General features: G+C 38.2%; 1 protein-coding gene across 2 annotated transcripts; it reads left to right on the top strand.

The window, feature by feature from the left end:
- The first annotated feature begins 6,383 nt into the window (after nt 1–6,383).
- On the top strand, nt 6,384–48,987 carry LOC120542447 (BTB/POZ domain-containing protein KCTD5). Of its 2 annotated transcripts, XM_039774934.1 has the most exons (7): nt 6,384–6,677; nt 32,877–32,985; nt 33,356–33,447; nt 34,440–34,535; nt 39,218–39,334; nt 46,475–46,600; nt 48,911–48,987. In XM_039774934.1, the coding sequence occupies exons 1-7, from the start codon at nt 6,462–6,464 to the stop codon at nt 48,938–48,940; spliced, it is 786 nt and encodes a 261-aa protein (XP_039630868.1). In that variant the 5' UTR covers nt 6,384–6,461; the 3' UTR covers nt 48,941–48,987. The 2 variants fall into 2 exon arrangements, with proteins under 2 accessions (XP_039630868.1, XP_039630869.1); XM_039774935.1 differs by lacking the exon at nt 39,218–39,334 and having other exon boundaries at nt 6,386–6,677.
- Nucleotides 48,988–60,948: the final 11,961 nt, after the last annotated feature.

The raw sequence follows: 60,948 nt of genomic DNA, 5'->3' as shown, positions 1-60,948 counted from the left end.
TTTCTCAGCTCAGGTCAGTTGGGATAAGGAGAGAGTACAAGCCTAATATCAACAACAACATTTATTTATATAGCACATTTTCATACAAACAGTAGCTCAAAGTGCTTTACATATTAAAGAATAGAAAAATAAAAGACACAATTATAAAACAAAATAAATCAACATTAACATCGAATAAGAGTAAGGTTCAATGGCCAGGGGGGACAGAAAAAACAAAAAAACTCCAGACGGCTGGAGAAAAAATAAAATCTGTAGGGATTCCAGACCATGAGACCGCCCAGTCCCCTCTGTTTATTCTACCTAATATAAATGAAACAGTCCTCTTTGGATTTAGGGTTCTCACGGAAGGGCTTGATGATCATGATGGTCACGTAGACTTCTGCCTTTTAATCCGTCCATCATTGTTTGAGCATCATGAAGCTTTGAGTAGGTGGTGGTGGCGCAGGCCACCACCACAAAGAAACCGGAAAAAGAAACAGAAAAGAGAGTAGGGGTCAGTACCGATTTTAGAGCCACCATGAATAGTTATTTTGAGGAGACTGAACATATAGAGTATCAGGATTAAGTTAAATTACGATTAAAATGAAGTTATAAAAAGGCCATGTTAAAGTAATGTGTTTTCAGCAGTGTTTTAAACTGCTCTACTGTATCAGCCTGGCGAATTCCTATTGGCAGGCTATTCCAGATTTTATATGAATATGAAAGCTGCAATGACAGTACACCAGGGTGAAGTATGAAGGAACTACAGAAAGAAGGTGGTGGTCCACAGGCATGGGTGCAAGTGCACTGCAACTGTGAACTGCATGTCTCCAAAGGATAATAAGTGTGACAACAGGCAAATAAGAGTAATGATAAAGGTAGGACATAAATCTGGGGGTCTATGGGAAAAGAACCTGTACATCTGATAAAGGGGATTTGTGTTTTAAGGACAGGTGTGCCCAAAGGCCATTTCACAATAAAACACGTGTCAATGATTCACTCTTACTCTACAGTCAGTATATTTTATATTTGAATGTACATTATTTAAACCTAAAGTTAATGTATACCTGTATTATATTTTTCTATTATAAAAAAAAATCTTGGAAGGAGACGAGACATGATTTTCTTGGAGACAAACCTGCGAGACAAGGCGGTGAGACAAAAGGACAGCTGCTATACAGTCTTTTAAACGTTCAAGGCACCGCACAAGATGCATATCACGCAGCACAGCAGCAGGGGGTTTCTCCTTAGTGTGCATTCAGCCCCCTTCTTCACAACGCGAGCGGCAGAGACGCAAAGTGACTAGCACATAGCGCACCCCGGTTAAGGGAGTGGGTGAGCAAAGGGAACAGGGGGCAAAGCTCCCTCCATCCATCCATTATCCAACCAGCTATATCCTAAGTATAGGGTCATGGGGGTCTGCTGGAGCCAGTCCCAGCCAACACAGGGTGCAAGGCAGCAAACAAACCCTGGGCAGGGTACACACACACACCAAGCACACACTAGGGACAATTTAGAATCACCAATGTACCTAGCCTGCATGTCTTTGGACTGTGAAAGGAAACCCATGCAGACACGGGGAGGACATGCTCCACACAGAGAGGACCCGGAAATCAAACCCAGGTCTCCTAACTGTGAGGCAGCAGCGCTACCACTGCACCACCGTACCGCCCACAAAGCCCCCTAGTTAATTTAATTTATATTACATTATTTATACCAAAAGTCAATTTGTATTATACTAGCTGTTTTACTAGCGCCGCTGCCTCGCAGTTAGGAGACCTGGGTTCGATCCCGGATACTCCCTGTGTGGAGTTTGCATGTTCTCCCCGTGTCTGCATGGGTTTGCTCCGGGTACTCAGGTTTCCTCCCACAGTCCAAAAGTTTACAGGTTAGATGCATTGGCGATTCTAAATTGTCCCTAGTGTGTGCTTGGTGTGTGGGTGTGTGTGTGTGTGCGCCCTGCGGTGGGATGGCGCCCTGCCCGGGGGTTTGTTTCCTGCCTTACACCCTGTGTTGGCTGGGATTGGCTCCAGCAGACCCCTGTGACCCTGTAGTTAGGATATAGTGGGTTGGATAATGGATGGATGTATTCTTACGAATCAAAACAGGTAATTAGTAGGAATAATTGGACTTTTGGGTATAAATATAATTTCACCGTGTAGCAAATCCTGCAAAACTCTTAGCTTCAATCAGATTTGAATTTCATGCATTGATCTGTAATCTTGTACCATTACAAAATTTGGGAGGATTTAGATCAAAACTGATGTACACTGAAATGTGGTTTATGTTAATATATTACATACAGCATTGACATTTACAGGCTTCTCATTTTTGAGGCCCATGCAATAAACTGAATCTTATAAGCACTATACTGAAAGAAGCATTCGTGGCTTGTGCTGTATCCAAGGCTTGAAGTAAGCTGGTACATTGCTGTCTGACCTTAAAGGGTACACCACAAGTCTCCCCAATATTGTGTGTATTTTACCAATAAGGGCCCCTGTCCTGCTCCTTGAAGTTTATGTATATAAGGGTACTCGACAATCCAATGTGGCTTGAATGTGAATGTATTTTATACTGCATAATGCAGAGTAAATAAAAAAGCAGACACAATAGGGAGTATTGTGTGTACCCAAGGAGGCCACATACTAACCCCATGTTCTTTGAGCTTCATCTATCTTTTCTTTGTCGACTTTCCATGCAGCTCACCACCCCTTCTCTTTTTCCTGTGAAGGGCAGCTGCCCTTTTTTGCTTGCCACCAGCCGTATTTCACTGTGCCATTACAGCCACAGCTTGATCAGTGTTGAGCTTGTGCTTGTGACATTTATTTGCATGAACTACATGCCTCATTTCTGGGTGTCCTCATGGCACAGGAGAAAAAAGAACATGCTGCCTAAAAATGATCCACTCATTACACCTTTATTCCCTGCAAATATCAAACCATAAAAAAAAAACATGAACAGACTAATTTTCTTTTTTCTATAATGTCACCAAATTTTAATCAAATCTGTCATGGCATTTTTGAGATTTTAGGGTATTTCGTTTATCTATTATAGGAAGGGGTTACCCCAAACTACTGATATATCGAAATGTTCTTTCATAATGAATACTTCCTGCCCTAGATGTACAATCCTGCCTAATTTCAGCTTTTTAACTAAATGGGAAATAGCATTTTAGTTGATGAGTGGCTGAACTTTGTATTATATATTTATATAAAGAATGTATAACTCCCTTCCCATTTTGCCTACCCCTGGTGTCAATGGTTTTTATTCTATAACCAATATTTCTTACACTGGTCCCTCTCCTCCAAACATTCCCCTGATGGGGTGAGAGGTGTAGGACAAAATGGCACTGCCCTCTTTTCTATTGTAAGGCACATACAACTTGAATCTGCCATTAGTTTATTCATTTAGGACATAGTATTGTTTTTGTTACTTTCATTTTTATTGTTATACTCACCATTTTATACTCTAGTTGCTACTGTAGGTCCGCTCTTGCATCTCTCTGGGAGTATCTTCAGAGGTTGAGCCCAATGACCAATTATTCATAGTGGTGGAAAGTCACATGAAAAGGTCAGCTCCATATTCTAGCTGACAGATTTCAAAACAAACATTTTTGTTGTTTGCTTTTGCTAAGTATTCCAGTTTCTCCAATTTTTGGTGGTCTGCCTGAAAGTTTCGACTTCAGTTTTATCTCATGTTTTGTTTTTTAAGAATCTTTGTGTTTCTATTTGTTGTGCCCCGTGCCCCATAACCTCCATTATAAAACACCAATGTGGGCAAGATATTTTTTAAATTTAGAGAAAAAGCTTAACATGATTTTGCGTGCCAAATGCATATATACTGATGTTTGTGAAGAAATAATTTAGATTTGAAAATACTAAACATATCCTTTAAGATTGTTGCTTTGCTATATTCCTTAGGCTTGTCAAGATGAACTATGCTATTTAAGTGGCAGGCTTCCTCCAGCTTGCTTTAATAAAGAATGTCCATCTTGGACTCAGAAGTAATGATGATCTCGAGTATTTTCTTGCCAATAAGTTTTTGCAAATCATTAAAAAACAGAAATAGAGTAGAGGGAGAGTCATTCTCATTGGGTTTCAGGGGTAGGTAGATTTGGGTAACATCTAAGTAATAAGTTATACTTAGAATCGCTGAAACATATATAAAGAAAAAAGAGAGTGACCGTGTATTAGAATATAACAAAATATTTGATGAGAACAAACCATTCAGCTCTACAAAGTTCACTAATCTGGTCCACCTAATTTCTTTAAAATAATATTCACTTGATTTTTGGAGGCTCCTAAAGTTCTACTCTCCATCTCACTACTGGGTAATTAATTCTATTTCAGTAGTGAGAAAAGCGCTATATAAATGCAAAGAATTATTATATGTCTATAGTTCTCTTTGTGAAGAAAAATGTCCTAATATTTGTCCTAAATTTGCCATTATCAAGTTTCCGACTGTGTCCCCTTTGTTGTGTTACAGCAAGGTGTTTTTCTCTGGCTTAAATTTATTATCTGTTTTATTGTGTTTTTTGCTATATTTAAATTACTATTTTTTATGTAATTTCTGTTATGATGGTTAATTTAATATTTATGTACTGTGTCTTTAAATGTAGCAGGCAGTATGGAATAATGGTTAAAGCTTTGGACATAAATCCCGCTAATGGCACTGTTTGACCCTGAGCAAATCACTTTACCTGCCTCTATTCCGAATGAAAAAACAGACACAAAAAAGAAAATAAAAAATGTAATCAATTATATCTCTAATATGTCATAATGTTGTAAAAGCATCAACCAAGCAGTAAGTAATAAATAGGATTTAATTCTGTGAACTTTGTAGGTGAAGCCCCGGGAGCTGGGGCCACCTTGATGTCTCTGCTGCTGGATCCTTCCACTGTCTTTGTCTGAAAGCTTGAACAAAAGACCTGGACATTTTTTTTTACAGTTTTTAATTTTAATGTATTTGCAAACTTTTCAGAAATCACATTTTAACTTTGTCATTATGGGTCATTGAGGTTAAATTGATGGGCAAAAATGTCAAATGTAATTATTTAAAATTAAATCTATAACACAATAAAGTGTGCAGAAAATGGAGGAGTCTGAATACTTCATGGATCCACTGTAGGTTCATAGGGTCAATACTGTCAGATGTACAGAGGACAGTAAAATTCTTACTTGCATGTGTTAATCAATATGCAATACCTCACCACTCTCCGGCACCATCATCAATGATTATTGTTACCTAACCCTGAAACGTCTATCCTCTTAATCTTGAAAGTTTTGTCTTCATTTTCTGAAGTAACTACCTTACCTTGATAGGCAAATGGCAACAGAACACATCACCATCAAATCTCATTGGTACAATTGTTATTTTGAGAATTGGAACACATCAAGGTTCTGTGACTGAAGCAAAGTCACATAATGATGTTGTTATGGTAAAAACAACAGGTAAAACATGCCACTTTGTTGGGTTTTAGGTGAGTGCAGTAACAGGAATTAAAAAAGACTTCAGTCGTTGTATCCATGTGTAATGATCCACATTTTGGGTCATACATGGTTGGGGCTTCTATGAGCAGCATTGGACTCAAAGCCATTGCATGACACACTTGACCTGACCAGTTTAGAGTTGCCAAATCACCTTGCCCTTGCGTCTTTACGATGCTGCAGGTGAAATGTACGTAAATACAGGCAGAAAATGCAAATCCACACATACTGTCATAAAGAGGCATCTTACTGGAGTGCTACTTGATGTGCCACTTATGAAGCATACAATGGAGTTTAAGTAAACGCCACCAATTAAGACAAAATGCATCCAACAGCGGCCCTTCCATGTGCCCTCAACGAAAAATCTTTGTTTCTTATTTTTTGCAATTTACAAAATAATGGATATTATGAATATTTATCTCAAATTCTCAGATCAAGAAGACCATCAGTTTAATAAATATCATTCCTCTTATATCAGATAAGGAGGAAAAGACACATAATAGGGTCATTCGAAATATTTGTGTTTAGTTATTAACACAACAAACAAATGGAATTAAATGTGAAGTATAACGAGAGAAACAAATCAGCCCCCTTGTATAAGTGCGGGTGTAAAAAGAAAACCCGAATGATCTCAAACCCTTCCGGACAAAGTATGAAGACTCTGCGTACAGGAGAGGCCCAACTGTGCGTGATGGTCGCAGTGTACTCGTGATCAGACATTCATCCGCAGCTTCTTTTATGCTTATTGTCGACGCACCTTCGCTCCGCTTTCTCTATGACGTCACGAGGCAGGCTTCAACTCCGTTGCCGGCTCCTCCCCCACCTCCCCATCTCAAGCTGAGTCGGCGAACCGGCCGAAGGCCGCCAGCAAGATGAGGTGTGGCGATGACGTCACGGTGGGCGGGTCGGTTCGAAAGCACCCACTTCCTGCCTGCGCTCACTCTTTTGCAGAGTCGGACACAGTCAGTTCCTGTGGTGGTGTGAGGTGTGAAGGAGATGGCAGAAAAGAGCTTAGATGTGAGCGTCTCCGCTTGCCGGAGGTGTTGCAGTCTTTCCGCCGAGAGCCGCACGCACAGCATAGGAACGTCTAAATGGGTCCGGCTGAATGTGGGGGGCACCTATTTCCTGACGACGCGGCAGACTCTATGCAGGGACCCGAAATCATTTCTGTATCGTCTTTGCCAGGCCGACCCTGACCTCGACTCCGATAAGGTGAGCTGGGCAGATAGGGTTCTGAATGTGTGGTGCAAGTCTGGGTATGTGAGAGAGACTCTGAAGCCGTTCGAAACTTTACTTAAGCGAGCTAGATAACAAATAACGGCACATTCCTCAGCAGGCAGTTGACGAGGAGGGGCATTCCTAGTTCAGTAGTGAGTCGAACACTTTGTGAGCGAGGCAGTTTCATCGAACGGTTTATCCGATTCGGTCTGGGCTTAAGGAGGAGTAAGTGGGGCGAAAACTTTCCCCCCCGCTGCTGGGCGTTTAACCGCGCGTCTGTCTTTGTTTTGCGTTGTTATGGACTTCGGCGTGTCACGCTGTGGCTCTGGAAAAAAAGCCTCGGGGGGTCTTGTTTCTTAATGCGGGATCGAGACCGCTTATCTCATTATCAATTTCGGGCTTTGCTATTCTGCCCACACTTAGGCGTAACCTCCGTTAAGTAACGTCACGTACCTGGTTTCATTGGCAAAACCCCTGGGTGCCGGTAAGCTTTTGTGTCTTTCTGTTGTACTTTTTCCATTTACTGTATTTGTAAAACGAAAACGGACCTTCATATTCCCTGTGTGGTGTTAGGGGACACAGGAGAAAGGAAGCTGTCTTTTCTGCCCGGTGGTTGTGGGAAGTGACTGGCGCCACACTCGGCTTCGGCCGCTGCCGGACTTCTTCGTGTGCGAAATGTACCGGGTTAATTACAGTATTTTCCAAAGCTAGTAACTCATCATTTAGACGCGTCTCTCGCTCTTGTGGCGAAACCACTGCAATGAAGTATTCAGTTTCACAAAGGTCTTTTATCTTGACTCGAGAAGTGGAGCTCTTAAAGAGCAACCATTTATAGTCGGTTGGTCCTATAACTGCAAGACTAAATGCATATCATGGATTCATTTGCAGCCCCCTATTTCATCCATTCATTTTCTGATCTTATTCAGGTCCCATGCTAGGAAAATTGGGCACTAGTCGCCCCTAACTGAGGTGCCAGTCTATCACAGGAACGGTTTAATAATGCATTAGAGCCGGTTTTATTTTGCTGCTCGACTGGCACAATTTGCGCTGACCAATGATGTTCACTATTAAAGGCTCTGTATTGGTGCACATAAATTTATTTGATTATGCTGAATGAAGTGCATGCTTTTATCAATTGTCAAATTGGTGGTGAGTGGAGCTGGAGATATGTCCCCCATAAAGGAGGAGTTGAAAGCAGTTTCATATGTGTACCTGTCTCCTTTATTTTGTTGTTTTGTGGGTTCTTGTCCCAAGTATTTAAAGTCCTGGAAGTTTATTCTCATCAAAATAATTGCATTATTTTGCGAAGATATTGCCAGCTGGTAATATTGTGCACGCACATCCTCTCTTGCAGGAGAGGTTAAAAAAACGCATAGTTTACAGGCAGGTTACAGCTGAACAAGAGTTATAAGTAAACATAGTTTAAATCAAGTTAAAGCCGAGTACAGTTTTAGCATAATCAAGTGTGGTAATGTAGAGCTAGCATTCTTGCCCTATGGCATTGGGGTCTGTATGTTCTCTGTGCACATTTGTGGATTGATTGGTATCGGTCAGTGCGATCAATGTCAGATGATTACCTTTTTTCATCCTTAATACTGAAATGTTTCAGTCATGCTTATCAATTAGCACATTTGTTTTACAGCATACAAAGGATTAAAAGTATTAACATCCATCCTTTTTTCATCTCCAAACCAGATCCTGGAAGGTCACACTGTTTCAAAGTATCCATATCAAATAACTGTTAAATTTAAACATATACTTTATTTATATGTGTTTGTTACTGCATTGCACACATAACCCATCTTTCTGATTGGCTTTGTGACCGGGCACTACAAAGTTCACTGCGTTTAGTTCTTATCTTAAAATTAAGTGCTGCTGGAATAATCACTGACTCCCTGTGACCATAAACCGGGCAGATTAAATGTACCCATCACCACTTGTAGCATTAAATGTATATCCCTAACTTCTGTTTAGTGCTTGTCACTTGATTGCACACTGCTTTGTTTTGTCCCTATTGTCCCTCACTAGCTGTCAGTTGACGATTAGAGCACGCACATGCTCAGTGTTAACGATCACAGCAGTGAGAATATTCTTCCATACAGAGGTTAATGGAATTGAAATCACTATGTAAAGAAGTTGTGGTTTTCAGTTTTAATATGTAGTCATGCTTTTGCAATATGTTCTCAGTCAGCTGACGTTTATATTGACCTCCTGTTTAGAGTAAAGAAGTTTGGTTATTAGGACACTAATCACATGTGCCTTTTGGTCTCTTCTGCATGGTGTTCATTTTTGTGCTTGACCATTTGCCTAGTGCTCTGGGATTCGCTCTGTGGAGCACAGTTTGAAATGTGAATGAAGTGACTCACACACACGGTCAACATTTGTAACTTAGTTACTTTAAGAACATATAAATTCAGCTAGTATTTTGACAAATTTATTTTAAAAGGGAGTGGTGAGCTGTGTTAAACTCATTGCCGTACAATTTTGTGTACACTGTGTTCATATGATGCTTAGCCATAGAATTCTTTTTTAATCTTCATGTACAGAAATTTATGTTGGCATAAGCACGTAGTATGGTGTAGTTCCATTCACAGTACTGAGGGTTCACTCGCCACTTGTGGCTCTCTGTGACACTGAACAAGTCACTTAACTTGCCTGGACTCAATTTCTTAAATATGTAAGCATCTGTAGTATATTTTGCTTGTAAATCATCTCAGGTAGAGCGATCGGTACGTTCATAATAGTTTCCCTATCGCAAAACATGGCATCAGAAACCACTTAGCACTTAGTGGTTTTTCGGCATGTGTTCAATGCTGCCTCACTTTCGCCTTTTTTTCCTGGTAATTGCCTTTCCCTTGGCTGATCAGGTTTCCTTTAGCCCTGCTGCAAGAGGCTGCCATTATATAAATGAGCTTCCATTCCATGCTTTTAGTCAGATTTACGATTTTATTTGTGTGTCTTACATGTCCAATGTGTAGGCAGTTGTGAAAGAGGCTGATAGCCACTAATGCTGCTTTATACTACATTAATTTTTTATCTGTTTAAATCTAATACCTTTAAACCGTTAGCATCAGTGATTGTATTATAGCTTCACAGGAGCATTGCATGAAGTCTGAAGAATAATTTTCTAAAAAGAGCATTGAAGTAGAATTTGTTTGGCTTTGTGTCTTTTTATGATTTTTAATTTAGCAAATACATTGTATTTGCCTAAAGAGTGTTTTTTTTTTTTTTTTACTTGCATTTATTCAATTTGTTTTTATTCAAGAATACTTGTCGGAAATGTTGTTTTTTTATGGCTTTTGCTGGGCCATATTCAAGTCATTGATTCTGTCAGTTTGTGGTTCAGGGCAGCATCAGTTGGACAGCAAGATGTAACCACGTGTGGGGTGGCAGTCCACTGCATACATCCACCTGCAGTAGGCCAACATAGTTTTGCAGCTTAGCAACACGTCTCTGGGATGGGAGTGTAACACAAAACATGGAGACGGACCTACTGTGTCCATGCAAACCAGGCATGCGATTTGAGCTCTTGTCTGGATGTGTTACTCACTGGAGTGCTTTACAAAGCAATCAGTAGTGTAGGGAGATACTTAATGCATGATTAAGCCGTATTAGCACTGTCTGGAGATTCGAAATAAGTGATCTTCCACTGTTTATTTTATAAACTGCTGTTTTAGCCCCTAAGCTGCTGTTTTCAGCCATGACCACTTATAGGTATTGTTGTTTTATCATTAATTTGTCAGGGTTTGGCTACCTCTCAGTACCATTTAAGGATGATTGCCGGTTGTTTATTATTTTGAAGTTTGTTTTACTGCCAAACCCTCAAGAATATGGATTTCATCTGCTGATTGGTATAATTTCTGCCCCTTCACTATGAATTTGAAGCTTATCTCGCAGGCATGTAGTCATTTAATTGGGCCAGCAGCCTGGCTGGCTGTCAGTGGGTCTGGTGAAACGGTTGAAATGTTTCCGTGCCAAACTCTGCTCTCCTGTTTTGAGTGGGTTCCACCAGTCCATCTTGCCAGCATTTGTCTTGTTGTAGGCTGAATGGCCGCTTGAAAGGCGACAGTGGCAATGGTTTCCACAAAGCCACCATTGTACCTCTGATTGCTTCCAGCTGTTGGGCTGCATGCAGCAGGGTAATTTTTGCTTATGAGAATCCAAGCTCTCCCTTTTCATTGCACGTGAGCTGGTACATTCAGGAATTTCCCTGACATCAGCTGAAGTTAATTCCGTTAAGTGGCGTCCATTCGGACTCTTAAATGCCTTGCAGCATTCTCCTCTTAGTCTGCTGTATTTCTTGAATATTGATTGTGTCAATTTTCACTTTGCTGTGTGTGTTTTCTACTGTTATGTTTAGATGTTTGCATCATCCTGCATTGTTCTTTTGGCCGGACCAACTGATTGTTTAAGTTTCCTGCCATTGATAAGAAATTCCTGAGCCACATGTGTTTGGTGAGTTTAATAAAGTCAGTAGTAATTACTTTTTTTCAAATCATGACTCTCAGGCCTTTCAGGTTCAAGCTCCAGGTTAATCTGGACTAAAACTTGCCTAGATAGAAGAAAGTTATATTAAAAATAGACAATAGGGCCAAAAGAGTGTACTATTTCTTAATGTCTTCTTAAATTCCACAATTAGTCCTCTATTTGATAGGTCAATGTTTTCCAGTTTGTACTGTAATGCTAGATGTGCCTTTCTGTATAGCCCAGTCTTATTTTATTTCTAAAAAAATACGTCAGTAGCTAATATGCAGTTTACTTCTTAATGTGAGTTGTTTTTGTGACCCATACTATGTAGCAGTCAACTGCCAGAGGGTTCAGATGTCTGCCCTGATTCTGTTATGTGTTTGCTCTTTTTTGGATTCTGTAAAGATTCTTTAAGTAACAATGTGAAAAATAAGAGTAAATGAAAACCTAAAAGTGCTTTGTGTAGAACATTCACCCAACAGAGAGAGCACTAATAAGGTGTTCATACCTGCTGTGTTGTTAGGAATGTCTGTACGTCTCCTGCGTGGCATCACGGTGCAATGTTGCCAACAAACCCCAAATACTTTTTTTTTTTTTTATTACGATTTGAAAAATCATTTCTGGCTTTCCAAAAAATTGTTAACTTTGTTCATGTTATTCGTGCATTTGTTACACTTGAGAATTTTTAAATGAAAAAAATTGTGTTTATAAAGACTCTTCTCAGGAATGAGTAAAATAGAACTATGGATTAAACAGAAAATATGGGTTTACATGTTGGGTTGTTGAAGAAATGGTAATGTCACATTATTCTGCTGCTTCTCATCTCACTGTGGTCAGTTATTGAGTTTCATTCACTTCCAATATTTTTATTTGGTGGTGTGGTCTATAGGTACTGAACCTGACCTGAAATTATGATGGAAATATTTGGACTTTGGATCGTTGCTTAGAAAGCACCTCATTTATCACCGAGGGGGCTATCCATTTTCAGATCCTCTTAATTCAGCTTGGGATTTGATGAACTACTGAGCGGTATTATATGGAATAGGTGTTTTTCAAACCACACTCCAGACTTTCTTTTTTTGTTTTGGAAAAAAGACCAATTCTGGGCCCTCGACATTTGCAGTGAGACTAGTCAACCCTGACGGCATAATCCACTCAAAGCACACCTCAGACCAACAGCCCCGTTTCTGTGATTCGTTAGTGACAGTTGGCTCAATAGCCCTGTTTATTTCAGTCAGCTGCAGTGCCAAAAGTAATATTAAAAGAATCATCTGCTTTCAGAGTGAGAGGCGGTGCATTCAGAAATGAAAATAAATGCTTAGGTGAGAGAAGTTGACTTGTAACAGTGCTTCTCTGTTTGGATGGTGTATTAACAATTGTAAGGTACCACTGAGAGTGGAGCTTTTCAACCTTTAGCTTGACTAGCTAAGTTGTTCACTTTTTCAGGCCTAGAGGTCTGGATGACATAAAGCTGTGCATTCTAATCACTGAGGAGGCAATCCATGGCTGACATGGTGCCAAGCTGGTACTTTATTTTAAAAGCAACTGTAGTACTTTAGGATTTTAGGATGTGTTCAAAGAGAAAATGGTACAGGATTGGCTTACAGATTTAAGATTGTTGCGTATGTGCATCATTGCGAGGTATGATACAACTGCTTTAAGCATAATGGCCTCTTTTAGAGCTTACTTTTTTTTTAGTTTCAAGGCCACACTATTTAATAGCTAAGAATGCTTAAGCACCAAAATATTTAGGTGCTATAAAAATTAATCAATTGTTGAGCTAGTTCGTGTCTTAGGGTCCAAATATTGTAGAGCTTCTTATATAGTTAATTGTTGCCCTAACTTTTGGCAAAAAGTTGTGTGTAAGCAGCTAAACCTAATCCCTTTCAGGTTAACAGAAAAATGTTAACACAGTGTTGAGGTGTATTAACCAAATAAAGTATAGAAATCATGGGGGGTGGGTATTCAAATAGCGGAACAAGCACATTACTTGTTGGAGAGACCTGCAGTCAGTATGGACATTCCTCATGCACTTGGAAACATGCAAAATTCCACAAAGGACACCCTTCTGTCCCCTCAGGTACTTTGTCTATTTAATCCAGTTTGAAGTTTCAGGGTGCTGGAGCCTATCCAGGCCTATAGTACAAAGCAGAAATATCCAAATAAAAAAGAAAATGGGATACATTCACTCGTACCCTAGACACTTTCATATGGTGCCAATTTAGAGTCATTAATCAAAGTAGCTTCGTTGTTTTCCCACAAAGACATGGGGAGATTTTGTAAATTCCACACAGATGGTGACCAGCTGGGCAGAGATTTAACCCTTGAACTGAGAGAAAGTAGTGCAGGAGGTGTTTGCTCAGTGGCAAAGCAACAGCATTTAACTTGATAACAAATCTGAAAATCTTTTATAGTGGCCACAATAAAGATTGTGCATTGATAGGAAGTGTTGGTTTTTTTTTTTGTTTTTTTTTTGCTTGTTTTTGATCTACCCTTGTGTGTTGAGGGAGATGCTGACTTTCATGAAATTTTGTGGAGTGGGGAGTTTAAGGTGTTTATTTTCCCTTAGCATTCTCATGTTCGCTGACAAGTGTGCTGAAGCACTTCAAAGGCTGATAGTTATGCTGTCTTATGTGCAGCTTAATTTAAAAAGCAGCTGTGGGGTTTATGCAGGGAACACTTGGACATTTCCTCCAGCATGGTTTTTGCATGCGCTTTAATAGCAGCTTAGGGAGCGAACACAGGAAGATAAGGTCGTAAGAATCAAGTACCAAGATGTAACATTTGATCGTCATCAGTTTATCTGTCATTTTCCAGGTTTATCTAGGTTGGCTGGTTAATATTACTGTTTAAGTTGCTTGCTTAGCAGTATATTGTCAGGTAGACAATTTGTTTGTTTCCCATCATGATCAGTCACTTGGGTTTGATATCTCATTTAAATTCTGCTTTCTCATAGCCCTATTCAGCTGGCACTTTTACATGAATGTGGTTATATGGGAAGTGTTAAGCCTGTTCAAGATTAGGGTCATCATCAAGACTCCCTTAGAGCACATACATATATGTTTTTTTGTTTTGTTTTATATAAATGTATTTTATTATTCCTGTCAGAGGAGCGGAGAAATAATCTCCCCCTACCCCGTAAAGTACAGGGCATCTCATATGCTAATCTGTTCCTTTTGTCTTTCCTGTTGCTGAGCCCTTCACTGCATTCATGTCACATAATCCTGCCAAACACCAAGCTGTGTCAAACCTCGAAAGTGGAGAGATGGCACTAGACGCCTTCATTTATTATTGCACCTCACAAGGTTGTTCACAGGGCCAATAAGGAGATTATTCATATTTCGCTAACAAGTATTTAATTCCTGCAGAGCGTTGCTTATCAGAGCTAATGACAGACAATAGACCGTTGGATAATCAAATTGAGAGGGGCACATCATCCAGTGGAACATTTGGATATTGTTTTTGTGGTGGCAGTTGTAGCAGATGGATAAGCCCTCCGATGCTGTGTTTGCGTTTGGCAGGGTTATCTGCTATATAAATATCTCCAATCTCTTCACATAAGCCTCTCCTGCCAATAGTGAGAGGAGGCAAGCTTAACAGATTTTTTGCTTGTAAGACCTGCAAATACCTCAAACAATAAAGCAACCCTGTCAGACTGGGCTGGTTTCATCAGTTTGTAAATCTGGTCAAACAGTATTGAGATGTAGTGAGTTTTAGCATTTTATGTTATGCTTTTATTCCATCTGTCCTAAAAAAAGATGATCCTAAAAGTCAGGGACCTTCAAGTTTATCCCATTGTGTCCGGTTATAAATTTTTATATTGTAAACTGTGCCATGTGAAAATTGTTGTGTAGCTGCTTTGTCTCATCCTTATTGAAGTATCGGCTGTTATCTGTTTGCATGGTGGCTGTGAAGCTAAGAATCTATGCTGGTATCCAGAAGGTTGCCAATTAGAATCCTCGTTACTGCCAAAAGAGATCCTACTCTGCTGGGCCCTTGAGCAAAGTCCTTAACCTGCAATTGCTCCAAGGGTGCTGTACAGTGGCTGACCCTGTGCTTCAACCCCAAGTACTATGTGAAAACTAACAAATTCCTAATACAAGCAATTGTATAAGGTGAAATAAAGAGAAAAAAAAGACGCTTAAAATATTTTCTAATGTAGAATGTACCGAATGCTACAGATACTTGGGCCCGTCTGCAGCTACTCACATAGGCTCCTCAGTTGAGCAGGTGTTAGTGGTAGGAATTTTCAAGTTACCCATATTTGCTTTTGGGGTCCATAAATACATAAAAGCTAAAGTGAATCTAGGCAGAGAATATTGCAACCCGAGAGAAGAAAATTCGACAGAAGACAAATTGTTCTCTCTGGCTTCTGATTGTCGAATTTAGCCAGCTATCAGCTCTCCTCTGCTTTCTACAGGCTGGCTAATGGAAACATTTAGTGAGGCTGATGCTTAGTCCTACATAAGCAAAGTAAGAAAAGAGAAAGCAGCTGGCATTAGAAGAAGCAAGTTGAAAACAGCAGATTGGCCTTCTGCCATTTTCCTTCCAGTGAGAAGGGCTGAGATCTTGTGTTGCATACTTAAAATCAGTGCACAATTATTTTAACCTTTCCCTCCAAGTGTGTTAATTGCTTTTAGGAGTGAGGAATGCAATGAAGTCTGCTTTTTTTGCAGAGCTATAAGTGATGCAGAGCTTGAAATTAATCTACAAGAATACAAGAGGGTCCTTTATCTGTTCCATGAAAAATGTGATGATGCCTGTCACTTTAGGAATGCTTTGTGTTTCAAGTCTTATCTTAAATATCAGCTTTGGACTAAGAAGGAATGGTTCTGAATACTTGAAGGACCATGTGGACGGAGGTGTTACCTTGGGGATGGGTACAAATGGGTGTGATGTACATGTATGATGTGCCTAGAGCTGACCACCATTTTGTCTAAAGAGTTGTAAAGTATTCGATTAAAAAAAAAACCCCTAAAACAGAGTTTCAAATAATGAGAGGAGAATGATGATGTGGTTGGTCAGTATGTGATTGCCTTGCACACATTTTTAATGTGTGTTAGGGTTACTGGTTTATTTCCACCTACAGAATCTTACAAAGAAGGTGCATCATTCTGTTATTTTAAACTTCTCATAGCTTTCTAATGGTCAGAGTGTCAAGGATTGAATAGAATGGCTGTTGTTTCTACAAGCAGCTGTGAAAAGGTGCTCTTCACCAGGGCTGTGGAGTCGGTAGATAAATGCTCCGACTCCTCTGTATGTATATACTATGCTAATGTATTTTCTACATCCATTGAAGGAAAGGAAGGCAACATACATGTCATTTCACCACAGAACTACTGGCTAGGAAGCCAACACTCTACTATAATGCCAGATTAAAGACAAACACAATGAAAACAAGGTTTTGTTTATTTATTTTTTTTAAACAAGTGTCTGGATAGTAATAGCAGGCATAAAAATCAGGAACAGGAAATGTATTGGTTCAAAAATACAAACCACATTCTTTGGTAGTTTTAAATTTTAAAACAAAAAAAAAAGCTTAACTATATGAACTAAAAACAATATCTGGAAAACCCATATTAAACTTGGAATACAGTTATAGTTAAAGGAAATCATGAATCATGTTTGAATCCTATAGTCAGGTTTAAAGTTTAAGTTTATTCCCTTCACTTATACAAGTGTCTCTAGTCCTGCAAAAAACATTTACCTAATTATCAGCGAGAGTTAAGGCCCCCAAATACGCAGTGATCCGTGGCCGATTTTGCCACCGACCGATGTGCGTGTACAATCGCGGCAATTGATTGGCGGCCGCAGATTACGGGTGTCCACATGGACGGGCAGATCCAGCTTGCCGAAAATCTCGACCACTGCCCCCATGCAAAGTAATGTGATGTGGCTGTCTCCTCTGTAAGCCAGCCGGAAGTTTAGTGCATTGTGTCACTCACCGGCCAGCTGATCAGCAGAACGAGCCTCTGCTGGAGACAGGTAGGGAGATCAGTGTTCTCTGCTCCTTCGGCCCCCTTCACTAGCGCATAGCGAAGGGGAGCCAACGGAGCTGAGAACACACCAGATGATTTTTCAGGCGTTTGACGCGTGATGACTCGTTGAACGGCCGAAAAATCGGCAGTGCATCTGTAAATGTATGGGGGGCTTTAGACTAGGTTCACAGTTCCCCGTAACAGTGGAACACGACACAATGGAAAGCGGTGCCGCACCTTACCTGTGCATTACATCCCATATATAGTGACGCATACAGTCAATGAAAAGCATGCTTCATGGTTACTTGACATGTTCGTTTTGTGGTAGCATTATGCACTGCATGCATTGGGCTTTATTCTTACAGCAGAGAAGTAGTTCATTATGACTGATTGTGAATTGGGACAGTTCAACTTTTTTAATTCCCATGTAAATTTAGTAGGAGTCGGTTAACTTTTTGCCGACTCCGACTCCAGGTACCCAAAATTGTCTCCGACTCCTCAACTCCGACTCCACAGCCCTGCTCTTCACACTTGTGTAATGCTCTCAATTTTCTGAAAAGCGGAGGGGACAAAATTGACCTAAAAAAATACCATCTGAAATAATTCCCTCAAACAACAAAGCAAGTATTTAGAAAATAGTGGAAATAGAGAATGTCCTTGATTGCTGGCAAATAGGTGATGTGTGTCCATTTTACAAAATGTTAGAGGGAAAAAAAAAATACAACAGGAGGTAGCCATGTGGCATAATGCCAGGTTGAATTTTAAATATTATATACCCACCAACCCACACACACGGTGGCTGATGGAATTAGTACACAGTTGCTGTCAATTTGTCACCTGTAGGAAATGCCTTATTTATACCCCTACAGAAAAGCATAATAAATAGGATGCTTTACTAATGGAAGTTGCAAAACAAAAAAAAGGTCTGGCAGTCTTGCATTGTTGTAGACATCTAAGCTGGTAGTGATCTCATGACAGTACAAGGTTGTGGTTACACAGTGTAGTTGGAATAGTCATGTAAGTCAGCATGTGACATCATCACAGTCATCCCACTCCGCTCTACCCCCAGTATTTTATGCAGGTCCGGTTGGGGGGTAATGCTAAGATGATCTTCTCTTCTAATCTTTCTTTGGAATTGAGAGATCGTGTTTATTCAGTTTTACACTTTGAAAAAAATCTTTCCATGGTTTTGCCATGTTTTATTGTTTATGCTGCTGTTTAAGGCTGTTACATTTTTATTTTTTTATTTTTTTTTTTCCTTTAGCAAATTTGCCCAGACTGAAGTGGCTGTGGTAGGTGGTTAGGAGCACTATGTAGGACAGCAGTTTATTCTGCTTCTCATACTAGTCTTGTGCTTTTTTATATAAACTGTATGTCCCTTTTTTGTTCTTCAGATACTAAATTTATTGGTGGCTTATTTTTATGTTCATATATGAGCTGGTTGTGAAAAAGAGCAGGAAATCTTAATGTTCTGCATTGAAAGAGTGCTGATCAATTTTTTTTTTTTTTAACCTGCAAGTTGTCAAAGCACTTGTGCTAAATTAAACAATCTGCTTAAGGAAAGAGTGTGGCACAATGCTTATTTTTGCTCCTAAGCAGAACAGTAAGAGACGGGTGAGCTGTTGTGTAGTGGTTTCCTGCACCTGCTGTTGGATACTTTTCACAGCTGTGTGCCCCTTCAGTGGTTTCAGAGGAGCAGGTTGTTCAGGGGCAAACTGGAAACTAAGTTCCAATACAAAATTAATATTAATGCCTTTTATTGCACAGGTAAGGCCTCTGTTCCATTAAATGACATGTAGTTGGAGGGTTTTTCAGGCATTACAACTGCCTCGTTTTCCCTGAGTTTGTCAATTTATGACTAGAAATAAACTTCCTGAGGATGCTGGTAATGTGCAAAGAGTTTACAGGTATGGTGAGTTCAGCCACAATCTCTGCTTTTTTTTTTTTTTTTCCATTCTGTTGTGGTACATCAGACATCAGCCTGTCTTCTATTTGCATTCCTTATTTTTCATTATTGTATTAAATGCATTGTACTTCCTAGTGTGGACTAATTTGTTGTACGTTTTTGCATGAGACGGATGATTACGGGAGCGTGTAGTAACTGCACCCTGACTCTTGAAGATTATGACTGATTATCATGGAAAAAAGTTGTATAATGTGACATGAAGGGGCCATTCTCCTCAATATATTTTTGCCTTTGATATTTGAAACATGGCCAACAGACGAGTAAGTGGGATTAAAAAAAAATTAAGCGTGTCTGAAACCAGTCTAGATTTCCACCAGCAAGATGTTTTTGCACAAATTTGCTGAAATCATAAACTGAGTTTTTCCCATTTTGAGCAAATTATGCAGATGCAGGCCCATATGTTTTTTCGAGGGATAATTAATCATCATGTGCACAGAGTACAGTGCAATTTTTATTTACATATGATAATTGACATGCTTGTTGAAGACTATGAGATTACTGCAGTACATGCCACACAAATGTAAGCGATATTAGTCGATTAAGGGTCTTTCAGCATGTGCTGGTGCCCCTGATATTTTATTGTCACTCATACAGTAAACAAAGTGGAGCAGTTGCTGTATAAATACAGAGAATATAAAAATTATCTAAATGGGGAAAACTCAGTGACTCCAGGTCTCCTCTGCAGATCATATCTTGACTAGACATGAACCACAAACCTAATCTGTTCTTAAATGTCAGTTTCCACTAGGCGACATGTCCAGGCAGGAAATACCAGCGGTTAACAGCCCTTAACGTAGAGAAATTCTAGTGGGTTTTTTTCTCTTCTGAATCTGCCCTTCCTCAGCTTCATCAAATTGCTCTTGTTTCCTTAAAGTCTTGAACGGCTTAAGTTCCTGAAAGGTGCAAACAAGACTGGCCGTGTTTCTTGGTTCCCCTGCCATTTAGGTGTTCATTTTCTTTGGCTATATCTTGTCCATGGCCTGATATAGAACAGCAGGGCACTCTAGGATGAAAATGAACTGCTCCTAAAGTGTAGTTGCTACAACCCTCCCCTTATACGCCTTCAACTGTTGATCATAGCCCATAACTCTAGACAATGCAATTGGCTTCTTTTATATTACCATGCATACCCATTTATCTTTAGCATTGGAAAAGGGCGTCTGAATGAGGCCAGTGTATTTTGGGTAGATAAATGAATTAAATAAAAAAAAAAAAAATGTAAACTTTATAAGAGAGAGTGCCATTTTTCTGAAACATATTATAAAAGGCACTTATCCATCTGTCGCTTTTTTGCACAATATGCATTCAAAGTAAATGCATATACTGTATTCTAGATTTTAAAAAAAAATCTAGACAAGCCTGTGGATTTCTGCATATTCCAGTCTTCCGTATTCAGCCAAAAGCTTATAACATTTGCAAGTTTCAGGCAGTCTTTGTCGTTTTGCTCAGCGAGCATTTCATTTACTGAACAATACATCATGCCTGCTGGATATTTGTGTCCTATAAGGCAAGAAAACATTTGAGTTTCTTTCCACTAGGGCATTAATGCGCTGGAGAGAACAGCTAGAAAAACAATGAAAAACTCCTTACAGTTGCTGCAAGTAATGAGCTGAAAGATGCCTTTTGTTTTTTTGCAGAAAACAGAGTTAATCTCAAACTCTGTGGAGGGGTTTTATATATATATATATATATATATATATATATATATATATATATATATATATATATATATATATATATATATATATATATATATATATATATATATATTTATTTTTTTTTTAGCATTTAAGGCATGCAGTAGTTAATGACAGCTAGGTGTATGGACAAAAACCTTTAAAACACAAGTTCAAAGTCTAAATTGAAAATGGATACTCCTGCCGCTTCTACAGTATTGTGCACATCAATTTGTATTGTTTTTTGTTTTGTTTTGTTTTTAAAACCCCATTCATAACTATGTACCTAAGCTAATTGTCAGTGGGCTCTAAGCAGCATAAAGTAAAGCCTGAGAGGGGATTCTAGGTCTAGGGTCACATTCCAGTGTCTTCTGAGAAGCAGTGGACATGGGTGTCAGACTGAGTTATTCATTTGCCAAATAGTATGTATTTGTATTTAGAGTGAATGTTTCCTTTTCTTCCTTGATGAAACTAAATGAATGAATGAGTGAATCATTTTAATTAAAGAAGCAACAGCCATGATCAAAGCAACAGCATGTGTTTTTGTTTTGTAAATGTTCAAGCCAATTGGCTAATAGTATTCTCCCAATTACCAATGGTATGTGAGAAGTCCAGTGTGACTGTTAACCAGTTATCAGCAAGCAAAACTCTGTGAATCGTTGCAGATCATGTAAAAAGATTTGAAGTCTCCACTTGAGGAAAAGTTGGTTATGGTTGGGATAGACACACATACAGTGGAACTTCACATTAAAAATAAAGATATTGAGCTTTGTTTGAGGATGAAGGGGAGGTGTACAATATCACTTTTTCCTTTCCCCACTTTGTTACATTCCCATGATTTTTCTGGGTGGGCTTTTGGGAGATGGCTTTTCATCTTTCTAGTTAGTCCAAACACAAATAAATATAAGGTTTACACAAATAAGTGTGTGTCACGTAGTGCGATATATAATGGGACAGCAAAACGGACTCACCTGGTTTTAGTTTTTTTAGTTTCATAATATACAAGGAGTTGAGAGTTCAGTTACCTCACAACTCAGCGAATTTGGGTTTTCATTGAATTGTCTACCTAAGAGCTCTCTCATCATTAAAGCTTCGACCTATGGGAAAACTCACATTTTCTGTCTGTCCAGCAGCACATGATCTTAGCATTTGACGGTATAGTACTACATAACATGTACAGGCAGCTACTGTTGTATAATTTACATCAGTGTTACAGAGTGACACAAATTGCCACCGCAGCTACATCTGTGTCTGTATAAGACAGCGTTTACCATGTATGGAACCAAAAAAATACGTACTGCTGCATTTGAGGAGCATGACCTTTGATTCGCAGTAACTCACTGATTTCTATAAAAAGCTGTTGGAGGACTGAAATATGCTTTTAAGATTGACTGCTCAGATCAGCTGTAGGGTTTTTTTCTTTGTAATCCTAAAAGAGTAAGAGAGAGAGACTGCATATTTCACTTGTTTAAAAGCATTAATGTTACTTTTAAGTAGACAAAACTGCAAAGTAATTTGATTATTCTCTCTACCTGTCAGTAATCTGTGCTACAATTCTTTATTTATTTTTTGCATTCCACTTACTAGTTTAAATATTTATTTGTTTTGGCAAAAGGAAGCTCTTGAAATATGCTTATTGGATGTGTTCATTGAAATGTGTTCAGCACCTAAAATGTGTTTGTTTACGTTATTTACTAAGTATTGGAATTTGTTACAAATCTGTTCATGTTTTGGTTATTGCAATTTTTTGCAATAAATTTAGGTTCAAAGTTTCAGATTCAACATTTTTTTTTTTTTTTTATCTGGTTCTTAGCCCATATGTTTATAGAGAATGAAAGTAACAACTACTGGTACAATAGCATCCATGGGGACCAACGATGAACATCTAATGATATGAAAATGTTCATTAGGGAAAAAAAAAATTGAATTACTTGTTGCACAATCCACATATTGGTGTCCAGTTGTAAGCTCACAGCATCTGACATCTTTGTATTTTTGCTAAAATGTCATTTATTAAATCATTTCTGAAAAATCCTCATGAATGAAAGTGTAGTATTCTGAAATGAGAACGAGCTAAACTTGGTAGGTAGGCTATGTGACACAAGTATTTTTGAGAGATATATATTTTTTTTCCCCCTTTCAAAGGCACTTTGTTTGCTGCTGTTCAGTATTGGCCCCCAATGTGTGTCTATTGTGTCAGTAATTTTGTTGCCTGTTGTACTCCTTAAAAATATGAGTTTAATACTCGCCGTCGTTAATACAAACAACCTAGGTAACTAAAATAAAAAAATAATTTTGTGTTGAATTTAATCGAATTGATACTATATTAAATAAACATAGGTTTTTATTATTTCTTGTCATATACTCTTGAAAATGAGGTGTCGTCATACTGTGTATTAAGTGTTTACAGTTTTCTCATTTGCTGCAGCACTTCATTTCAGAAGAGTTTAGATGTCAGTTTCAGAATGAGCATCGTTCCAGTGAGGCTTATCAGTTGCCACGTATGGTATATAGGCAGTTGCTGAATGAAACATAATGGCAAAACATTCAAGTTAGGTCAGTGGAAGCATATACTCCTTTTAAAGCTTGATGTGAGGGTAAAACCCAGTAGTCCAGCATATTGCTTTTCAAAGTATTGTATGATGTTATTCTGTGTGTTAAAGTGCTGCCAGAATAGCTTCTAGTCCCATGCAGTCTTACAATTGAAATTCTGGTAAAAAGATGGGTGGGTTTTATAATCGGCATTTTTTAATTTGTCAACTGATAGCTCTCTTTTTTAGCAAGATTACCACTGTTAGAACATTATAAATATCCTTAAACCTTATCTGAAATGGTTTGAAGAATTATATTGTATTTTTTTTTATTAGAATGTGGGGCAGTGGTCAGCATGGTTGCACTGTGGATAGTGATGCTGCCTCATGGATTCATTGACCTGGGTTTGAATCCCAGAAATGGAATTCCCATCTAAGTCTGCCTGAGTTTTCTGCTGGGTAGTGAAATATTCCTTCCTCATCCCCAAAAATATAGATATTCAGTGAACTGGCAATTCCAAATGAGCCTTGTGTGAGAATATGAACTACTTGCACTCTGTTACTGGAACACTAACCTTTTGGGTGTTTGAAAGGTCAACAGTAATCCATCATAATTGTATACTACAGTATCAGTTTATAGTCGGGTCTCTCTTTGGACCATACAGGTGAAAAAGAATTATAATATCTTTAAATGAACATTTTGTGGTTTAGAGACTACATTCTTGTTATCTTGTTTGTCCTGTATGAGTTTTTTGTTGAAGTGCACCTTTCCTTTTTTTTTTTTTTTTAAACTATTAAGAACATGTTAATTTATACTAAAACATTTTTAGAAAAACATTGTCTAGCTTTGGTCACTGCTTTTCATAAAACTGACAATGTCATATTAAGATGTTTTTACCGAGCATTACTCCTAAATACCCCTTAAAGCTAGGGTCTGTTACTTTAATAGTCACAATGCTCATGCTTTCCTTCCTCCATTCATATACTAAGTTTACCTGCAGTTGGGCAGATTCTTGTGGAAATAATCTTGGAAGTTCATCTTGGGAAGCAAATATTTAGTGGCGATCATTCCAGTGAGGATGCCTTTTTATAATTTTTTTTTCTTAGCATTCCTAGGTCTCCCAATATTCCTCTCAAAGTCCCCTCTTCTGTGGTGAAGGAACTCCCCAACATGTGATTTCTTACATTGGCATCTTATTTTGTGTAAATTCATCTTAATTTTCTTCTGCACTTTGGAAAATATGCCTACCTCATCATCCATTGCTCTTATTAAACTCACAGCTCTTGTTTATAAACTACAGTGCAGCAGCACAAGATAGTGAAATATGTGAACGTGTGTTTCTGTCTTCTCTCTCTCTGCCATTCATTAATGTCACTGCAGCAACTAATTTCATCAGTCCAGACACCTCTAACCCTAGAAAGAACCTCCTGTTCCTTATTTGATATTCATAGCTGCTTATAGATCAGGTGGGGAAAAGAAGCACTCCACAATGACTTCGGTCTGTCTCATGTCTTTTCCCTGTTGGCCATGACTGTTATACCTCCCGGAGAGGCAGTCAAGGGTTATCCTCTCTACTTTTGCAGATGACACTCACTCACAAGAAACAGTGGTTCTAATCTAAGGTCCTTCCTGTATTTTACTTTGTAGCCTACTTTATGTAGGAGCCTGGTTTTTGCTGCATACACCAGTGGCCTCGGTATTTTATTTATAGATGAAATGTTGTAATTATAGGTTGGGGTGAATATGTATGGGGTGTATATTCTGAACTTTTGTTCTAGATTTTGTGGCAGTTTTGTTTGGGTAAGGTGCTGTGGAATGCTCACGAAGAGTGACATATATACTTTTTGCACTTTTAGTTTAAAGCTGGGGTGCCCACACTTTTTTGGCTTGCGAGCTACTTTTAAAATGACCAGGTCAAAATGATCTACATACATTAAAAATGCGCTCCCTTTCTCTCATACGGAGTATACTTTATACATAAAATATATATTGGTGTACCTTGCATAACTGAATAACCTTTACGGCACAATAACAATTCAATACATTTATGGTCTCTACAGTATTTGGATTTAATAATTTTCATGTGGGAAAAGGCTGACTCGCATAAATAAGTAGAGCCGAATAATGCAGTCAAGGAGCTTTTGAATTCAGCCGAGTGAAAAATGACGGCTGTCCGATTAACTGCGATTTTAGTTCCCTTTCCTTTCTCTTTTTCAGATCACGTTTTGGAAGGAATTTAGTTTCATAGTTTTTATGAAGTGCCTTTCCACATTTTCCTTCTTTGGAATAGCAATGATAGATTGACAGATCAGACAAATGCACTTTGGTTGTGACATTGTGAGAAAAAAAATCCTCTTCCAATTCCGCATCCAGCCCATACCCTCCCCAAACAATTTTTTTTTAAAATCCCTTCTTTAGTCGATATAAATTGGAAGGCTAACTAGATCACAGCCAGAGTTTTACAGTATCTCGCGCGTTAGCTTGCGGGATGACCAGTGTCTTAGAAGAAAACAGATCTCAGACTGGCCGCCCTGTATGTCAATTAAGTGGCAAATGCCATAGGGAGAATATGTAGACTAACGTTTAAAAAAAAATTTTTGGAATGCAACGCAATGTACATGCACTATCTTTGCGATCTACCGGTCGATCGCGATCGACGCATTGGGCGCCCCTGCTTTAAAGAAATATACTACATTGTGAATACCACAGACCTTGGACAGATGTGGCAAGAGCTGTATAAAGAAGTGTCGTGCTTTGTGTGAATGACACTAGCAGTTCCATGGTCTTCTACCAGAGCATATCGGCAAATAAAAAAATAAAAAAAATGAATGGCTCTATAATGTGTTTAGCCACTCATGATTGATTCTTTTCCAAGTTGTTTTTCTGCCCAAAATTTCTAGAATGGGATTGATAGAAAAGGTGCCACAATATGCTTGCTTCTCACACCCTACCCTGCTCAATAGTATTTGACAAAGTTGCTTGTCATTAATAACAGTGGATTCTGTCCAGTCAAAAACACAGCTATCCTGCTCAAGCAAGGGATCTGTGAAAAAGATGATGGCCTGAAAAAAAATCTGAAGTATTGCATAGTACTGCAAATATTTAATTACAGAAATTGGTGAAAAGTACCACAGGGAGCAGTTGTTACCTTTTCTATTATCAATTCTATCCATCCATCCATCCATCCCTCTTTCCCCAACCCACTTATCAAGGGCAGGTGTATTGCGAAATCTGTATCTTTTCAAGTAAACTTAATATATTCAAGTTACATTTGGCTAGTATTCCCTTTCATTCCATGGCCAGGTCAGAATCTGAGTTTGGCTGTTGCCTGGAGTGGTAACTCCGCTACTCCAGCATAGCATTTTCCAGTGTGGCAATGTTGCGTTGTCTCTCCATAACCTAAACACACCCTCTTGTTCTTCAGTTTACACTTTTTTTCTCCTCCATGCAATATTAATAAAGTGGAACCTCGGTTCACGACCATAATTCATTCCAAAACGCTGGTCGTAAACCAATTTGGTCGTGAACTGAAGCAATTTCCCCCATAGGATTGTATGTAAATACAATTAATCCATTCCAGACCATACAAACTGTATGTAAATATATATATTTTTTAAGTTTTTAAGCACAAATATAGTTAATTAAACCATAGAATGCACAGCGTAATAGTAAACTAAATGTAAAAACATTGAATAACACTGAGAAAACCTTGAACAACAGAGAAAACCAACACTGCAATAGTTTGTGCTATAGCGCTACCAACCGCTGGCTAAAAACACTTTTTTTTAATGAGTTTTAAGCACAGGGAAAAAAATTAACATTTTGAAAAAAATCCATAATTTAATAAACCACCAAGAAAAGTAACATTGCAACAATGTACACTACGAACCGATCGCTGTAAACAGAAGTGAAAACAAAACCAAGCCCAGTGCATTCTTTACTTGCCTTCCTACCTTATGCGTCCAGCTCTCTCGCGCGCTGCTTGTGTGTTTGCGCGCCTCTGTCTCACGCACTGCCTGTGTGTGTGCGTGCTTCTCAGAGACTGAACACGTACAAACCGAAAGATCTTGTTCGTATACCGAGTGTGTGGTCATGAACCGAGGCAAGTTTGGCAAACATTTTGGTTGTAAACTGATTTGTACGTGTACCGAGACATTCGTGAACCAAGGGTCCACTGTACTGTGTGTTAACCGCCCCACAAGATCCAGTTCTTTACACATTTCTGGATATATTTTGTGTCAACACTAAAGCTGTTTACACATAGCTGCGACCTTCATTGCAGAAATGGATCTAAACCAACCACAAGCCTCTGGCTCATCCAAGATGCAATATCTATTGTTTTTAATTTTCCTCAGTGTGCCCCTTTTAGTTTTTGTCTATGTCCAGAATGAATATTGGTAACTTTGTTCTCAGCAAGGCTGGGGAATTCTGAATAATATTATTATAACCTTTCCAAAACCTCACTGAAAGGACATGAGGACTGTTCATCCCTTACTTTTTATCATGTCTTTAGTGGAGTGGAGGGCTTGAGTAATTGGTCATTAGAGCTATGTTGTCAGGTGATTTGTCATTCTAGTTGAGGAGTCAAAAGAGCAGTAGTTCAAAATATAGACACTTGTTTCGATTCTTACAGAAACTCACCTGAAACAAGTATATTGCAACCGACTCCTTAGGATGGAATTTATTGGAAAGTTGCACCATCTGAGCTTAATACCTGCAAAGCTTTGAGTAGCGATCAGATTTTGTATTTGTTGCATCTGAACCTAGTGGTAACTTGCTCTTAGTAGGAATATAAACAGCTCCGGAGTCCTGCTCCCACTTTCCCTGGGAGACATACACAAATGCATTATTTCTTTGTGATCTTAAGTTTCTTAAGCGTCCATTTTAATATTTCCCACTCTTCCACTGTGCAGCTCATTTCTGAAATTTGGACACTTGGATTTGTAAAGGTTAGCTATATACCAGTGTGGTTGTTTCTTTCATATGTGACTGATTTCATTAACTGTGCAATCTCCTCGGATGTAAAATAAAGAAAAAGTTTTGCTTTTTAATGGAATGACTCACTTTAATTTGGAGTAAATTACGAAAAAGTAAAGATGTTTTGAAAATAAATGCATAATTGTAGAAACTGACATGTTCCCCATTTAAAAAAAAAAAAAAAAAAAAAGTATCTGCATGACAACAGGAAAAGCCATGATGTAAACATAATTTTATTGAAAATTACAACAAACCTAGTTAGTGTGACAAATATTAATCCAAATACAAATTTGCATTTGTAATGTGTTAAATGCATAATGTTAGGAACAGCCTATGTTGTGAAGTACGAGGTTTTTATGCCTGTCTGCGTGCTTACCGAAAATTCCATATTAGTAGAAGGTTCTTTATAACAAAGGGGAATATTTTTGATATTATAAGTAAGGTTTTTTTTCCCCTTTCATATGTAATTTATGGTTTCTTGGAGAAAACTGCAAGAAGCAGAGCTATTCAAGCTATTCATTGATCTGTTGAAATTTGTTTTATTCATCTCCTTTCAAAATGAAACCTTTTTCATATATAATTCCTATTTTTAATAATTTCTGAAATCAGTGGACTGACAGACTGCCTTTGTTTGTTTATTTAGCTGTTTGTGAAAGTTTTTGTTTGACATTTAGGCAAAGCATACATTTTGTTGTAAGTTGTTCCTGTCATATCCCAATATCGCCAGTCTGTCATTTGCTGCTGAAGAGACGCCACCACAGTAAGAATCATGCTTAATTTAGAAAGTTTGATTTCATACTTGTGATCTAGGTTATATTTGCTTGTAACACAGTTTTAACATTAAGTGAGGCATATGTTAGCACTAAAAGTAATTATCTGATTTTTGAAAATTTGAGAAAGGATAACCCAAAAATAGACACTTTACAGCAAACCTTGTTTCTTAATTCTTACCTAACCTTTATTTATTCATTTTCCAAAGCACTTTTGCTTTAAATGGGCAAGCCTGGCCAAAATGCTGATTGTATCTGCTATGCCTTTATCAATAGGTAATATTTGCAAAATTCTTTTTGGGATCAGCGACCTTTAACAAGCTGGGGCTTGGACATCCATACACTTGTTCATTTTAGTACTCCATGGTGTCACAAGAATTCTTCAGGGAGGTGCCCATCTTCATTTTTGGTTGTATTTATTTGAATTCAGAGTATTCTGCCATAAACTGGTGCTTATTGTTCTTTTGCAAGTGTTGAACACTTAAGGTTATTTCTTTGAGTATAATATGCAGATAATGCAAGTTCACGTCTGCTGTTGAGTTTGGTGGGAGTCCACCTCCTTTTTCATGCTGCTCTGTAGTTGCACAGCTATTAAGCTAATTGAAAAATTCCTTGAGGTAACCTTTTGTCAACCTAGGGTGAATGTGAAATGCCAGTCCTTTATTCCATCCCACACATCGGTTTGGGACCAATGTTTAATGGTCTATTACCATAACACACATGTCTCTCATATTTGTGAGGAGTATATGGAGTAAACCCACGTGGAACCCAAGCATTTAGATTTATGAGGCAGCAAAATACATTGAAGTTAATAGGGAAGGAGGAGCTGAACTAGTTTTGAGTGGATTATGGATTAATGGTGCAATGGTGTTTTAGCTGTCCTTGAGGGCTTGGGAAATGCCTGCCAACTATCCTTGACTAATTACTATGGCCACAAATGTGATATGTGCTATAAGGCAGCACTGTTAACAACTGCACTATCATGCCTCTGACAAAAAAAGACTCTGGTGAAATGAATACCACTAACAAAATACAGCGAATAGCCTCAAACTAGCAATAAGTAAATAAAATATAGATCATTACACTCAACGAGGCTATGCCACACAACACTGTGACATGGGACTGGCTCATTCCATTCTTTGAAGTCGCAGCTCAGGGTGTAGCTGAAATGTCTTTTGTTTCCCATGTATCCGTTCATATGCTTCACGCTTTCTTCTTCCATCAAGAAGAAACGCCTTGTAAATAGTAATGCATCTTTTACTATTATTTAACCGGGCTTCCTTTGTTTTCAGACTAAGGGGTTGGGGGCTCTCCTTTTTAGGTATGTTTTGACTAGCATTTGTGTCACATGGCTAATTGCAGTGCCACATGGCTAATCAGCATGCATTAAGTATCATTGGCACTGAGAAAGCTCATGGAAAGGAGGAATTTCCAGGAGAACATCACACTGTATATTTGCTTTGTAAAAAACACTTTGCCGAATTTTGCTGATCAAGCACTAATGTGTAGATTCCTATTTTTGTGGAGGACTGTTACGTGTTACGTTCATTAAAGCACTTTTCAGCTGTTTGTTTTAAGCAGTTGTGTAAGAATCATAATTTTATAATGCTTTACTGACACACCATAACTGAAGAACAGGCAAAATATTGATAATCTATTAAAGTCTACATACAGTACAAATGTTCATTTGCTTGTGTATTGTTAGCACTGTATTCCTCTTGCTATTCTGAATAGACATGCAAGTAAGAATTTCATTCTACTATGTACATGTGGCAAACATGAACCTGACATGCCTTTCTGAACCAAATATCCTGAGATTAGATGGTGGTCCCTGCTACTGGGTACCTACTTGACCATGAGAGCGTCTCTCAGTGCTATGTACCAATGTGGTTAGTGTAGGGTTTCAAGAATTATAGACAAAGGGGAAATGGGCTGAGTTGTTTTACAATATAACATTTTGACACTTTGACATTTTAGGGTTCATTTTTTGTTTTCAATGAGGTTCATTGAAATTCCAATTTTTTTAGGAGTTTATATTGAGTGTTGGTCAAATATTGGACACATTTATAAGAGTTATTGTTAATTTTATGAAGTAATTCATGTGTAATTCTTAAACAAGTAATTTATTAACTATGGTTTATTAAACATTGTATATTTTTTAAAAATGTTGCACCATTCATTGCTTTTAATAGCAGTGTTCATGAAGTACTTAGTATCTGCTGTCAAAAAAAGGTATTGGTGCATTCCTGATGATCTCCAGTTCAGACATGTTTCAGGATTGTGCTTTGAGGGCATCGTCATACTACAGTTGGCTGTTTCTGAAATGATTTTATTTTTCTAGAAACTGACCAGTTTGTTCAGTTGAGTCTTGTACTATTGAAGTTCATTTTCATTCACCAGAATTGGGGCTAATTAAGCAAAAAGCTGTCATTTTACAGAATCAATCATACTGTAGTGAAAGAAACTGATAACAGTTTCCTTTAAGCCATTGTCTTTTCAGTGAAAGGGAACTCTTAACAAGGTGAAGAAATGCCACCTTAACTGAACAGCACAGCCTGAAGATCAAATTAACTGATATGTCCAGTAGAGAAGAACTAACCTGAAGAATCGTTGACCACAAAGCACAGATAAAGTGGGTCTTGCATTTTTGAAAATAATTTGTAGCATGGGCATGGCTCTTCTTAAAGTTGTTAAAGCTTTTTAAAATCCTGGCCCTGAGGTTGGTGTATTCAAATAATTCTCTATACATTCATGGCTTTAGTTACAAGTGTTGTATAATAAATTCAGCACAATCTATTAGCTTTACTGTTCCTGACTGACTATAACAGGGTTTTGTATAAAGAGATGCAGTCATATCCCTGAAATATGTGATTTTTAGTAAAACGGTAATCGGGAGCCCAACAAGCTCCTGATTATTGCAGATGGCTGAGATGTAATTTGTGTAACCAGAATGAAACATTGACAGTTTGAGTTGCACCAGTTAAGATTTAAGTAATGTCATTTGCTCTTTAAATTTCAATTTCAAAGTTTTTGTTGGGATTTACACACGCATCTATGGCAGACCTGCACTATCTGTTGTAAGGGCCTATCCTTGATAGTCTAACTGTGCTTTGCATCAAGATATACATCATTTTATTATAAATGAAGACCCGTTTAGGTCCAGTAAAATTTAGGTATGCAAGTACACAGTTTGTCTTATACATTTTATACAGGCATGTTATTTTCCATTTTTATTAATTATGTAGTCTGTTTTCTCAGTTGTTTTTACTACTTTGTAAATTCAGTAATTCACTCTGGCTGTTTTTTAAATACTGGCCATTTGTGCTGTGAAATTTTTACTGTCTAATGCCCACTTCAAATGCATGCAACTGAAATTATTAGTCATCTTATTAAAAAGTACTGTAATTTTGCCCTATTGATTGGGACTTGGTCTGACCCGTTTGAAGAAAATGTCTCATTAACTTAATGTAAGCTTTTCCTTCTACAGAACTTTGCATCACTTTTTGTTATTCAAAAATCATTTCATTTAGGGCACTTAATAAAGGAAATGGCTCTCCAGTAGTTAAAGCTTTCCTGATTTGCATATGTGCAAATATTGTGTGTCCCTGGAAAAAAGCAGGATTGGACACTAGGCAAATAGCTGAAGTTACAGCATGGGATATTTACATTGGAAATGGGCTCTGCATTGTCACAGTGGGTGCCTTCTTCCAGAAAGTTTACCTTTGTCTTATAGCACTGTGTGTCAGCTGTTTGCTTCTTTTTCCTCTCTTGGCTTCAAAGTCATCTTCTTTGTAAAATCTAATGACAACTTTCTCTTCACACTCTAGGATGAAACTGGTGCCTATTTAATAGACAGAGACCCCACATATTTTGGTCCAGTTCTAAATTATCTGAGACATGGGAAACTTGTCATCAATAAAGATTTGGCAGAAGAAGGTTTGTTCTTTGTTTTTAAGCTAATAAGTTACATTTGGTTCATTTAAAATAAAAATATAAATGAAGGTAATGTGAAAGTACATGTTTCAAGAAACATGCTTGGCAGTTGACATTGTCTGTCAGTCCTACATCAAAAGACCAACAGTAGATTGTGCTGGACATGCTCAAGTGACCGGACAGAGAATAATCAGTTTGAGCAGAGAGACTTAGCCATCATCTGCACATCCCAGTAGGATCTAGAAGGAGGCATTATTCATCAGAAATATTAGTAATGATGCATCCTGGCATCACGATGGCAAATATTTTCTTTGTGGATTTATTGGAAATTGAGAATCCCAAAAACCTTGTTGTCCTTTTTCTTTTATTTTAGGAGTCCTGGAAGAAGCAGAGTTCTATAATATTACATCCTTAATAAAATTAATAAAAGACCGGATAAGAGAGCGAGACAGTAAAACATCTCAGGTTTGTCCAATTCATTTACTAAGTTTTGCTATATATCATTGTCATATGAGCTTTATGTACAAGTACATATATTCACACTAATTGCACTTTTCATTAAACCATTTAGATTAGGTATATTACACTTGATGTTCTTTCAGGACCAGTGCTTCGGATAATTCACCAGATTTGCCAGCACACTGTTTGATTGCCAATTACCTTTGTACTGATTACACTTGCTATGTATATTATGAAGCAGAAATGACTATGCATAACATGGAGGCTCTCTGAAGAGAAACAACATGTGTGCAATGTGCTGCGGCCATAAGTAGTCCTATTACCCTTGTGTGTGAGTGATTTGAGTGTTCCTTCAGTGCTGCTTGTATTGTGAATGATCCATATTGTGTACTTATCACTGGTAGACTCAGTTGGTGTGCCCCAAGCACTATTCAGAGCTGATCACTACAGCAAAAAACTTTAATTTTTTTGTTTCAATATTAAACAATTCAATCTTAACATTTCAGACATTTTGTAACTTTTTTTTTAAAGTTTTGTTAATGCTGAATTAAGCCCTTGACCTTCCTCCTCTCTAGCTCCACCTGACCCCATATATATCAAGGTATCAAGTGGAGTTATATTTATTAACAGAAATCACATGAATTCTGCTTTTTGCTGTCACTTTTTAACCATCACTGCTAGTATAGAATAAGAATGTTGTTTTCATGGCCAAACTGATTTATTTGGCATGTTTCTACATCTGGGGGGAAAACATCCTGCTAATGTATTGTAAGCATTCAGTGGGCGAGTGTGACCTCAGAATACTACTTTGTATAGAAATAAATGATCAGGAATGTGCTATGGACAATTTGTTAAGCATTGCTTAACATGTGCTTCCTCAAATATTTTGAATCTCAGTTTTTACAATAGCCCTTCAACAGAAATTTAGCCACTTGTCGAGATAAATCGCCGTGTCTTCCTTTTCACACTGTGGCTCATTTTCTATACTTGTTCACCAGGTTCCTGTGAAGCATGTGTACAGAGTCCTGCAGTGCCAGGAAGAAGAGCTGACCCAAATGGTCTCAACAATGTCAGATGGTTGGAAGTTTGAACAGGTATGAACTTAAAATTTGAGATTTAAAAAGATTATTTTAAAGTCACAGTGCAGTCAGTGTAGCATATGTTATAAAGAAAAACACAAATACTTTCTTAAAGCAGTTAGTACAGCCCGTATAGCATCTGGTTACAGGTTGAAACTCCACTGCTGGCTTCTTAACCTGTTTGAATGAGTGTTTACTAAAGTCATTGACAATGCTGTACACCATGGAAGTGTCTGTAAACATTCAGACACAATCTCTTTGAAGAAGTCAACTGTAATAATGCTTTCACATGATGGGAAATAGGAATTTTCCAGTGGAAAATTTCATGTGAACTCCCAGTGGGACAGTGCTGCTTGAATTATCTCGAGTGGGGGTGAAATATTGACTTTTCATCTCATTTTAATAACATAAAATTAAAAAAAAAGTCTGAAAAAAATAGTGATTAAAGTATATTTAAAGCACTGCAATACACTGTTTTGTTTTTGCTCATTTTTACAAAAAATAAAATAGAGGTTTAATTCAATTTTGTGCCGACTAAATCTCAAATTCATAGCCTTGTTTCTCCCTGAACAGCAAGCAAAAATTCCTGTGACCACAACAAAGAGGGAAGTTGACATCACAAGTGGTAACTCCAAAAATCCCCATAGAACACATACCATGGCACAAGTCAATTTCTGATTTTTATTGACCTCTTGCCTTTATTAAATTTTCCCTGCCTCCCATGTTCTAAGGCATCTGCAGTACTGCACATGACTTTAAATGTCCAAGCTTTTAAAGAGTCCTTTCTTGCACAAGACCAAAGCTTGCTAAAATGTAGCCGAGCATCACAGTTCTCTAGGATTAGAATAAAAAGCTGTCTCCTGTTTTCAAGTAAATTATTCATGTGTTTTAATTATTGTAGGACCTATAGCCCTAGTTGTCTGACCAGGAACAGTGTTTTCTCGCATGATGATTTTGGTTGTAAATGTGTATTGGTTCCTGTTCTCATGTTTGTTAATTGAATTTCTTTATTTTGTGTATCCGTATTAAAGGGCACAACAGTAGTCCCACTCAACCCATCTGTACATAGACAATAAACCTCCGCATGTTTCAAGAATGAATCTGTCTTTGTAAAGGAGGCAGGAGGTTCTGAAACATCACTCAGTTTTTTCCAACCCCAAACATCTCTCTTACCCTATCCCACAAATGCATACTTGGTAATTTTTGTTGTTGAGGTACTTTTGTAAAGGTGGCATAACTGATTTTCCTGCATTAGTGTATCAGCTTAAGATTCTAAAAATAATTACAAGGTCTCTGACATTTTGGCTGCGTTTGCCGTAAGTGATTTTGTGCTTTTAATTACTCCCCACCACTGAAAAAGACACTTTCAGCTGAGAGTGTTACTATATCCCATCACATTAAAATGTCATGGTGCAATAAAAATGCATCACACAAATGAATCCGTATGATGGTAAACATTTGTCCCCAGCATTTAACCCTAAAGTGTTTTTGGGGGAGCTTCATCTCCTAGCTATTCATTAATTGTCCTGCTTCTAGCCTAAAGGTGAGAAACCTTGATGGTAAACTTTGTCTAGGGATGGTTGCAGACGGCAGCTGTCATGTGAACTCAGGAGACAATATGGGCCTGTAGGTGTGATTGGAGAAAGGCTGTGTTCTGCTATGTGGTTTTTTGCCCAGCAGCGTTATGACTACTTATTTAAACATTGTAAATTTAGAATTCTAAAAACTGACAACTTTCATCGGTATTTTTGTTGAGCTGGAGATTAATTGTAGTGAGGTGATGATAGCTTTATCAGAATTTACTTTGTGTGTTATGCATGTTTTTGGTTCTCCTAGTTTGCAATTTCTCAATATTTAGTCAAGACTTGTAACATTTGGTGATTATTTGCCTCCCATTGCCTTGGTTTTATCTATAGACTGTTCAATAAAAAAAATCACCTTGTGAAACAGTGTTTCCTTCAGCCAAAAGGATTTTTGCAATTGTGGACTTAAAAAAAGGAATTCCAGTCAGCTAGTTTTCATTTATAGGGATGTGCTTTACTCCATTGCTGGAGTGGGATTTAAACAAGGGCACATTAGTAGTAATATTTGCATCTGTAGCTTATGCTCTGGCACAATGGCACTAGTTTCCATTCCTTGAATTGTTGCACTGCAGTCTTAGTTTACTGACTTTTGTAATGCCATTGGGAGAATAGTATTCTTAAGTGGCATGTGTCTTTACTGTGTTTTATGCCCGGTCATTGCTTAGCGCCGCCTTGAATTGTGAGGCTTGTAAGTTTATTTTTTAGTAATGGCCTCCTTAAACATGGCAAGTAAACAGTTTTTGTTTCTATACACTTCTATTATCTGACTATAAGCATGTCCCAGGCAGTGGTAAACCCTTCCTTATAATTCAGTGTTTGATATTGACTGACTTGCTAAAATTTTTTTATTCATTTTTTTGAAGAAAATTTCCCATTTTAGTGAGTGATCACAGCTGTGTTGTGGTATGTGTGTGTGTGGTTTTTCTCTAACTGACTTGGACATCTTGGACTTCATGCATAATGCCGTGCATAGAATTCACACTAAAACATACCATACGAGCAAAACTGGAAATGTGCGTATGCACAAAAAGTTCAGATGCATAGAACCGTGTGTTCACCTAGTTCCATTCAATTTCCTTTTATAAATCCCAATCAACATCAGTTTTAATGCACATGCATGCTCCTACAGCTCCACCCCGACTCCTCCCTGACTTTTGCATATTTGAATATGCAAATCAATATAATTAGCCCTTTCCATTCAGTGTTTTGTTAAAAGACAATTGCAAAAGCATATCGGGAGTGGGGGGGAGAAGAATTTCAGCGAATATGAAGTGTTTGCTAGGCAAAACATACTATTTGTTGGCTTAAACAGTGGTATAAGCAACAAAAGGAAATTGGAGTGGTATAGCATGGTGGAGACACTCAAGTTCAAGTTGAGAAAGTCGCAGTGCCCAAAATAAAATAAAAATAAAAGTGGTCAGATATCAAAGTCGACATGAAAATGTGAGTTGCAGCCCGCTGTTTGTTTATTCTGTTTCAGACAATATTACAAAAGCTGACCCCTGTGTCAAAGATGCTACTCCACACACCTCTGCATTGGAAACTACTGGACGACCATCTGGCTGTGTGCTGACAGATGCTGTTCTGGAGTGACAAAATGCAATAGTGGATGCTTTTAAGAGATGTGGCCAATGAACTAAGGAATATAAGGGATGTACTTTATGATACTGACCACAAATTAAATGAGTTGGTTAAAAAAATAAATACTGCATCTCTAATTACATTCAAACAAAGTTGTAATTCTGTCTGATTAGGTTGATAAAGGTGCCTTTATAGTGTGGCTGTGGCGACAGGTGCCACAATGGATAGATTCTCTGGTCATTACAAGGCTCTTGTGACTTGCTGTGTTTAAAAGTACTGTTTGCCTTTTCCTGTTTTAGTTGGGGGGGAAAGAAAAAGGCCATGCAGCCGCGCAGAATTGCTGCTTTAATAGGTCCTCCTGCTATAGATGATGCAATACCAGCTCATTCTTTTGGTGATTCATCCCTGGCTGATGTATCTTGTCCAGAATCGTTGGAATAGCAATGTGCATGCAGTTGATCGCTCCGATTACATTTGGAAAACCAGACGTTGCTGCGAATTGCGCGTTGATGTTCAACCATAGTGTAAGGAAATCTTATATATTTGGATGACAAGCAGATAATACAGCTAGCATGGCATGACTCAGTGATGTTTGTGAAATACCCAATCGATCAGCGTGTTCACAATGAAAAGCTCCTGTGACTAAAAACCAAAGGGAGAACAGAACTTACAAAGGCCAACTTTAAGAAATTGTACTGCTCCTTTGGAAGGCTGGCACTAGTTCAGCACATGGTACCAAGAGGAAAGCAAAATCGACTTAGAAGGCAGTCATAATTGTCTATAAATGCGTGCCGTGACCTCTTCTGATTTTTTTTTTTCTTTTTCCCATATGCAATGTCTTCTAACAACGCTAAAGCAGCTATGGTAGTTGGAATGGTTTGGCTATTCAGTGCACCATTATATTGTTACAGAAATTTGTAAACGATTTGCAGTTAGTATGTTTCATAAATCCTGTGTCATGTGCGTATGTACTGTTGATGTACTGAAGATGAGTGCCATTGTGGAACTTTGCATACCTAAGAGAGGAGTAAAAAAAAAAACAGTTACCTTTTAGTTTGAGTTTTGAAATGGTAGGCTCCTTTCAGCTTGTGGCCTTTGTTCAGGTACTGTAAGTGCCATATGATTTTTTTTTAATTTTTTTGTTTTTTGTGGGGGGCGCCTGTATGCACTGGCCAGTGGCAACTTTATTGGTGAACTAAATGAAAGCTACTCTAGTTAAAAATCAATAAATAAAAATCTGGTGTAAGTGGATGGAGAAATAAGTAAAAATGCACATGCACAGATATGAGAAAAGATGAAAGTGCTGTTTGAGGAGAGCTAGCCTCCAGCCATTTATTCAGCAGGTATGTGTCAATTGTATATCCAGCATAAATTTTCAGATTTCTCTGTGTTTGGAATTTAGCCCCATACTAATAAAGTAGCAAACATTTTTTAGACAATTTTTCTAGTGTTTTTTTTACAGGTGGAGAGGTGGGCTCCGGTGTCATTTTGAAACCAAGTGATCCAACTATGTGCTCTGATTGGTTGTTGCAGCTTGTCAGTATAGGCTCCCCGTACAGCTACGGGAGGGACCACCAGTCAGAATTTCTGCTGATTGTGTCGAGGGAAGTGAAGGGAGAGGAGACCGGTTTCCAGAACCGCAGCAGTGAGGTGTGTCCCACCATTCCCACAATTCCCTCTTCAACTTTATCTGCATGGCCTTCCTGACTTCCTGCTTCTTCCATTGCACTGTTGGCTTTTGGTTGTTTTGGACCTGTCAGTGGTTTTTCCATTAGCTCCAGTGGCACATGGCTTTATTTTCCTCCATTCATTGCTTTTCACTGTTTATTCTGCGTTGTCCAACTACTTTTGTAATTATATAAAAAAAAAAAGAAAAAAAAAAGAGAGAGAGAGGAGGCTCATGGTAAAATCCTTTGTAGTAATTATACTTCTAATTTTCATAAAGAGGGGAAACATCTACTTCTCATTGTATTTTAATGAATTCTTGGTTACATTCATACATAACAAGTATGTGTGTACTTAAATTCTGGAGTTCCTTTACAAATTGTTCTTCATTCCTTCTATACTAAAGTTGATTGTTTATTTGCAATCTTAATGCAGAAAGAAATAATCATTTTCTATACATTTAAATAATTGTTGACATTGTTAGACTAAGGATGAAAAAAGTTTATCTGTATGTACTTTTAAGCCTTAGATTTGTGTTCTTTTCAGCATTGTGTATCTCATCCTTGACACTTAACTGACCTTTATCAGTATTAACTTTGTCTCATGAATACATTTGTAATCACAAATATACAAATATTGTTAAATTTAACTTGTAATAGCTAATTTTTCCATGTATTAATGTTCCTTATACCCATATAACACACACTGTATTAAACGGTTGTTAAATGGAAACAAGCAAGAAAATTGGCAATAGATATCCAGAAACTAGAGACTGGGGCATTCCCAAAATATATGCATAAAAACTTGGGATTAAAAGACAGACTTAAAGCAGAACACTTTTGCATAATAAAATAAGAACAGTAAGCTGAATTAACTGTTGCACAGTTTAGGAATTTTAGATGAACATACAATACTGGTGGAAATTTCTGGGTGGAAGCATCAAGGAAAGTTCACGCTACCAAACAAAGTTGATAAAGACTGAAACTTTGCACAAATGAGCATAATAGAGATGCTACCAGTTGTAAGGAATATAGAGTTACAAAAATTGTAAAGAAAAAGGAAGGGGATACCTAAAGATAGAAAGATAGTGTAGGTGAAAGGATAAAAAGGATTGTTTCTAAACTTAGACCTCAGGGAGGTCTGCAACGTGTAGTAAATTAAAGGTCCCAAGTTGGCAGCAAGAGATGTTGCTTTTAGTGCTGGGAAGGGGAGAAGAGAGGGTAATTTAGGGGCACCCATACCAGCTTTGATGGCAGTCAAGGAAGACAAAAAAAATGGTAGGCCATTACCAGCTCTAACCTGGGACATTATTAGGACAACATATGGAAAGAATGTGATCTATCACAGATTAGGATAGAAAATCTATTGGATGGACTACTTTAGTTTAATAAGAATCTGAAAATTGGGGATTAAAACACCAACCATTGTTTATTTCAGGTGGAGGTGTTTGCAGAGCTCTTAAAGTGAGGGGAATGTATTCCAATCATTGGGATGATTCCTTAGTTGGAATGAAGGGCTATGTCTGGTGGATTTAAAAGGAAGTAGAAGGAGCATCCCTGAAAGAGCCAAGATGCATTATGAATTTAAGAGAGCAATAATCATGGAAGAGGAAGGGAATGTTTGAATCATATTAATGAAGACTTCACCAGATCCCATTGGTCTCACATAAAAGTATAAACATCTCAGGAGCCTGATGAGAGGGAATGAAGCCTGTCTCGTCATGGTTAATTAGGTTGTGAATTACCAGTTGCCGCCATATGGTTAGAGGTTAAGTTAATACTTAATACACAATTAATCGAAGAAATGGGTCGTTAGCTGGAATAATCTACTGGTTTGTTGCTGTGTTGTAATTGCAGGGTTACTGTGGCTGAATATTAGTGATTCATTTGGAAGCAGAAATGTATAATTTATAGGTAACGGGGGGATATCGGAGTGTTTCTAAAATGCTGAAGTTTCCGAGGTGGATACTTGCAGCTTAGGTGACAAAATTGTTCAGTCAAGTCAAGTAAGACAGTCTGAGAAGAGAGTTTCTCAAGAAACTGAGAATTATGCAGAAGAAGGTTGTGAGCTTTCATTGTTCTTCTTAGAATAGAAGTAGTTAATCTGCAGAGGATTGATGCAAGAACCTCATTTACTTTTTAATAGCTACAATAGACACAAATAAATAACCTCTACACAATTTTGGTGCCATTAATTTACCAGGTGTTGCAGTAGACACAAAATACCATCTGCAAGTATGAAATACCTGACTCTGGGCATATGAAGCAGCAAAGAGTTTATTTAGGTTTGACCATAGAAATCTGTAGTTTGTAATTAGGATCTACACCCCAGAGTGTAGTTCCTCCAGTGCTGAGGTTCTGTTGTAGTCTTTATTTATTTTAAGTTGGTGCATATCCACCTGATTTGGGATAAATGCTATCTTAAAGTCACAAGGGGCACATTTATACATACCCTTGTTGCCCTATATATTCAGGATCTCTGACAGAGTTGCGACATAGGGATATATCAAACCTGCATTGTGCAGTGCCAAGAGAAGACTCAAAAAAATAATTTGGATGATAACGGCTGTGTGTCAATAGAATGAGGCTAGTTTCAGTTTTGAGTATGACAATGAAGATGTCAATGATTGCATGGTAAAAATATAGTCATACCTCAAATGTAAATGATAATATAATGTATAAAATGACAGTCGTGAAGAATCTAAACCAACACAGGTTTACATAGTGATCTAATTGAATGAGCGATAGGCTGTTGGGGTGGCAAAATGCACGATAACGTCCTAGTCTCTTAAAGGGAAAATTTAGTTAATCACATATGAGAGGAGAAGGTGATTTTCTTTTGCTCTAGTTCAAGTAATACACAGCAGAACCTGCCATACTTGTCAAAAAATGTCTACCATGCAGACTGTAGTGAAATAGAATGTGCTATGGGGAGTAGCTCTTCTAAAGTCTGACCTTTTAGCCCACCAGAAACGTAGTTTCCTGTAATAAATTCTGTTGTGTCACACAAGCACCCTAAACATCTTCCGTGTTGGATCCAAGGCCATGGATATTCAAAGTTAATATATTGTGGTTTGCCATAGGTGTGCAAAAAAAGAGAATATCCAGGAAGAATCAAAAATATCTACATAAAACCCTCCAGGAACAAACCCAACCCCGCAAATTTACCTGTGACCAGAAATCCCATCAACCAGAGAAGTGTCTAAAACATTGTGTGTGTGCGGCAGACCCTCACACACCACCCCTGCCTTAGAAAGCAGACAGTCTTGATGCATGTTAGGAGGACCCCAGAGCTGAAGATAGCAGTATATGGAAACACAAATTAAAAATAGAACTGAGGCAGCCATCTGCAGCTGGAGGTTGTGTTATGGTGGGGGGGAGGTAGAAAAAAGCCATGAACATAAAAGTATTGTGATAGAATATTCTTGAAACAAGTGAATAAACCAGCTTTTCTAGGTCTTGCACCGTATAGGAAAACTTCTTCGAAAAGTCTTATACACACATCATTCAGCCGCAACATTAAAACCACTGAGAGGTGAAGTGAATCACATTGATGGCTTTATTACAGTGGCACCTGTCAATGGGTAGGATATATAAAGCAGAAAGTAAACAGTTCTTGAAGGAGATGTGCTAAAAACATGAAAAATGGACAAGCATAGGGATTTAAGGGACTTTGACAAGGGCCAAATTGTCATGGCTAGATGACTGGGTCAGAGCCTCTCCAGAATGACAGGTCTTGTTCCTGGTATGCAGTGGGTAGTGCCTATCAAAGTGGTCCAGTTAATGATAAGTATTGCTGTTCTCATAGCATTGTTACTTGTCAAGACTGTTGACCCGTTATAGTCACTTTGCTCACTTATCCATCAATCTGCCCATTTCAATGGTGACTACATCAACAAAGTAGACCAAATTGTCCTTTCCTCAGCATCAGATTCCAAAAATTCCTAAGCTGTTCTTATGTTTTTCCCTGATAAATCATGATGGGCCATGCCTAATTGAGTTTCACTGGATACCCAAACTTGGTTGGTTTGTTCCAGAAGCTTTAGTTAAAAGGTTCATTGGGCAACCTACCTTGTTAAAGAGCATGAATACAAACTTTCTGAGAACTAAATGTTCACCCTGATCCTGTTACCTTTGAATTAGTGATACTTGTAAATTGTAAAAAGCAAAAGAGTGCATTTTTGTTTTTTTTATTTTATCCCATCTGTCTGCTTTTTGAAGTACTAGACAAAGCAAATGTTGACTAGTGCCACCTTTTATTGATCATCACATGAGCTTCTGAGATCTGTGCCATTCTACTGTGTAAATACAGCTTTGCATTTTACTAGCTTTGACAGGACCAAAAACAGAATTCAGACACCCACTCATTTGCCCACAGCAGTAATATGAGAAACGTGCTACTTGATGTTGCCACCAACCATGTAATTAGTTAAAGCAGTAATCTGCTGTTGTCTGTCTCAGCCTGCCCCCTCCATTGCCTGCAAATGAGAGCGTAGAGGGTTGTAGCGCTTTTCATGGCAATGCCAGAGGTGCACCCTGTTAACAAACTGTACCCCATTATTCTGTGATTGAGGGCATATGCTGTCCGGAGAAGAATCAAGTAGTGAGCTTGGCAAATAAAGAAACATTAATGGGCATATTTGCTTTCTGGCATGTGAAGAGACTCAACTTGTCTTTTTGCCCTATCCAGCAATTATGTCAAACTGTTCAAAAACATCCCAGGAGCGTAACTTGTATCAATAGCTTAGCTGTGTTATATAAAAACAAAAAAAAAACAAAACAGGTGCTTCAGCCTTTACTTGAAAATTGTAGGAACATTTGAGTTTTTTTTTTTTTTTTTACTATGCAACAAAGTCTAGTGTAACAACTAATATCAAAACATTTAGTCCAATACCGTCAATTTGTTCTGTGAGCTCTGAATCGTAAGCCTGTATGTCTTTGGACTAGCATACATGCTTATTCCTTGTTCTTTAACTAAAACTGCAGAATATAAATGGGTGTTTGTGTATGCAAATTCATACTTAGTGTCCTGAGTTCTCTGCCTCCATAATATAGGCAGTGTAGTGTATTGGCTAATGAATTGGTCCTTGTACTCTGAGTTTCCAGTTCAATTGCTGATCCTCTCTGTTAATGTGAACAAATTGTTTTACCTGCCTAGTACCACTTTTTTAAAAAAAGACTACAACTATTTCCACACTTTGGATTTGTACACCACACAGGGATATTGTTCACTATAAAGGTTGCATGAACAGAAAAGGATGTCAATAGTATGTAGAATATATCCTTTAAAATATATGAAAAGGTGCAAAAAGTTAATCACTTGCATTTGTTTCCATCCTTAATTTGATCCCATTGCTTCCCTGTGTATGTATGAGTCAAAGATCTAATTTTAAAAGATTGCATAACTAAAGGGATTCACTATGCATTCAACAAAAGTGTTCCTTAGTGGAACTCCCACAACATATATCGGCAGACACAGTAAAGGGCCATTCATGAGCTTTGGAGTGTATCTGGGTAATGAGGTGCTCTGCCATTTTTTTTTCTTTTCCATTCAGTTCTCAGTATCTCAAGGTGCCCATTTACTGTATTAGAAATACTCTTAGTGTGATGAAATGAATATGCCATACATCCCTTTTAAGGACAATATTTTAGCATTCCTGTTCCTCTGTGATAAAATCACTGGTGGATTTCAGCGAAGGTTTCCAAGCTAGCCGAGACAATGTCAAGTCATCTGGTTTGTATGATGTGTCCAAAATTGTATTTTCTGGTGGACTTTTGTATTTTGTTTTTTGTTTACCTAGTAATTCCCAGTACCTGCTAATGGAAACAAAAGGAATGTGAAATGTCTCGGTGATGCTTGTGTCATGAGTTGGTGAATGAGTTGTTAATGTGAGGGCTATTCAGCTGAGTGTGCACTACTTTCCATTTTGGGAGGCATTACCTCCACTGCAGGGTACAGTATAAAAGGTTCACTTGATTTATATCTGAAAGTCTACATTTAGTATGCATTCACAATACTTGACACTCCACAATTTTTGAGGGCTAATTTTATTATCAGTTTCGGTTAGTAATATTTAAAGACCAACAGATGCTTAGTTACATTTTCTTTTTGTGCTGTTTTGCTCTTGTAAAAGTATAGATATCTGCAGTCTAGTCTGTCACTATTAGTTTGTCCAAATTCATACAACTCAAATTGCACACACCATATTCCATTGATGCCTTAATAGTCTTTTTCCAACAATGCAGTTTTTCTATTCAGTTTCAGAAACAAAGACACAGCCTATGAAAATGGTGGTTTCCCCTCCGCAGTCTTCGCATTAGCACTTTTCATGTTGGAACAGAATAGTTCATGAAGATTGATTTTCTTTAAATTCTGACTGGTTACACGATAGATATTTGACAACATATCTAGCAGAGAATGCTGTATAAAGTGAGAAACACATTTTCATCCCAAGTTAACATGAAGTCTCCTTAACATTTCAGTTTTTTTTTTTTTTTTTTTTTCTCCTGTTGTCCCATCGTAGAGACTGCTGCACTGAAAGGTTCTTTCCAGTCATCTTTTGAAATGTGCTATAATAAATAACACTGGTGTGAATCATCACATGTTTAAATTGAATAGATTACTAATATTAAATACACTCCAGGTTTGTGTGTATATGTAGTTTTATATAAATTTTTCTTTGTCGCTTTGACTTAGTTCACTAGTAGTAAAAACCAACTGTTGTAACTATTCTTCAGGATTAGTGCAGAATATGCTAGAAGCCGGTTCTGTTTTTTTTGTGTTGGGAGCTACTAGGACTCTGGGCTTCACTCTTGTCTGTTTTCCTATAACAAACAGTTAACCTCCAGCAATTACCAAAGTGTTTGGACCAATTCCTTAAATGTTTCAAGTTCAGTCAAAGTTAAAACTTCAGAAGAAATTAACTGAAGCATGGTGTACCATGAGTATCCTCACAGGTAGAGCAGCATATGCCAAGGATACACTCTTACTGACTCTTCTCTGTTTAACTGTTTCTGTGCTAGCAGGTTCCTTTTCCCCTTCATTGGCTGACTGCTCAAGTATTTTGTTCCAAATATTCAGCTATTGTCTTTTTTTTTTCTCTCCCCCCCTATCCCCACACCCTAGCTGGTCAGCATTGGTTCTTCCTATAATTATGGAAATGAAGATCAGGCAGAATTTCTGTGCGTTGTTTCAAAGGAGCTGCATAACGCCCCATGTGGCACAAACAGTGAACCAAGTGAGAAGGCCAAGGTAAGATTCACACTCGTGTATGTTTTACAGGAATATGCACTACATCTTAGGTGGGAAGAATGTGCTCTTGAGGAATCGTCTTCTCCTGCTACAGACATACACGCTCCCACCTTACCAGTTTTCACAGTAATTTGCTCACCCCTCTTAAAGCAGTGGCTTAATTGACTTGCCCAGCCTCTATAAAAAATTTTCTTTGTGCTGAACAGCATTTTCTCACAAAAACACCCAATCTACCTTGTTTCCCATTCTCTCAGTATTTGTAAAATATAAAGTTATGGTTGACCTTCTTCAAAGTGCCACTTTCAGTTACACTTCTTTTTGACTTGTTCCAAATACCATACAGTTCTCTTTTTGAATAGCTTGCTCTCTCTCTCAAATGATCAAGCATACCAAACTAATGTATTTGTATGGCTAATAAGGGGCTGTGATGGACAGCCATGTGCTTCTGGTGGAAATCCCACTAATACTTACTAATAGAATTGCATTAGATAGGGAAATACTGCCTCCTAGTGGCTCCACAGTGCCCTCACTTTCTTGGATCACTTGCCACATTCTTACAATACATTTCCCCACAGAGCATACTGTATACCTACTTCCTGTTTTCTCTGTGACTTCTTCCTCCATGAACAGCTTTCTGCAATCCCAAGACATTGTGTGCATCTTTCCCAAACAAAACAGGCATAGTGAAAATACTACATGGCTTTATTGAAGTGCCACATGTTCTCCTAATATAACTGCATGAACATTAATACTGATAACCCCCTATACTAGTGGTGTTACAGGGCATTCTTTCACAGTCCTTGCCAGCTTGTCAATGTGTCAGTTTTTTTATCTATAGCACATCTCTACTGAAACAAATAGACAAGGATGTATCTCTCTTCTGTTTCTCAGTGTGTAACTGATACACTTTGGTCCTCTTCACATAGAAGTGGAGAGATTACTTTTAAATCAGTGGGATGCCTAGTAGTTGACTCAATAATACGCTCAATTTTAAAAGTTTGTCTAGTATTTTGAAGTTTTGTGCCACAAACCAAACTGCCATGTCATTTTACCAGGGAGCAGGGTGTGCTGAAAAGTCCTCCTACATGTATCCTTATTTTTATTTTTTTGTCTGTCTGTTTTTGTTACTCTTGCATGCTGCATGGTGACATTCAGAGTGAGGATGAAGAAACAGATTCTGATATGAATGACTCTGATTAATTTCAAACTGAAATGCCACGGTGAGCTTACTGCCACGGCTTTCTGACTCCTAGCAATCCCCATGGCTATCCCAGTATTCGTTCTTCCCACCACCCTTAGGTAGCACTAGGAGCTTCTGTGTTTCACAATTCTCACGTGTCACATTATTAATACTACCATGTCTTTTTTTTATTTTTTTCCCCCTCTCGCGCTCTTTCTCTCGCTCTGTCCCCCCCTCCTGCTTAATCCTTTAGACAGGTGTTAGGAAAGTGCAAAGTATTCCTGTAGAGTGATAATAGGGGAAGGCGGGTATGTAGGGAAGTCATTTGAAGTTTGTCAAACTAAAAATGTACTCCAAAGGAACAATTTGCTGTCGGGGGTTTTAATATTCAAAAGGATATGTGCCATATACTTCAGAAGACACAACCTGTGTGGAGAAAATTAAATGCATATTCTTGTTCTGGAATTGCTCCATTAGGGTTTCTGTTGCAGGACAGCCACCTTTCTACTGGGCTAGGACACACTGTGGCATGTGATTATAAACTGCATATCCATATTGATATTTTACTCTGAAGTGATTCCATGGTATGGTTATAATAGAAAGATACTATGTTGGATCTCTTTTTAAGGCATCTGATATTGCTGTGCTATCAAACTGTTATCTGGTGTACAGAATCAGTCTTGGTACACATTGCAGTCATATTTGAACTTGCATCCCAGCCCTACTTCACTCCCAAGATGGACCAATGAGTTTAGATCTGCACATTTAGCTTAAGAATTGGCTCTGCTTTCCCTTACCTACGTAATCTTTTTAAATGCTAGGGGTTTTTCACTTTGGAGACTTGCTAACGTGATGATAATTTATGTTTGAAAGTCAGGTTGCTTGGTTGTATGTGGTGCCCTCTTAATCTTGAATTTGAATTTTGAACAGCAGCAGCATCAGGAGAATTTGGGTAACAGGTAATGGTGTGGGCAAATGATACATTTTTTTTAAAACTGGTGGTGTAAATCTAATACACTTGGTCATATTTAACAAAGGAAACACATCAATGTTTATTTTCTTTACATAACTTGAATTAAAGAGCACTCAAAAATGCAGATTTACCCAATGTGCTGATTTTTGTTTTTCAGATTCTACAAGAAAGAGGCTCACGAATGTGAAAAAGTTCCATGGACGTTGCCTGTCTATGTATGCAAAATTAAATACGCAAAAAAAAACAAACATATCAGCAAGTCAAGGCTAGACTGTTCAGAATCTGCCTATATTACCATAAGGGGTTGATCTCAACATTATAGAGCCAAGAGCCCCACACTTCCTTGGTGTTCACCTCTCTGGACTATTTCTTAAAGTTAAAGACAGCATTTACTTCCTTGGAACAATTTGGGGTTGTGGTTTAATTTATTGTTTTGTATTTTTTGTGTGTGTGTGTGGGATGGGGTATGCGTGTGTGTTCAGAAGGGTAGGCAAACTACCAGACTGGATTGATTATCTTTCTGCCAGCACATCTCTGCAGTTTGCCTTTCCTTCCTTCCTTCAACATTTTGTGTTTTTTCCCCAGATCTTTTTTTTAAATCTGTAAATTGAAAAGCTACATGGATTGTAAATTTTCTTTTATATTAATTTGCTAAGTCTTTTGGAACTATATTTTTTAATATTTATGAAGAAAAGGGAGTCGTGTCACATAGACTGCAGAAGAGAAAAAGAAACAGGTGATCATGATTATACAGAGAAAGATTTACTGTTCATCAGAGCTTCATTAAAGCTGTGCTTCCTCAGATTGGAAAAATGAGAGAGAGAGTGGGTGAGTGAGACTTGGTTTAAAAGGCAAAGAGATCCTCCTGTTCCCCTATATAGAATGTTTTACAAAATGACCAAAAGGGTATCCTTCGCCTGATCAGGTGTAAAAGGCAAAAAAAGATGTTGTGTGGGAAAAGTTACTTTTTCAAGAGTCTGACTTCAGATTTCATAAGCATGTTGCAAGGTGTCAGTTTTCTTGTTAGTTACTATTTATTTAATGTTTTTTAGCAGTAGAAACATTGGAAATGGCAGACCACTGCTGGTATGTTGTTTCATTCATTTGATTCTGTAAGTAGCCTGCACAGAGCTCAGCATTTTTGTGTGCATCTGTCATTGTTCATTTTTATTATGTAAATTTCACATCCTCTTCTATTTAACAACAAAGTTGTTCAAGGTGTCTCATTCTCGGGATGATGGTCTTGAGGTGAATTTTGTGGATTTGTTTTTCTTAAATATCTTCCAATATGACTTGATGCTTTTCTAATATTATATTAACCTCTTTAGAGTATTGAGTGGCTTATATTAGAAAATGAAAGGAGACACAAAAGCTGATGTAATTATTTGAAAAACTTTGATGCAAGTCAGATGTTTGGAACATTAATGTGTTAGGCCTGGTATTTTCTGTGTATTATGATGAAATTTGTAAATACTACATTTTTAATGGAGTTTTTATGCATATAAATGACAAGACATGAACTGAGGTTGCCTAAGGAAATTGACAGATTTTTTTTTTTAATTTGTGTGTGTGTGTATATGTGTATATGTGTATATGTATATATGTATATGTATATATGTATATATATATATATATATATATATATATATATATATATATATGTGTATATATATATATATATATATATATATTATTATACACACACACACACGTGTTCAATACTGTTCAATCTCCATGTAAAATGGTTTTTATATATGAAACCCTAACATCTCCCTCGTAATTCCTCCCCCATCCCACAGGGTCTCGACTGTACACCACACCGCGTTACCCATGTAATGCGCACTGGCTTCTGCCAGTAAGCACCAATGCATGTGTATCAATTTGTTATATAAGCATGTGTGTGGGGATCCTTGTGTATATTTTTTTGTTTGTTTGATTTTAAATGTTGTACACAATTAGTTGATAACCTCAGAAGAGCTGTTTATTTAAATTAAGTCAAAACTCTGCATTTTTATAATGCAGAATTATATGTTGTCTTGTGTGAAATCACAACACAAGTTTCTAGTTTTTCAGTGTGGCATGCAGTTCACTTTGAAATGCTGATTACCTATGTTAGACACAACGCTCTTGCGGTTACAGTTCTGAAGAGATTCGCTTTTTTTCTTGCTTAATAAGTAGCAAAAGAACTTTGGCTGCACCTTACAGGTCATTTTTGCAATACGTCAAATATGAACAAAAAGGGCTTACTCAATTTAAAGCTAGTTATGCACAATATTGTGACGATTCTTTAAATTACAGATGACTGTTTACAGTAGCAGCGACAAGTGCTTTTAGTGACGTTTACTGACACTTTTAATGCTGCTTCCTTTTACAAATGACTTTACTGTTTTTGTGTAGTTAAAGAGAATGCAAGTTTCCTCTTGCGTCTGTTTTTAAGGCCAGCTATATATATATATATATATATATATATATATATATTACATATTACTTTTTTTTTTTTTTTTTTTGGTGTGTGTTTGTGCCTATTCTTGTTTGACGTGTTCCGATTGGGAGGCATTTTAGGGCTTGCCCTCAAGTAATTGTATACATTCAGAGCAAAGCTCTGGCTTGCTCAAAAGAAACTGGATATGGGAACCACAGACTTGAACGGGACCTTGGAGGCACCTTTTCTTTGGAAGCTACTTGTGTGCCGTCTCATATGCAAGTCTGTGCCCACAACATTCAAAGCTGTTAATTCCCATTTGGAATTTGTCGTGTTATCCTCAAGTCTTTTATTGTGTTATGTTCTTAAGTCAATCAGTTTAAAGCAAATGAAATGCAGGCACTAAAACCAACAGCTGAGAACCTGTTTTGCACTAGGTTAACGTCACTACTGTTTTTGATTCAGAATTCTTTCCTATTAACAATTTTTGTATTTATTAACGTTTGGGCAAAGCGTGTGTGTGTGTGTGTTTGTGTATATATAATGTACACAAAGAAGGTGGAAACAATATTTTGTAATCCTAATAAACATGGGCTGTTAAATACTTGTTTGTCGATTAAATGTTTACACTTCTCTTCATTTTTGTTGTGTACTTTTTGTCATGGAGAATGTTGGCTTAAACCCACAGAGGACTGACTTTCACTCTGATACCTCTGCTCAATTCTCTTACAGCACCTGAAATTCAGACATGGCAAACAGTCTGCTGAATTGTGTTCTTAAATTGGTAAATGGCAACACTGCTGCCACTCACTTTTGGGGACCTTGGGAGTTTTTTTTCTCGGATTACTCAGTGTGTGTAGAATTTTCATTTTCCAAATTAATATGGAAATTTCCTCCACCTATATACTGTGCATATTAAATTGCCGTAGTGTATCTTGTTTTGGTGTCTGCCTTAAGCCCAATGCTGGTTAGTTTCCCCATAAAAGCCAGCCCTTGAAAATGGGTAGATATTGATCATAATTCAAAAGAGAAGTTAATCTTCTGAGAATTTATTTGGATTATTGTAGAACTTCACAGCTTTTTCAGCCATCACCATGAAAAAATATTGCTTTTACATGGACAACAAAGGTGACCAGTTGTGTTTGATTTGTGTGCTTTTAATTCTCAGCAGCCTTGGTTCAGAGATTGTTGATAAAGCCTTCCAGCTTTGTTTCCCTGGGTTAGTTTTTATCATCTCCTTGAAACTAATGACCTCCATTTAATTGCAACTAGACAGATGTGTTTATTTCAATCCCCTATTTGCTTCTGTTTTAAATAAGTGCTTCCACCCACTAGAAGATTCCATTAAGTGTCTAGGGAGCTTCAACACTGTACTTGGAAGTCAACAGTTTTGTGTTCCAGTGTTTGTCTGCTTTTATGCATGTTTGGCTTAGTGTAGCACAAAGTTTACTGTAAATGTTCATCTTTCTCAGGCTTTATAATGTTAACGTTTGTCAAATGGATGCATTATTTTTTCATTTCAATTTTTTTTTCCATCCTGTATTTTGTATTGTTACAGGTTCCCTCCCAGTTTGCTTTCGGTGTGGAGTTCACATGTCGTCTTACAATACGCCATTTGATTGGATAGTGACTCCGAAGTGGTCCATTACACGTGATTGTGGTGTGCACTCGAGTTCACACTGTTGAGGATGCCAGCTCTCCCTTACGTCCACTGCTGCTGGCATATGCTTTACCTCTTTGTGTGTATATACTGGAGAAAGTGGGTTCAAATGTGTGCTTTGCAGCTTTGTTGATGGAGAAGTCTGCAGCAAGAATTTCAAGAAATGTTATATGACAGTTACGCTTATCTATGTATATAATGAATCCAAAAGGGCCACAATTTAACTTCTTGAACTGTAGGTTTAGAAAATCTGTTCATGTGGAACTCAATATGATGGTCAGTTTCATAAAGATGTCTCTTCAAGAAGTAGGCTTGGTGTGGTAATTTTGGATTAATCATGCCAGCTGTCACATATTTGTTCATGTAGTCTGAGAAAGAGTTCGGAGTGGCAAACATGGACTGGAAGACTGAGACTCTTGGATGAGAATTAACAAGGGTAAATCAAAAAGTGAAGGAAATTTGGAGATTACATGATCAGAAGCTTATGCGATACAACATGCTTATGGTAGTTGAAACCTGTGCACTGCAGTGCTCTGCAAGTATAGTTGAAGCCAAAGTCAAATGAACATGGACGCACAGCTGTGGGGTTACACCATTGTTGAACAACGCACTGTAGTCAGATTTCTTTGTGCAGAGGGAGGGGAAACCTGTTGAAATGCACCCAAGGATGTTGGCTTAGTTTGGAAATGAAAACTGTATGACTCAAAAGTTTGATTGGATTGACCGGTTTAAAGTGGGAAGAACAAGTGTAAATGATGAAGCTCCATCTGGTTGGCCATCAACGTCACGCATAAAAACCTGCAATGACATCATGAATGCCTTCATCAGAGAAGTGGATTATGCTCTCCACTGTTGCTGCACATTTGGAAATCTGCTATAAATCTGCACATGTCCTAGTGCATAATAACAGGGGGTACCCAAATATCGTGCTGATCCGCACAAGCCAGCATCCTTCATTAATTCAGCATATGTCAAGCCCTCTGCCCAAAGAAGTCAAGCTATGGCATGTTGTTCAACAATGGTGCAAGCCTGCAGCAGAGCATCCACGTTAATTTAACCTTGGCATCAGCTAGGCTAATGTTGCAACATGCATGTTCAAACTACCCTACCCATAAGCCATTGTGTGCATGATGTATTGTGTCGACTTCCTTGTGGTATATTTTGATTTACCCTCGTCCAGGTAGATTATCTGTTTAGAGCAAAATAAGGTGGGTCCCTATCGGTTGAATGAGCCATAATTAATTTCCACTAAGGTGTCCTAGTAGCCTCTGTGAAGCCCCTACTACTGTGTGTATTTATTTGCTTGTTTAGTTTACTAGAGCAAAGTATGTAAAAAAAAATGTGGGAGAGATGAAGGGGTTGTGGTCACCATCTAGAAGACCAAGTCTCTGTTGTGGTATTAATAGACGTGCTTCATTGCAGTACAAATAGTACCGCATGGGTGCTTGTATACAGGAGGGAATGCTTTAAGGAAAGACATTAAATTAGGAGGTGGGTAAGGTGCAGTGACAGGTATCTGCTTCAATTGGATACTCCGTCTTTACAATGTAACGGAGTAAGGGTGCCACCTTCAGGGCCAATCCTTATCCTGCATCGGTGCCCTAGTGGCTGTGGCCTTTTTACCCCCCCCTTGTGCTTACATTGGGATAAGGAAATCTGTAAAATGAGAAATTTAACTTTCCACATTCTTCCAGTAGAGTTTTTTACATATTGAAATTTTGGAAGGCTGCTTAATGCAGTGGAGCGTTGTGACCAGGCAACCTTCCCTATAAAGCTTCCATAGGAAAAGTTATCAGAACGTCTCCCAGCATAATGGGATTGAGTGTGATAACTGCTTTCAATAAACTTTAGTGCAGTCTTCAAAGAGGGGCAACGCAACACCCACTGCTGATGAGGCTTTGGCTATATGAGGAGATGTCTACTTAGAGCTGTGCAGGAGGGCTCCAAAAAGAAAAGTGACCGAAATCAGGGTGGGCATCTAACCTTGTGAAGCCTTCAGTCTTAGTAAAATCCAGCAAAAAACAAAATGGGAGAAACGTGGACATGAAAGCTTTCAGTTTTAGTTCAACAACCTGCAAACCAATTGGCAGGAATCAGGACTAATGGGTATGGTATATGAGGCCCCTGCTTTAGGAATGTACATTTTATTGCTTGCAGACAATTTTTACAGCCAAACTAGCCAAAGTACCCGCTGATGTTGTCTGGGTATACTAGGTCCCCTGGGTTTAAAAGTTTGGATTCCAATGTAGTCTGTCTTATCCATATGGTCCTAGAGAGCAACTATGTCAAATTTTGGTCCAGAGCAGTCAGAAGGTGTAAGGAGCAGACAGTCATGCTGTAACATACTATGTTTGTGTGTGTTTATAAAATTCTGCTTCTGGTGTGGAGTCTGCATGTTCTCCCCATGTCCACTTGGTTTTCCACCCACAGTCCTAAGGTTAGGTGGATTGGGGATGCTAAACTGGTCCCTAATGTGTGTGTTCAGCCTGCTTAACCACAGACAGTCGCTGCCTTGTACTACTTGTCTGCTGGGATATGGACCCAGTTTCCCTGGGACCCAGCCCTGGAAAAGCTGGCTTAGAAAATGGATGGATGTTTATAAAATAATGAAACAAGTGCCCATGTGTTTGAAAATGTATGAATGTTTGTGTTTTAGACCTGCTCTGGTTAAAAAGTAAGGAATGTTTTGTTCTTGCTGAGCTCTCCTTGTGTGTGTTCTTCCTTAGTGTTCGTAGTGGATAGAGTTCTCACAATCGGGCTTCAAGTACCTGAACCACAGATGCTGTTATTCTTACATTATTTTTTTATGCTAATCAGACCAGGATTTTGGGTGTCTCATGACTAAAAGTTACACACAACCTACATTTACACCACATATACAAGCTGGGATTGTCTCGTATAATAGGTAGAAGTGTACAATTTTCTGCTGTTCCTGGTCTATTGTTATCCCTCTTAAGGAGCTAGCTGTAGCCACCCAGCATCTTGGGCCCTTGCTGTTGCTTTTTTGTTTCAGAAATGTCTCGATCAAACCGTTCTCTGTACTTGTTTTACTTGTTTCTCCCTAACTGCTCTGAGAAGAAAATCCAGAGAGGAATCCATGAGATCATTTTCTAAGGACATTACATCCCATAGCTTTGTATGACTGTAAAAGATCATCCATTTCATGGCAGTTGCCTGCCTTGTGACTCCCCAAGAAGATTCTGCAAAAAAACTAAACTCTTGATTATAAGTCAAGGGCTGTGTTACTCAGATGCACCAGTGAGTCATCTTCTCGAGTACTGGGTGCAGCTCTGGTCACCACACTACAAGAAAGACATGGCAGCACTTGTAGCTGTGCAAAGCAGAGCAACCCAGTGCATCCCAGGACTTAGGAACATATCCTGCTGTGGCAGACTCAAGAATTAATCCTGTTGAGGAGACTCCATGGGGACCTAATAAAGGTCTTCCAAGGCATTGATAAAGTAGATCCAGCAGGATTTTTTAAACTAAATAGTGACTCACATACTCGACACCAGTGGAAGTTAAGAGGAAGGGCATTTAGAACTGAAGCCTGGAAGAACATCTTCATGCAGAGTTGTGGGAATTTCAAACAAACTACTGAGACATGTTTTTTTTTTTTGGGGGGGGTACACTGTATTAATCCCACTTGAAGAAGAAACCTCTGCAACTTTTAAGAAGTGTCTGGATGAGACATTGAGACAGCTTAGCTATTAGCTAAACCAATGACCTTGATGGACAGAATGGTCTCCTCTCGTTTGTCAAATGGACTGAATGGTCTATAATTTGTGAAATTTCTTATGTCAACTGCGGATGCTGTATGTCATGTTCAAGTTTTGGGAGAGAATATCCAAAGTCAGGTGACAGATGGTGTTTCTGTATGGATAAGACATTGGGGTAGCTTAATTGTAGCTGCATTTTCCCAAAATTACCAAAGTTCAGCAGCTTCAACTCAAGAAAATGGGATTCAACAAAAGCCTGACGTGCAGAAATGATTCCACAGACAAAATGTCTTTGTTTTTAAAAGTTTAGTTAAGTTTCAAAGTAAAACAGTTCACAGAAAAGAGAAAATTAATGTTAAGAAAAGTTCAGTTCAAAGCTTAAATCTTGTTACATCTCAAATCGTTACTATTTACTTAACATTTCTGAACCATTTCAAAACGTTTTAGAACCATTTCTAAACGGTCAGAAAACTGTGTGCTTATCCCATCTCTGAGTAGAAAATGGGTCTTTCAAGTCCCTCTTTACTGGGACCTGTTGTTACCACAACTAAGCTCATTATCACACTGTTTCTCAGTTATAGTAAGAAGGTTCTATCTCTTACTAACTTATAGGGGGAAAAGACTATACCATAAGTTATGACCATACAAAGAAATTTATATTCTATTCAGATTAAGCAAACATTAATATGAGTTTAACTCAAAACTTTAACTTTCTAAGATTGGCTCTTACATTTCCAGCCCCTAATTGGCTATGCAGGAGCGGAGATACAGTGGGATGCAAAAGTTTGGGCAACCTTGGTAATAGTCATTATTTTCCTGTATAAATCATTGGTTGTTACGATAAAAAATGTCAGTTAAATATAGCATATAGGAGACACACACAGTGATATTTGAGAAGTGAAATGAAGTTTATTAGATTTACAGAGAGTGTGCAATAATTGCTCAAACAAAATCAGGCAGCTGCATAAATTTGGGCACCGTTGTCATTTTATTGATTCCAAAACTTTTAGAACTAATTATTGGAACTCAAATTGGCTTGGTAAGCTCAGTGACCCCTGATCTACATACACAGGTGAATCCTATAATGAGAAAGAGTATTTAAGGGGGTCAATTGTAAGTTTCCCTCCTCCTTTAATTTTCTCTGAAGAGTAGCAACATGAGGGTCACAAAACAACTCTCAAATGACCTGAAGACAAAGATTGTTCACCATCATGGTTTAGGGGAAGGATACAGAAAGCTGTCCCAGAGATTTAAGCTGTCTGCCTCCACAGTTAGGAACATATTTAGGAAATGGAAGACCACAGGCTCAGTTCAAGTTAAGGCTCGAAGTGGCAGACCAAGAAAGATTTCAGATAGACAGAAGCGAAATGGTGAGAACAGTCAGAGTCAACCCACAGACCAGCACCAAAGACCTACAACATCATCTTGCAGCAGATGGAGTCACTGTGCATCGTTCAACCATTCGGCGCACTTTACACAAGGAGATGCTGTATGCGAGAGTGATGCAGAGGAAACCTTTTCTCCACCCACAGCACAAACAGAGCCGCTTGAGGTCTGCTCAAGCACATTTGGACAAGCCAGCTTCATTTTGGAATAAGGTGCTGTGGACTGATGAAACTAAAATTGAGTTATTTTGGCATAACAAGGGGCGTTATGCATGGAGGAAAAAGAACCCAGCATTCCAAGAAAAACACCTGCTACCTACAGTAAAATATGGTGGTGGTTCCATCATGCTCTGGGGCTGTGTGGCCAGTGCAGGGACTGGAAATCTTGTCAAAGTTGAGGGACGCATGGATTCCACTCAGTGTCAGCAGATTCTGGAGACCAATGTCCAGGAATCAGTGACAAAGCTGAAGCTGCGCCGGGGCTGGATCTTTCAACAAGACAACGACCCGAAACACTGCTCAAAATCCACTAAGGCATTCATGCAGAGGAACAAGTACAACGTTCTGGAATGGCCATCTCAGTCCCCAGACCTGAATATAATTGAAAATCTGTGGTGTGAGTTGAAGAGAGCTGTCCATGCTCGGAAGCCATCAAACCTGAATGAACTAGAGATGTTTTGTAAAGAGGAATGGTCCAAAATACCTTCAACCACAATCCAGACTCTCATTGGAACCTATAGGAAGCGTTTAGAGGCTGTAATTTCTGCAAAAGGCGGATCTACTAAATATTGATTTCATTTCTTTTTTGTGGTGCCCAAATTTATGCAGCTGCCTGATTTTGTTTGAACAATTATTGCACACTTTCTGTAAATCCAATAAACTTCATTTCACTTCTCCAATATCACTGTGTGTGTCTCCTATACGATATATTTAACTGACATTTTTTATCGTAACAACCAACGATTTATACAGGAAAATAATGACTATTAACACGGTTGCCCAAACTTTTGCATCCCACTGTAATTACTTTACTTCAATATGAGCCAATAACTTTTATATTAACTATTTGTTTTAATCACTAGCAATAACACTGCAAACAAACATTTTAAAAATGTAGTATTTCCAAACGTTGGCTGTTTCTTGAAGCAGGCACAGTTTATTCACGGGTCTGTCGAGCGTGTTGGTTTTGGTCTGCACACAAACTCTTCTGACTGCACCTTTGGCATCTGGCATTGTCTTGATGACTCGACCCATTACCCAGGAATTGCGAGGTGTAGCTTTATCTACAATTAGAACAACGTCCCCTGGTTCAAAATTTCTTCTTGGTGCAAGCCATTTTTGACGTTTTGAAGTATTGGCAAATACTCTTTTGTCCATCTTTTCCAAAACAAATCAGCCATGTATTGAATTTGTTTCCAGCGTCTTCTTGGGTTTGGTTCATTTTCTGAAACGAGTTTAGGTGGCATTTCAGGTTTTGTCTTCAGTAATAACAAGTGATTGGGTGTGAGTGGATCCAAATCATTTGGGTCATCTGATGTCTTTGTAAGGGGTCTGTTATTGAGTATTGATTCCACTCTACACATCATTGTAGGAAGGTTTTCATCATCGAGTGTTTGTTGGTTTAGTGTTGAATTTAAAATCTTTCTTATGCTTCTGATTTGTCTTTCCCACACTCCACCTTGATGAGAGGCTGATGGTGGAAAATCCATTTGATTTGTTCTTGCATCACAGCGTTGCTGATTTTTATGTGTTCCAATTTTTTAGTAGCTTCTCATAGCTCTCTTTCTGCTCCAACAAAATTTGTTCCATTGTCTGAGCGCATGATTTTTAACTCTTCTATCCGTAAATCAGAGTATGGCTTGGATACAAGAATCAGTGTCTAAGCTAAGTGCGATCTCTATGTGCGCAGCTCTGGTTGTTAAACATGTGAAGATTACTCCATACCTCTTGACTAGACTTCTTCCACTTTTAACTAGAAAGGGGCCAAAATAATTGACTCCAACATTAGTGAGCGGTGGTTGGTTTGGTGCTAGGCGATCTTCTGGCAAATCTGCCATTTTTTGTTCATCTACTTTCACATTGCATCTTCTGCACGTTGTGCACTTTGAAATTATTTTTCTGATAGCTGAATTTGCTTGAGGTATCCAGTATTTCTGGCGTAACTGTGCAATGCACATAGTTGCACCCACAATGTCCGATTCGTTTATGAATGTGCTACAATATGAGAGAAGCAACATGTGAATGCTTGTGAAGAATTGCAGGATGTTTAGCTTCTTCGGGCTTTGCAGAGTCTTTCTTCAACTCTCAGTATTTCATCTTGTATGATCGGGTCAAGTTTGTAGATTTGACTGTTCTTTTAACACAAGTCTTTTCTTTAGAGCTTTTAATTCTTCTGGAAATTCTTGCTGTTGACTTAGACGGATAAGCTCTGTTTCAGCTTTAACTAAGTCATCTAGAGAAATTGGACTTGGTTTCAAAGTCAGTTGGTATCTTTTTCATATGCTTTGTGATAGTGATTTTGTTCTTTGGATTACCTTTAGTCTGACTGGCTTCTAGTTGAAATGTTTTCTTTCATTTCTTAAGTGCAACAGTATGTCTTTAAACTTGAGGAACCAAGCCACTGCCTTCTTCAAGTGATGCCAATCTGAAAAGTAAGTGATTAGTTTGTTGGTGGGTTCCGTTGCCTCTTTTATTCTTGTCATGTTAACTGCACAAATTTTAACTTCTGGATCATCTTCAAAGAGTGAATCATTCAGTTGATCTGGTCTTTTTGGCCACTCACGTTCTGACTTCAGTAAGAAACTTGGACCATGTGACCATGTGGTGCCTTTGAGAAAGTTTCCTATGCTTAGCCCTCTAGAGCTTGATCAGCTGGGTTAAGGGCCGATGTGACATACCTCCACTGTGAAGGTTGGGAATGATCTCTGATCACGGAGATTCTGTTGGCTACAAAAGTCTTGAATCGAGTGCTTTCATTTGAATGTATTTTAGCACCGTGGTGCTGTCAGT

This window comes from Polypterus senegalus, chromosome 13, assembly GCF_016835505.1.
Source record: "Polypterus senegalus isolate Bchr_013 chromosome 13, ASM1683550v1, whole genome shotgun sequence".
NCBI classification, from domain to species: Eukaryota; Metazoa; Chordata; class Cladistia; order Polypteriformes; family Polypteridae; genus Polypterus; species Polypterus senegalus.
Note: the sequence above shows the minus strand (reverse complement) of the source record. Positions and strands in the feature narration are given on the sequence as shown.

Bases quoted from the DNA above. Each gene is read 5' to 3' on its own strand.
- LOC120542447 (XM_039774934.1), top strand. From the start codon at position 6,462: ATGGCAGAAAAGAGCTTAGATGTGAGCGTCTCCGCTTGCCGGAGGTGT. The intron at 32,986-33,355 runs GTTTGTTCTTTG...CTTTTATTTTAG, and splicing joins TAAAGATTTGGCAGAAGAAG to GAGTCCTGGAAGAAGCAGAG. The intron at 34,536-39,217 runs GTATGAACTTAA...TGGTTGTTGCAG, and splicing joins ATGGTTGGAAGTTTGAACAG to CTTGTCAGTATAGGCTCCCC.